The 72,089-nt window shown below is 45.4% G+C and overlaps 1 protein-coding gene across 1 annotated transcript; it reads right to left on the bottom strand.

Moving 5' to 3' along the window:
* Positions 1–38,765: 38,765 nt before the first annotated feature.
* On the bottom strand, positions 38,766–48,842 carry LOC140405568 (probable G-protein coupled receptor 139). The gene is made up of 2 exons (XM_072494127.1): positions 48,542–48,842; positions 38,766–40,321 (listed from the first exon to the last, which is right to left on the bottom strand). Exons 1-2 carry the CDS (start codon positions 48,756–48,758, stop codon positions 39,420–39,422), a joined length of 1,119 nt encoding a protein of 372 aa, XP_072350228.1. The 5' UTR covers positions 48,759–48,842; the 3' UTR covers positions 38,766–39,419.
* Positions 48,843–72,089: the final 23,247 nt, after the last annotated feature.

The raw sequence follows: 72,089 nt of genomic DNA, 5'->3' as shown, positions 1-72,089 counted from the left end.
TGCCAGGCATTTTGATGCAATAAGCATTGGTTGCGAACTACAATTTCAAATATTGACTTATAATGTTAGAGCAAATGGAGTAGGAAATTCCTGGGAATGGGTAGCAAGCTGGTTACAAAAGTGAAAGCGAGTAGAGATAAATGGATTTATTCAGATTGGTGAAAGCTGCTGTGTTGCGTTGCACAAACATCAACTCAGTGATCAATGCTCGTCATCAGTTTTACAGGGAATGGACTTGGAAGAGGAAAGACTGTGTTCGAAATTGGAAGGACACCAAGGAAACACGCAACAAAACACCTAACATTGTGTTACCAATTAATACAAATCTACATTGCACCTTTTGCTGTTAACTTAAAATCATTAAAGCGAAGCGTCAGGTACGAGGTTATCTTTCGATCTGGTCCTTCTGTTGAATAAGAAACAGAGAAATATCGAACATTTCCAACTTATTCAAACGTCCTGAAACATCGTCGGCAAAAGCAATACTTTTCCACTCTATTGCTTTTGTAAAACGCAAAGACATTCAACCGAACGAAATAAAATCCCCAAATATATTATTATTAATGATGACATTAAACACGACTAAAACTGCAACCGATATCAATTCTTCTAGATAGTGTCCATACTAAGGACGAAGGACAGGCATGGACGCCCAATGGAATATGATTACTGTGGTCATGAGTCAATTCTCTCCAGTTAACCATATACAGCACAATTCAACACGGACAGACATTCCCGGTAACATACAGTCGCTGGGTTCAGCTACTCCAGTTTGTTTAGTGACATTCACATCTTAAAATTCTGCACTGACAGATACTCCCAGTAATATGTCCTTACTCGCTGTTAGGTATAGAACTTTGTTTAGTGAGTTATACCCGATACGAGGGGTCAGGAGTTCCAGTATATTAGATGATCCAGATTGAGGGAGATTTTAGCAAGTCTCCCAATAATAACTGCCTTGTATAAATTTACCTTCACTCCGTTCTGATATGACATTGCACGATATCCCACGAAGTGCAAAAACTTGATAATCCAGAGAGCCAATGCTACAGAACCAGGTTCATTATAAATTGAGGAAGTGTAAAATAAAACCCTTCATAGAACAAGAAATATAATCTAAGCAAAGGCTGTCACTGTTGCAGTGTCTGTGTAATGAATATCCAATAAATCAGCGTGTGATACTATCAGTAACAGAGGAAAGGCAGAAAGAAGCTCAGATAGATGTTTACATAATTTCAATCGCCGCTTACCAGGAACACCAATTATGGCAAGAATCACATAGAATATTTTAGCGATCATATGATACGTTTCCAGCATTTTCTGTGCACGGCTATCAGTCCCGTGGAGCTCCGATCAATCTCCCTGAATTGAACCCTGAGGTGATACAATTTCAGAAACCTTTATTTATATCTCGTAGGATCATCCCCAGAGTATTTACGATGAGATATTGTTGAGGTGGTTTGTTTCTCAGTTGAACAGATTGTGACACCGATTTGAAAGACAGACAATGAATATTTTTGAGATCTATTAACATATTTAAAAAATGGTCAATTCTAATCACAATGATTAGAAAAATAAATGACAAGCTGTAATCTCCAACAAATGGAGTTGCCCACTGGAGCTGAGCAGTCGCGCCTGCAGAGTTCCTGTTGGTTTTGCCTCGTCCTTCTCAAGAACCATTACAAATTAAATTACAAATGTTACTCTGGGATATTCTACTGCACTCAGAAATACAGCTGCGGTTTCTCGATTGTACAATAAGGAAAGTGATTAAATCTGTCCTTGGATTGCCACCTTATCCTTGTGGAGAGGTGTATTTGATCCGTTGTTCGCAAGAGCAATGCCACCTGGAGTGTTAAACTCCTGGCTGGGTTATGATGACGTTACGGTCGCGGCAGAGGAACCAGACAAAGCGGAACAGAAAAGAACACCTTAACGGAAGATCAAGCGTAGAACAGTCGCATGTCATCAATGGCTGCGATGGCGGATGAAGGCTGCAGCAGCAGGGCCAGCCCCAGTGATGGATGTTCCTTTGCCAATGGAAGTGTACCCACCCGCTCTGCCTGCTGATGTGCAAACCAACGTTAGAAGTTGGACCACGCCAGGCGTCTACCCGTGGGAAACCGGCACAACCCCCACACTGGCGAGCCCTGAAGCCATCTCTGAGAGGTAACGGGGACAGGACTGCCATATCTGAAAGACACTAGCTTCGGACCAGAACGTAGGAGTTGCAGCTTTATTCTGTCGTCTCGATCTTGGAATCGGAGCAGAAGAGTGTTTGGGCTGTTATCGTGCCGACTAAGCAACCCTCTTCAGCATACACTCTGCGGCCGACGCAAGGGGAAAGGGCTAGAAATTATCCGCTTACCAGAAACACCAATTATGGCAAGAATCACATAGAATATGCCCTAAAATTATACAGTTCCGTCCCTAACATGGCTGAAAAACAGACTTCAGCAGTTGCATTTACCTGAGGTCAGAACATCTAAGTTCAACTGAATTTCGGTACCTGGAATGTTCACCCCCACCGGGATAATGAGCAATGGGCCGGAACGGAAAACTGGTTTCCGTGAACCCAGGCACTTCAACATTGACGTCGCTGCTCTGCACCAATCCGATGTGCAGACGAAGGGTAGCCGAGGAAAGATGGTGGTGGTTACACATTCCTCTGGCGAGGAAAAGCCAAGGATCAGTCTAGGACACATAGAATGGTATTAGCATCAAGAACGGAATAATCAACTGACTCTCAGGGCTCCCAATCGGCATTAATGAGCGCCTCATAATCGTCTGTCCCAAACATTCCAAGAAGCAGCAGACAAGAATCATGAGGTCCTGTGCCCTAATCCTCGATACCAATGATGACCGAAAAGGCGGCTTCTACTCCACTATGGCCAAGAGATTGCCCAACATTACCAAGGAAAAGAAGACCATATTCCTTCGGCATTTCAACGCCAGGGCTTGATAGGATTCCGATATCTGGAAAGGAACAGTGGGAAAAGAAGCGGTTGAGAATTGCAACTTCAACGTGGTTCGCCTGCTCTCCAAATACACAGGACATCAGCTTGTCATCACTAGCGCTTTCTTCCGCCAAAATCACAAGTGTAACACTTCCTGGAGACATCCATGATGGGAACATGGGGAAATGATCGTCTTTGTCATCGTCCGGTCCTGAGATCGAAAGGATGTCCTCACGATCAAGCGATGACAAGTGCAACTGACAGCAGGCAAAACCACGGGTCCATCCAGTACCCTCTGTCCATCAAATTCTACCAGAAGCAGCTGAGGGTGAAGAAACAGCTGGGAAACAAGAGAAAAGTTGAGTACTTTCAAGAACAAAGCATGCACGCAAACTTCCACCAGCGTCTTCTCCAAAATCTCCACAGGTTTCTTACTGGGGGGGGGGGCGGGGGGGCTGCAACTCCTCAGTGACAAGCATGACAACCAGGGCTTGTTCAGTGCAACAAGACAATACATTGAGCCAATACCCAAGGATTTAAACGGAGGACTTCGCCACCAAATATGATTTTTGACTCCCACCAAGAGTGGACGCAGTCAAAGCCGCCATTTCCGTCATGAATAGAACAGCCACAGGAGTGGGCGGGATCCCAAAGAGCATTTTCATGCTTGGAGGACGTGAGATCACCCAGAATGTCCATCAGCTGTTGCTGAAAATCTGGGACGGAGAGGAAATTCCTGCCCATTTCCGGGAACCCATCACCGTCAGCATCTTCAAGAAAGGAGACAAAGCGGAATCTCCAATCAGTGGGAAGTTCATCGTCTGAATGATCGATAGCTGCCTTCTCAAAGTCTCTGAAGATTCTGTCCAGAAAGTCAGGGCTGCTTCCAACCAAACTATTGAATAGAGGACCCGAGTTTCACTGCTCGGCCGCTTCAAGATACACTTCAGGATTCTTTATCGATGCCAGGAGGAGAGATGATGGGAAATGAGGAGAGAGAGAATTAGAGAGCGGAGAGAGAGACAATGTGAAAGGAGCAGAGAGAGAATGGGTAAGGGGGAGAGGGAGAATGGGAAAGGTGAAGACGGAGAACAGGAACGAGGAGAGAGACAAAGGAGCAGGGAGACAATGGGAAAGGAGGCGACAGAGAGAATGTAAAGGGGGAGAGAGAAATGGTAAGGGGAGAGAGAGAGATAGCGAGAGAGAGAGATGCAGAGTGTGTGTGTGAGAGAGAGATACAGAGAGAGATAGAGTGAGAGAGATGGGAGAGAGAGACAATTCCACTATCAGAAACTGTGAACTCAATTTTAAAAGCGTAACCATTGTTCGGATGTCCCGATGCAAAAACTGCCTGCAGAATTCCCCAAATTAACAACAGTGGGGTCACTTAAAAATCAGTCCATTGACTGTAAAATGATATTGATGGCCGGGAATTGATGCCTATTTACTTAAAGCGGATATAATGCTGGAATAGAGCCTGTGTTTTACACCGAGACTTCAATATCAGGGTGAAATGAAGTTCATCGGGGGCCATTTGAATTCAGATTGCTGGGATTATGATTGTTCCCTTTCCCATCTCCGGGAATGCCAGAAAGAGGGAGAGGACAAAAAGAGTGCGTTTGGGAGAATGGAAAGAGAAGAGAAAGGAAGGGAGAGAAACATAGAGAGACGGTGGAGAAAGAGAGAGATAGTGAAAAAGAGAATGGGAGACAGAAAGGCGAGGGGCTGGGGAAAGCGGGGAAGATAAAGCCAAGTAGAACAGGTGTGGGCAAAGGGTCTGGGGGTGGGGGTCTGTGGGCCGGGGCCAAGGGTGCAGTCACTGCCCAGATACATTTTTTTAGAATGTGCGAGTTGGACCAAACTACAATCCTGAGACAGTCGATTTGAAGCTGTCTCCCGAGGGAATGACCGCTCCCCAGAGAGAAAGAGACAGATCTGAGGGGGTGAGGGAGAATTTGAAATGAAAAAAAAACACCAGTATGATTTGTCGTTGTACGAATTTGGAAGATGGAGGAGGGGGAGTTGAGCGGGATTTGTGTGTGCTGGAGTGGGTTTGGGGAGTTTGTTAAGACAGACACAAGATCGAGGCTGCTCTCCCGTGGCCATATCGCTCATGAGGTTGTTTCTGGGATCCTGCTGTGCACTGCAACATGTAAACATGACCGGATCGACATTCATAACGTTGCCGAGGTCCTGAAAATGAATTTCTAAATGCGAGACTCTGTAAAGGATTGTTTATAATTCCAGAATATCTCCTGCGCTGAAGACTGGGTGATTAACAGGACTGGTCAGTGGTATTGGTGATGGGAAGGAGTAGCCTATAGGGTGAGGGGGAGGGGGGGCGGTGGTAATTCAGCCTCATTGATTTCTCTAAAGTCTTCAAGCTTTCCCCCAGCACCCACACCCCAAAGTGAGTTTTAAAGAGCGACTTTCATTCAATTTAGTTTAGACATTTTTCCAATTTTATAGTGGCCGTGTTTTACTGTCATTCATGTCACGGTTCCATGTAAAAGCCCAGGGGACCGTTTGAAGTGACTTTTACTGAGTTTCTGCTTGCAACATTCTCAGTCTCTGTCTTTTTCACCATCGTACCAGGTGGAGTTTAGTTGGTGTGTCAAATGCGTGTGGGGAGGGCACAGTATCTGGGGGTATTCAGTGACAAGTCAGTACCCAGTTTCCAGTCTCAGTGGGGGGCGTGGGCGCCTCTGTCACACTTTTCTCGGGATTTACTGAAATGGGAAATAATTAGGAATATATGCAAGGAGGGCGATCTTAAAAAGTCTGCTTATAGAATGGGCAGCTGGTTTCCAAGTCTAAATTGGGGATTTTATCTATTTCTGGGGGCAATCCAGGAGGAGAGGGTGTAGATGAGGGTAGGGAACTGGTAATTAGTATGACACCAGGCAGGGGAAGGAATGTGCATCTCCCACCACCGCACCCGGATTGGATCACATTGCTGTCAGTGGGATCCTGCTGTGTACCAATGACCTTCAACCTTCCCTGAACTGTCAGCTTAATGACCACATTTAATGTTATCTAGGTCATTAGCTGTAAAGCATTTGTGTGGAGGGGTTGGGGCTTTGTTAGGGGTTTGAGGGAGTGAATTGGTCCCGGCCTGGGGCCTGGGTTACCAGGGTGATGGGTTCATTTTTCGATCCGGGCGGTGAGATTTGGATGCTTTATGAAAGGGGTGGGAGGGTGTGCGGAAGTGGTAGTTCTCATTCCCCTCTGACTTATTTCAAGACCTGTGTTTGTCTCTTGGTATAGAGGGGTCGTTGAGGGTCAGTTCTGGACGAAACGTATTGTTCAATTTAACTGGGGAGGTATGTGTAGCGGGGCCTGTTCTCTGTCCCCTGGTGTTCAATACAGCCTATCTTTCCAAATGCCCGTTCATTATTACTATTCACAGATTAACAATTAAAAATCTGGAAAACTCCTCCTTTAATTTAGTAACTTGTCTATCTGTGTTCAAGCTATGTCAGATATTTGGGCCAGTTCTGTCTCCTTTCTCACGTGTATATTTACGGGTAATTTCTTGACTCGATGGTGAAATCATCATTTGCTTTGTCTTGGGAAATGTCATCATAATTGTTCCATTCAACCGCCGTCCTCACCACAAGCTCTCTCTCTGACAGAAAATTCCCTTCCCTCGTTTCATACTAATTTATGCTATTGTCTCCCGGACTTTCTCACCTGCCTTGAATATAGTATTAGCCTCCACTACTTACACAAAAGACTCATTTGCAATATGTACGACTTGCTCCACATCGTACCAAACGATGATGCTTCCCTGCAATATGCTCCTGAAATGTATTCATTATCCAGTAACCCAGGTTCCCCTCCACAGTGTTTGAAGGGACACTCTGCCAGGTTCAGTCAATCGGCCGTGTTCCTGGTTCCGTTCCTTCCCCACATGGCTGAAATAATGCGAAATCCCCCTTGGCTTCACCTTGATGCAGCAAAATTGCAAATACAAGGTGTCAATTTCTTCCATTTCAAACTGAACCACTTCAGTACCTCCATTGCAGTTCTGTGGATGATCCCTCTGGGACAGCGTAAAGCTTTAAAGGGACATTGAATTATAATATGGATTCCATGCATTGAGATGTCCACTTATTCAAATATATTATTCTCCCCTTATTTCTTCAATCTCAACAATTCGAACAAGATCTTCAGCCATTTTTACCACTGAAATAATCCTGCATTATCTTACGACTACATATTTGAGTTTGAACTAAAAATAAATCTTCTCCCATCGTCTGTTTACTCATTTAGGAATGACAAGGACTTTCATACTTAATTACATGTTGTATGGTCCACCTGTCCCAGATCGGTTTTCTTCTGCCCAGTGTCAGATTTAATATCGTTAAATACTTTCTCAGTTACGAGAGAAAACACAATACAAAACGTGATGAATGTAGGAAATGTATATATATATTGTATTATGCGTATGTGTATTTTGCAGTAATGCTATTTCAAAAATTAGGTGAATCTATTCAGATGATAAGTCGTCTTAATCTGTGACAAATTAGTTAACAGCTCGGCAGTCTGTCATGTCAACTACGGGATGGCTGGGTCTGCTTTTGTAGTTCAGTTGCCAGCCCTGCCCTGTGCCTGTTGTCTTTAGTTTCGTGTCACAGTTCTGCTTTGGGTTCAGAAGAAAGTAGTTGTGTTTCCCAGACAGACTTCTGATAGCGTCTCTCCCAAGGACTTGCTGCACTCAAATTTTATAGGTAGATAGGGAAGAGCTCACAGACCGCTCTTTATTATTATAAAAACTGCTTAACGGTTCACCAAATCTGATCTTTTTTATTTTGTTTGAATGCTAACAGAGTTAATCGTGTGTTCAAAATAAAGATTTTTTAAGTAACCATAAAACCCTACTTGTCAGAAGAATCCTTTCTGGGAGTGAAGCATCATTTCCTCACAGTTTACAAATTGAACCGATTGTTGGGATTTCTTACCCGATTTCCTAATATAAACTGGGGGCCTGGTCTGGTCTGGTGCTGTAACAAACAAGTCCCGAAAATGTACAACGTTCAGCTCCACTACATGTATTACATGCTACTAAATGGAATAAACATTTTACATTGTATTGTGAACACTCCTCAATCATACCCAACATCCGCTTGTCTTCATGTTACTGTGCAATACATGCAACACCTGTCCCTGCAGGTAGCCACGCTTCACTTTCCACCCACTTCCAAACATCTATATTATTGCTCACCATTACACAGACTCACACCCATACATTCCATCGCTCACAGACTTACAGACTCACAGCGTCCGCGGTCATGTAAACTAGTTCACTCAAACACACACCTGTGCTCATTTGAATTTAGAATAATCAGCGGCGTCCTTATTGAGACATATGGGATGGACGGGAGGCTCTACATGGTGGATACTGAGAGTCTGTTTACAATTGTGCGAGAGTCTAGGTCCTCGGGTCATATTCTCAGTATATGTGGTCACGCATTTCGGACAGAGATGAGGAGGAATTTCTCCTCACAGAGGTTAGTATTTACTGGAAAGAATTGTATGGGTTATGTCGCTAAGTATGTTCAAGGTTAACAATACATTATTTTACTCAGTAAGGGTTCAAGGCTTTTGGCGATAAGGTGGGAGAGTAAAGTTGAGGATTATCAGAGACGCCGCATCTCACTGGATGGCGGAGCAGTATCGATGGGCCGAATGACGGTCTTTTGCTCCTGTGGCGTATGGCTTAATGGTCCAGTCTCTGCCTCACAAGCTTGAAGCAGTAACAAAGTTTCACAGCCCCACAATCTCAGTGATAAACGTAGGAAGTTGTTACACTTTATATGTAATATTTGTTGCCGTAACGGTCTTAAAAACTCCGGTTTAACACAGACATAATGTCTGCTAATGCTCTGATTAACGGCTGGATACCGCGTGTCATTATTGCTTTCAACCATTTACTTGTTTGCTGATAGGTCGTTATCATAGAATTTACAATGCAGACGGAGGCCATTCGGCCCATCGAGTCTGCACCGGCTCTTGGAAAGAGCACCCTACCCAAGGTCCACACCTCCACCCTATCCCAGTAACCCCACCCTACACTAAGGGCAATTTTGGACACTATGGGCAATTTAGCATGGCCTAATCCACACATCTTTGGACTGTGGGAGGAAACCGGAGCACCCGGAGGAAACCCACGCACACACGGGGAGGATGTGCAGACTCTGCACAGACAGTGACCCAAGCCGGAATTGAACCTGGGACCCTGGAGCTGTGAAGCATTTGTGCTATCCGTTAATGAAACGGTTTTTATTTTGAAGGATCCCTGCTGTGGAGGTAGTGTTGTGACGGATGGTCTTTAATCCTGAATACACAAGGCATGGGACGTGTCAGAGAGAAGAGACAGAAGAATGTTTTCTGACGTAATTAAGGGGTGGAGCCAGGTCTGTCTGTAGTTTTGCAGCTTTCAATAGGTCCGCCTCTTGAGCCGAATCCTGGAATGTTCTCACCATGGTTTCTGCATACTTTCTGTGGAGCTGAGTAACTGCCTTGTACCCCAACTTCATTTTTCCTCTTGACTTTTCTGATACTTGTCGTCTAAACTCACACGTGCTGAAATGAGCCATGAATGTGTTTTATTTTGAATACCGAAGGTGTTTTTTGAAATTAAAATGCTGTGCTCTATCTTACAAATCTAATATATAATTCCTCATAGTTATTCGAATATTTCAGTTTCTTATGGTTGTTGTTGGACTTTGCATTGACTACTGTTTATAATTAGTGGGAGCCATTGGCATAGTGGTATTGTCACTGGACAAGTAAACCAGATATTCAGAAAAATGCTCTGGGTACCAGGATGAAATTCCACTGCTGCACATGAAATTTGAATTTAATACAAATCTAGATTTAAAAGTCTAACGATGACCATGGAACCATTGTCAATGGTCGGAATGATCCATGTGCTTCCCTGTAGGGAAGGGAATCTGCCGTCCTTACCTGGTCTCACAAAATGTGCCTCCACACCCACAGCAATGTGGTTAACTCCTCACTGCTCCCTCGCGGGCAATTAGGGATGGCCAATAAATGCGGGCACAGCCTGCGATGCTCCACAGCCCCTGAATGAATGTAAAAAAATACTATTCTGCATTTCCAATTGATTTATTTGCTATTATGTTTTGCTTCAATTGTTCGTTTAAAAACTGACATTGCTTAAAGTGGTCTATAATTAGTGTTCTACATTCTGTTTGAAGTAAATGTATAAGATTCGCTTCCGAGTAGGATGAGTGCCACCATTCCTTGTTGGATTCTGTGACATATTATCGGTAGGCAGTGGAAGGCAGACATGTTAGCATTATTTTTTATTTGATTTGCATTTGATTTGATTTATTATTATCACATGTATTAGTATACAGTGAACAGTATTGTTTCCTGTATGCTATGCAGACAACACATACCGTACACAGGGAATAAAAGGGAGACTACAGAATCTGTATGGACTAAACGGGAAGAGGAACCTCGACAACACGTTCATTTTCATCGGCCGCACTCTTCGCGCCAGGGAGGATCGGAGTGCGTCCCACCTCTGTAGGTGTTTTTACATTTCCTCCTGCACCAGGCTGGTAAGGTTCCATTCGTGGATCTGTGTCCAACCTCTGGTCATCTGAATCCCCAGTTATCGGGATCTGTTCTGGGCTATTTTGAACAGGTCCCTCTAGCCCTGTCCCTCCCCAATTTGAGTTCACTGGGAATGCCGCGCCTTTGCTCAGGTTGAGTTTGTAACCCGAGAAGGTTCCGAACTCTTTTAGGATCTGCAACTGTTTTGTCCCCGCGTCTCCGTCGGGAGGGGTTCGGAGGTGTGCAGTGCTCAGTAGAAGATCTCAAATGCTTGGTTGACCTCTTTTTGTTCCGCTCCTTGTCTGCCTCTTTTATCCTTTACATGCGCTCTTTCCCTCGTGCCTGCCTGCTTTCTCAGCTGGTGAGCCAATAGGCGGCCAGCCTTTTCTCTGTGTTCGTAAAAGAACATGTGTGTCCATTTAAAGAGAACTCCTGTGTCTTGTCGAATTGGCACACTGCTTTCCTGGTGGATAGCAGGTTAATGTCCATTTGCAGCTTTTTCTTCTCCGCCAGCAGCTCTACGGATTAGGCCTCGGAGTATTGTCTGTCTACCTGCAAGATGGCATCGACCAGCTGTTGCCTTGCCGCCCTCTCTTGCAGCAACCCAGGGAGAGAGGGGGGGTCTCTTTCGGGGGGGTGGTATATGGGTGGGCGGGGAAGGGGTTTTTCCTAGGGGCACTTGAAAAAGGAAAAACATAAACATGTGGGAAAGTCAATATGTGCGGGAGGAACCCATTGTACAAATTCTGTATTATGTTGGATGTATATGTTTATGTCTTGTTCTGTTACTTTTCTTTTCTTTTTTTTGTTACGGGGGGGGGGGCTTGAATGGTTGAAAATCTTTGTTGAAAAATTCTGAATAAACATATATTTTTTTAAAAAGGTTAGGTGGATTGGCCATGCTAAATTGTCTCAAAAGGTTAGGAGGGGTTATTGAGTTACGGGGATAGGGTGGAAGTGAGGGCTTAAGTGGTTTGGTGCAGACTCGATGGGCTGAATGGTCTCCTTCTGCACTGTATATTCTATGTTCTAACGTTGAAATAAAAATTGATAATGCTGGGTAAACAGCAGGCCTGGTACCAGCTGTGGAGGGAAGAAATAGAGCTCATTTGACCCTTCCACAGAGCTGAAGATGAATAGAAATGTAATAATTACAGAGGTGGGTGGGGCAGAATGGAAGGCCAGAGCTGAGGAGAGATTGACAAAGATGTCATGGTCATGAGACAATTGGGGTGTTAATGGTGCCATCGAGGACGGGACGGGACGGGGGGGGGGAGAAGTGTTAATAGCGGCATAAAGTTGAGAGATATCAGAATGCGTTAATAGGAGAACAGAGGTCAGTGCTCAGTGGGAGCACTGTGGGGAGGGGTGGGGTTGTACTGGGACAAGCGAGGGGAACCGAGTAAACAAAAAAAGGTATTTTGAAAAGTTGGAAGAGATATCTGTGAATGCCAGACACGCATCATCATCATGAGGGAAAAGGCATGCACAGTAATGGAGTAAAGAAATCAGTCAGAAGAAGGACATGAAATAAACATCCCAGAATGGAGGTGCAGGAAACAGGCAAAGTAGAAATAAAGAGAAAATAACTTGGTTGAATTCTGAATTATAAGAGAAAATGCTGGAAACACACAGCAGACACAAAGGGAACAAAACAACCCACACTCCGCAGTGTCCCTATACCTCAATTCCTCCTCCCTGAAGCTGACAGGACTGCCAAATGCATCCCGAACACGCCTATTTTTAATAGCACAGCACGAGTGGTTAGAATCTGCAATGCACTGCCTGAGAGTTTCAACAATAAGAAGTCTGACAACACCAGGTCAAAGTCCAACAGGTTTGTTTCAAATCAGTAGCTTTCAGAACACTGCTCCTTCCAAACCTGTTGGACTTTAACCTGGTGTTGTAAGATTTCTTACTGTGCCCACCCCAGTCCAACGCCGGCATCTCCACATCATGAGAGTTCCAAGCCTGCCTTTCAAAAGGGTAATTATCTAAAGGGGAAATATTTGCAGGGCTATGGAAAAAGGCAGGGCGAGTGGCACCCTGCGAGTTCGTTCCCTCTGCTGCTGCTCATTCAAGTGTTTTCAAAAGCTTGCTCTGCAGCAGCTGCCTGTGACAGTGACGTGCTTGTGGATAGGCACCGCCCTCTCCCATCTGATTGGTGGCGTACTCCTCATCTACATAGATGTCATGCGGTCTGGCTGAAAAAGGGGGAAAGAGGCAAGCTCTGTAAATATGAATCTACTGTTCCAATGAGAAAGGCCAGGAGCAATAAGCCAAGAGTGAAAGTCTCAGTGTTTACATCGGAAAGTCTTTGAATGCTGTCAGTCTGCTGTAAAAGAGGGAAGGCACCTGGCACTTGGGCAGCTCAAGATAATTGGGTATCGCTTCTCGGCCTTTTCTTGGACACGAGGGGGAAATTTAGCAGAACCATTCCACCTAGCCTGCACATCTTTGGATTGTGGAAGGAAACCGGAGCACCCGGAGTAAACCCACGCACACACAGGGAGAAACTGCCAACTCTACATAATCAGACACACAATGCCAGAATTTAACACTGGTCACTGGCACTGTGAGGCAGCAGTGCTAACCACTGTGCCACAGTCAAACCAATCTCTCCTTGGAGGACAGTCCGGCAACCTCCCTATCAGCCGATTGACCCTCTGCTGCACTCCCTCTCTGGCAACTATATCCTTTCTATGTTAGGGAGAGCGAAACTGTACACAATACTCCAGGTGTGGTCTCACCAAGGCCTTGTGTAACTGCAGTAAGACATCTCCACTTCTGAACTCAAACCCCGCTTGCAATAAAGGCCAACATATCATTGGCTTTCGTAACTGCTTGCTACACCCCTCTCTCCACTTTCAGTGACTGGTGTACAAGGACAGCCAGCTCCCTTTCTACATCCACATTCCCCAACAAATCACTGTTTAAATCAGACATTTTCCATCAGGATTTTGATATACCAACGTGTACAAATGTCAGAAATGAATGTGCTGTGCTCACCTAAAATGGCCACCATTAAGTAACTTAAAATGGCTGACTGCTGATCGTGGATTTTCTTTTGACATTATTCCCAGACAGACAGAGAAGCACAAACAGACAGATGGAGAAACTAATAGAAGACATTTATTTGGGATTTTGAAACTCCGTCAAAAGCTACCAGAAAAGGTATATTATCATGGGATTAGACACAAATTCCTCTACACTGTCCCTGGCAAACACTCCCAGGACAGGTACATCACGGGGTTAGATATAGAGTAAAGCCCCCTCGACACTGTCCCCATCAAACACTTCCAGGACAGTTACAGTACGAGGTTAGATATAGAGTAAAGCCCCCTCGACACTGTCCCCGTCAAACATTCCCAGTACAGGTACAGCACGTGGTTAGATATAGAGTAAAGCTCCCTCTACACTGTCCCCATCAAACACTCCCAGGACAGGTACAGCACGGGGTTTGATGTAGAGTAAAGCTCCCTCTACACTGTCCCCATCAAATAATCCTAGGACTAGTACAGTACGAGGTTAAATATAGAGTAAAGCCCCCTCGACACTGTCCTCATCAAACACTCCCAGGACAGGTACAGCACGGGGTTAGATTACTCTGTAGTAAAGCTCCATCTACACTGTCCCCATTAAACACACCCAGGACAGGTACAGCACGGGGTTAGTTACAGAGTAAAGCTCCTTCTACACTGTCCCATTAAACACTCTCAGGACAGGTACAGCACGGGGTCAGATATCGATCAGGGCAGTCTCTACACAGTCCCCATTAAACACATCAGGACAGGTACAGCACGAGGTTAGATAAAGAGTAAAGCTCCCTCTACACTGTCCCCATTAAACATTCCCAGGGCAGATACAGCACGGGGTTATATACAGAGTAAAGCTGCCTCTACACTGTTCCCATCTAACATTCCCAGAACAGATACAGCACGGTGTTACATCCAGAATAAAGCTCCCTCTACATTGTGCCCATCAAACACTCCCAGGACAAATACAGCACGGGGTTAGATATAGAGTGAAGCTCCCTCTACACTATCCCCATCAAACACTCCCAGGACAGGTACAGCACGGGGTTAGATACAGAGTAAAGCTCCCTCTACAATGTCCCCATCAAACAGTCCCAGGACAGGAACAGCACGGGGTTAGATACGGAGTAAAGCTCCCTCTACACTGTTCCCATCAAACACACTCAGGACAAGTACAGCACGGGGTGTGATACCGAGCAGGGTTCTCTCTACACTGTCCCTCTGAAACACTCCCAAGACAGGTACAACAGGGGGTCATATATCGAGAAGGGCTCTCTCTACACTGTTCCCATCAAACACTCCCACGACAGGTACAGCACGGGGTGTGATACCGAGCAGGTCTCTCTCTACACTATCCCCATCAAACACTCCCAGGACAGGTACAGCACGGGGTGTGATACCGAGCAGGGCTCTCTCTACACTATACTGTTTCCATTTTCTCACATATATTTGCTTATTTTCCAATTCACTTTCACTCTGTGCCATCTCGTTCTTGAGCTTCTTAATAGTGGGAACAGTTTCTCCCTATCTACTCTGTCCGGCACCCCCAAGAATTTGATCACCTCTATCTAATCTCCTCTTGGCCATTTCTCTCCATGGAGAACAGACCCAACCTCTCCAATCTATCCTCATCACTGAAGTTTCTCATCCCTGACCCATTCTTGTGAACCTCCTCTGCACTCGCTCCAGTGTGTTCACACCCTTCCTATTGTGTGACGCCCAGAACTGTCCACAATATTCCAGCTGAGGTCTAACTAGTGTCTTGTATAAGTTCAGCCTTACCTCCTCGCTCTTGTACCAATGCGGGAAATACTGAGCAGGTCAGGCAGCATCTGTGGAGAGAGAAACAGAATCTTGGACCAGGGCGACTGGCAGATAGACAGATAGAGAAACGTCCACACACACAGTAACACACTTACCCTCACACAGACACCCTGCTCTAAACAGATAGAAAATGCGGCAGATCACTTGTCCATCAGTAAATGGAAGCGGAATGGGTACAGGTGGTGCAATACCGAGTAAGGGGGCTAGTTTGCAGACTTCCGCTACGGCCCCACTCCCATTTCCCCCGGGGAGGTTTACACAAAGCCCGGTGCTGGCATCTTCCTTCAACATCTGGAGAAAGCGAAGACGCCATTTTGCTTTGGTTAACTTGACGGTGCGAGCCCCTATTTACGGAAACCACCGATTCACCCCGGCGGCAAGACTGGATACAATATTTAAACAGTGGCATAAAGCTAGGCTGAGGCAGGTTACAGACTTGTTGTTGGAAAGTAGATTTGAAGAATTGAGGGAGAAACATAAAATGCAGAGGGAGGTGAAGTTTAATTATCTTCAAAGATGGAACTTGGTGAACAAGGAGTTGTCCTCTTTCGTTGCCTACCAGAGAACAAGCTGCTGGGTAAATTGCTCCTCCCAGCTGAGTTGGTGATGGGAGAATTACTAACATTTACAGGTGGCTGATGGACAGAAAGAAAGCAGCGATTGAAGAGATGAAAGAAAAGTGGAAGGGAGAGTTGGACGTGGCGTTGGAATGAGGACTGTGGAGTGAGGTTGTACACAGGGTCAATGCGACATCTTCATGCGCCCGGATGGGCTTGATACAATTCAAGGATGTACACAGGGGCTATATGACACAGGGACGAACGAGCAGATCCTTCACAGAGGAACAAGATAAATGTGAGAGTGTAAAGGAGGACCAGTGAACCACGTCCACAGCTTCTGGTCACGTCCACGATTATTGGGCTTCCGGCTCTCGCTATTTAAAACACGAACACAAGTTGTGGAGGTGGAAATATTACTGGGACCACATGAGGCAATTTCTGGGGTGTCGGAAGTACCGGGACTAATAGATGAGGACAGGGCCGATGTGGTGGCCTTTGCCACATTGATCGCCCAGAGGCTAATTTTATTGGAAGGGAAGTCAGAAGATCCGCCAAAAATATCGACATGGTTGAGGGATATTGCGGAATTCCTTAATCTTGAGAAACTAAAGTTAGCCCTTTGTGGCTCAGATGGGGATTTCTGGACGAGATGGAAGCTGTTCTTGTCTGTTTTTACAGATCTGTTTGTTGCCAGTGGGTAAGGGGAGGGAAGAGGGGAAGGGTTTAATGGAAATTAAGGAATAAATGTCAAATGAGGAGAATAGTATTTTGTTTGTGTTGTGACTGACTGATTGTTTGTATGTTGTTATGTTGTTCTGTCGTCCTCATCGGAATGAAAATATTTTCAAAAAACACAGCAACAGCAACAATCGAGGTTTTATGTGTTGGGCTGAGAATAAAAAGGGACAGAAATACTACTGGGAATATACTACGGACCCCCCAAATAGTGAAATGTAGATACAAGAGTAAATATGTAGGCAGTTCTCTGCCTATAAGAACACGAAGGCAATAATTAGAGGAAACCTTGACTCTCCTAATGTCAACTGGGATTCCAACAATATAAGGGGCACTGAGGGAGAAAGATTAATGTAGTATGTCCAGGGATTTTTTTCAACCTATTCGTGACAAACCAAAGACAGATGCAATAGTAGACCTAGTCTCGGGAAAAAAGAAGGTCAAGTGTGTGAAATGACAATTGACGACCATATCTGGCATACTGATCACAATTCAAATAGGTTTCGTACTACGATGGAAAACAACAGATATAAAGCAGGAGTAAAAATGTTGAACTTGCGGAAGGCAGCTGTTGCAGAAATGAGAAGGGACTTGGCAGAGGTGGATTAGACAGCACTGCCAGAGGATAAATAAGTGGAAAAGCAGTGGGAAGCATTAGAACAGGGTGATCCTAAATGTAGAAAGTATAAATGTCCCCTCCAAAGATTGGTTTTTAAAACATATTTTTATTAAGGTATGTGAATTTGCTGATAAACATAACATAGACAATGACATCAACATGGTATGGTAAACATCCCCCCCCCCCCCCCCATCTCAACCTTCACACACCCTAACCATACAAGAACAATCCGGCCCTTCCAGCCCGCCCCACCCCTTCCCCCCCCATCACTTTGGAATACTGCACCTGCTGTCATTTTAATTTTCCCTCCAAAGATTGTTTCTGCCAAATCTAGAACTTCTGGATGCAGAAACTGTGGGGACGGGTTTAAATTACATGCTGTCTCCATATTTACAATAGAAATGTGTGATGCAAATATATCAGTACAGGAGAAGCACTGTGACATATTGGATGTGATAATCATAAAGAGAGATTAAGTACTATTAGATGCTCTGAGGATGATTTTGCAATCTTCACCAGACGAAGGGAGGTACAGGAGGACTGGAGAAATTAAAATGTATTTCAATTGTTATAAAGGGATCAAAGGAAATGCCAAACTATTCCAGACCACTTAGTATTGCGTCGGCGGTGGGCAAATTAGTAGAATCAATCCTGAGAGCGAGGAGTAACTTTCACATAGAAAGGCCTGGACTAGTCAAGAAAGATAAGCATGGATTTTGGAAAGGAAATCGGTGCCTGAAAAATTTGATAGAAATCTTCGAGGCAGTTGCAAGAGGAATTGTCGAATCTGGTGTGGTGCATTTGGTACCCATGAATTTTAGCAAGGCGTTTGGCAAGGCCTCGTATGGCAGATAGGGCAACAAAGAAGCCCATAGGATACAGAGTAATGTGGAAAACGGAATAAAATGTTGGCTTAGTGACAGAAAATATGGCCGAGCGTTGCCCTTTCGAATGGAAAGCTGTTTCAAGTGATAATCCAAGGGCACGGTTCCGGGGCGCTTACTGTTTGTGTTATATTCTAACGATTTGGACGTGAACGTGATTGGGACATTTTCGGACGACACAAAGATTTGCCGAATAGGGGATAGTGTAAACGATAGAGATGGATGGTGGGGTGAGCTGTAACGTGACAGATGGATTTTCGCACAGAAGTGTGAGATCATGCATTAAGGTAGGCCAAACAGTTATAGAGAGTACATAATAAATGGAAATATATTGAGAATTGTTGATAAAGTGAGAAATCTTTGTGTACAAGTGCACAGGTCCCTAAAGGTAGCAGTCCAAGTAGGCAATGTTCCAAAGAAGGCATATAGATACATACATAGATACATAGAAGATAGGAGCGGGAGGATGCCTTTTGGCCCTTCGAGCCTGCTCCGCCATTCATCACGATCATGGCTGATCATCCAACTCAATAGCCTCATCCTGCTTTCTCCCCATAGCCTTTGATCCTATTCTCCCCAAGTGCTATATCCAGCTGCCTCTTCAATATATTCACAGCTTTAGCATCAACTACTTCCTGTGGTAATGATTTCCACAGGCTCACCACTCTTTGTGTGAAGAAGTGACTCCTTATCTCTGTCCGAACTGGTTTACCCTGAATCCTCAGACTGTGACCCCGGTTCTGGACAAACCTATCATTGCTAACATATTCCCTGCATCTACCCTGTCTAGTCCTGTTCGAATTTTATAAGTCTATATGAGATTCTCCCCCCCCCCCTCATTCTTATGAACTCCAACAAGAACAATCCCAACACAGTCAATCTCTCCTCATATGGCAGTCCCGCCATCCCTGGAATCAGTCTGGTAAACCTTCGCTGCACTCCCCCGAGAGCAAGAACATCCTTCCTCAGAGAAGGTGACCAAAACTGCACACAACACTCCAAGTGTGGCCTCACCAAGGCCCTGTACAATTACAGCAACACATCCTGCTTCTATACTCGAAACCTCCTGCAATGAAGGTCAATATACGTCTTCTTTATCGCCTGCTGCACCTGCATGTTTACCTTCAACGAATGGTGCGCAAGGACACCCAAGTCCCACTACGCACTCCCCTCTCCCAAATTACAACCATTCAGGTAGTAATCTGCCTTCCTGTTTTTGTTTCCAAAATGAATAACCTCACACTTAGCCAAATTATATTTAATCTGCCATTGGTTTGCCCACTCGCCCAACCTGTCCAGATCGTGCTGTAGGATCCCTGCATCCTCGTCACAATTCATCCTCCCACCTAATTTGGTATCATCTGCAAACTTTGAGATGAGGCATTTTGTTCCCTCATCCAAATTATTAATATTTCTTGTGAATAGCTGGGGTCCCAGCACCGATCCATGTAGTACCCGACTGGTTACTAACTACCAATACAGAAGGTTCCATTAATCCCTTCTCTTTATTTCGTCTCTGCCAACCAGTATTCTATCCACCTCAATACATTTCCCCCAGTCCCATGCTATTTAAATAGATAGATATGGAATACTTTCCTTCATTGGCAAGGATATAGAATTAATAAAAAATAAGGATATAATTGTAAACGACACTGGTGAGAATACAATTGCAGCATTGTGTACAGTTCTGGGCACCACGTTATAGGAAGGGTGTAATTGTACTGGAGAGAGCGCAGAGGACATTTATAAAAATGTTGCCAGGGCTAGATCAATGCAGTTACGTGGAGAGATTGGATAGGTTAGGGTTCCTTTCCCTGGAACAAAGAAGGTTGAGCGTTGACTTTATTGAAGTGTGCACAATTATGAGGAGAAGAGATAGTGTAGCTAGAATAACATTGTTTCCCTTGATGGAGAATTCTGTACCAATGGGCATAGATTCAGGACAAGTGGCAGAATGTGCAGAGGGGGCATGAGGCAGATTTGCTTTAAGCAGAGGATAGTAGGTGTCAGGAATTACCTGCCCGCGTAGGTAGTGGAGGAAGAGGCGTTCAAACTCTTCTTCAATGTACCGCTTTCTGCACCTTAATTGCTTTACGCTGTAGGGCTATGGGCCAGATGTAGGAAGGTGGGATTAGAACATAGAGCATAGACCATATAACATTACAGCACAGTACAGGCCCATCGGCCCTCGATGTTGCGCCGATCTGTGAAACCACTCTAAAGCCCATCTATTCCCTTATCGTCCATATTAGATAGGAAACCTGGGTCTCATCGGGCCGGCATGAGCAAGACGGGTCAAATGGCCTCCTTCTGTGCTGTACCTTTTCTGTGGTTCTATCCCCTACACCCTGTCTGCCCGAGGAAATTCCCGCAAGAGAATAATTAGATTAACCGTCATGTTTCTCCCAACTGCGGAACGCACTGCATTGAGTATTCCAGACATCAATGCGAGCCTTCAAATGTAGTCACATGTTTTGAAAGATATTCCATATCATTCTGTACAAGGTTTTGAATCAAATCAGGGGAATAATTCATGCATTTGCTTCGAATGTATGTTTGTTCATGGAACTAAGTATGTTAAGAACACATATATTTGTAATTTCAGAGACACATTGGTCGCCTTATGTCCAAACAGGGCAACATTGGATTGGTTAACCCACTGCACCCCTATAAAGCTCTCTCCACATTTGATTTTATTAAATGCGTTGACGTGTGGTGTATAGTGTTTGCTGTCAATTACAAACTGCAAGCGTTGTAAGCACATATTATTAAAATGTTAATTATACTGGCCGCTCTTACCTGATCAATTGCAACCTGAAATGCCTTGTGTTATTCTTACCTCTCTGCGTCCTATTGGTTTAAATGTTTCTCAAAATGGATTCCATATGCACACTCAGGACGGTATTTACATTGTCATGTTCTTTGTCTAGAATTCACGCGCCTGATTGTGATATAATTCGGTATATAGAACATAGAACATAGAAAATACAGCACAGAACAGACCCTTCGGCCAACGACGTTGTGCCGAACCTTTGTCCTAGATTAATATGCTGCCGAATTCCAAATCTGGACCATTAGTGAAAACACCACGACAACAGAGACTGTCACAGTGAGTTTGTAGAGGTGTAGTTTAAAGAGTTCACTCCCTTTTCAATGAAGGCAATGAGATACGGAGAAACATAGAAGTTAGGAGCACGGATAGGCTATTCGGCCCTTTGAGCCCGCTACTCCATTCAGTATGATCAGGCCTGATCCTCGATGTCAATATCATATTCCTGCGTTCCCCCATAACCCTCGATTCCAGTAAAATGTAAAATAAATACCAACTGCTTTTGTACATTCCGTTTCCTTTGCCCCCACAGCTTTTTGTGGCAGCTAATTCAATGGGTTCAATACCGTTTGAGTAAAGAAATCTTTCCTCATCTCAGTCCTAAATTGTCAATCCCGTATCCAGAGAATGATTCGCCAACCAGGGAAAACATCCTCCTTGCATCCAGTCTGCCCAGCCCTGTTAGAATTGTATACCTTGCAACCCGATCTCATTTCATCCTTCCAAACTGAAGTGAGTACAAGCCCAGTCGAACCGATCTCTCCTCAGAAAAGAGTCCCGCCAACCGTATTATCAGCCCAGTGAACCTCCGCTGCACTCCCGCTACGGAAAGTATATACTTCCTGCAAATTTCCACCTCATACCCCAGCTCTGGTCTCACCAAGGCCTTGTATTACTGAAGTACACATTCCTACTTCTGAACGCAAATCCTTTTGCAATGAAGGCCAACATATCATTTGTTTTCCTAGTTCATGCTCCATCTCCCTCTCTAACAGAGGACAGTTCCATAGCAACCTGAATGCCAACGGAGCACAACCTCATTCCACTTGTTCATCGGAGACTTAACGTTCTGTTCGTATTTGATTATTTTTGTGGTGATACGAATGTAGGAGAGTACGGCGAATTAATTTTGCTAACGTTTTGGTGTTCAATTTAGTTATTGCTGTTAGATTGGGAGGGACAGTTAATTGATACAGCGATCTCCCAAAACGAAAATTTCCGAGATCATCTGTGATGACCCAAGATTTCCACACAGAAAGGCGAGCGAATGTTCTCGGTAACTGAGGACAGAACGTATTGATCCGGAGGATCTGTCATTGTGATGGAAGGGAATATATCTGGTGTAACAATGCTTACAGAATATGTGCCTCAGCGAGGGGTAGAGCTGGGAGCATGGGGACAAATATCGAGGCGGAGGGAAATGCCAGTTAATATCCCTGTCAACAACTCTGTACTTTTAGTAAACTGATCACAGTTACTTTGAATAATTCTGCTCCTGGGAGCATGCTTTTCCTAACTACCAAATTATTAGTTTCTCTCACTTCCTTACTGACAATCACACCGTCCACAACGGTACTTCTGCTGTGAATTCCATTTTTCTCCATTGTGTATTCTCTTCCACCAGGAGTGTCGCACATCCAATGCTTAATTTCCACAGCATAGAGCTGTAATCTCTCTCATTCGCATCCCTGTCTTCACCGTGGTAATATTTTCATTCTCCGTAAAATACAAATCAAAAGCCTCCATTTTCAGGCCTCATTATTTGCATCTGCCGCTATATTCTATGCTGTGGAGATGCCGGCGTTGGACTGGGGTGAGCACAGTAAGAAGTCTTACAACACCAGGTTAAAGTCCAACAGGTTTGTTTCGATGTCACTAGCTTTCGGAGCGCTGCTCCTTCCTCAGGTGAATGAAGAGGTATGTTCCAGAAACACATATATAGACAAATTCAAAGATGCCAAACAATGCTTGGAATGCGACCATGAGCAGGTGATTAAATCTTTCCAGAGATGGGGTAACCCCAGGTTAAAGAGGTGTGAATTGCATCAAGCCAGGACAGTTAGTAGGATTTCGCAGGCCAGATGGTGGGGGATGAATGTAATGCGACATGAATCCCACGTCCCGGTTCAGGCCGCACTCATGTGTGCGGAACTTGGCTATAAGTTTCTGCTCGGCGATTCTGCGTTGTCGCGCATCCTGAAGGCCGCCTTGGAGAACGCTTACCAGAGGCTGAATGCACTTGACTGCTGAAGTGTTCCCCGACTGGAAGGGAACATTCCTGCCTGGTGATTGTTGCGCGATGTCCGTTCATTCGTTGTCGCAGCGTCTGCATGGTCTCGCCAATGTACCATGCTTCGGGACATCCTTTCCTGCAGCGTATGAGGTAGACAACGTTGGTATCGTGGTCACTGTTCTGAAGACTGGGTAGTTTGCTGCAAACAATGGTTCGTTTGAGGTTGCGCGGTTGTTTGAAGGCAAGTAGTGGGGGTGTGGAGATGACCTTGGCAAGATGTTCATCGTCATCAATGACGTGTTGAAGGCTGTGAAGAAGATGACGTAGTTTCTCCGCTCCGGGAAGTACTGGACGGCGAAGGGTATTCTGTCGGTTGTGTCCCATGTTTGTCTTCTGAGGAGGTCGGTCCGGTTTTTCGCTGTGGCGCGTTGGAACTGTCGATCGATGAGTCGAGTGCCATATCCCGTTCCCACGAGGGCATCTTTCAATGTCTGTAGTTGGCTGTTACGCTCCTCCTCGTCTGAGCAGATCCTGTGTATACGGAGCGCTTGTCCATAGGGGATGGCTTCTTTAATGTGTTTAGGGTGGAAGCTGGAGAAGTGGAGCATCATGAGGTTATCCGTGGGTTTGCGGTAAAGCAAAGTGCTGAGGTGACCGTCCTTGATGGAGACGAGTGTGTCCAAGAATGCAACTGATTTTGGAGAGTAGTCCATGGTGAGTCTGATGGTTGGATGGAACTTATTAATGTCATTGTGTAGTCGTTTCAGTGATTCTTCGCCGTGGGTCCAAAGGAAAAAAATGTCATCGATGTATCTGGTGTATAACATCGGTTGAAGGTCCTGTGCGGTGAGTAGGTCCTGTTCAAACTTGTGCATGAAGATATTGGCGTATTGGGGTGCGAATTTGGCTGTTCCGCGCGTCTGGATGAAGAACTTGTTGTCGAAGGTGAAGACGTTGTGATCCAGAATGAAGCGGATGAGTTGCAGAATTGCGTCTGGAGATTGGCAGTTATCGGTGTTGAGTACTGAGGCTGTTGCAGCAATGCCGTCGTCATGGGAGATGCTGGTGTAGAGTGCCGAGACGTCCATCGTGACGAGGAATGTTCCTGGTTCAACTGGTCCATGGGTGCTGAGTTTCTGTAGGAAGTCCGTCGTGTCGCGACAGAAGCTGGGCGTACCTTGTACGATGGCTTTCAAGATGCCCTCGATGTCGCCAGGGAGGTTCTCACACAAGGTCCCATTGCCTGAAACGATAGCGCGGCCTGGTGCGTTGGCCTTATGTATTTTCGGGAGGCAGTAGAGATCTCCAATGCGGGGAGTACGTGGAATGAGAGCACGTAGGGTGCTCTGAAGATCTGGATCCAAGGTCTTGATCAGTCTGTTAAGTTGGCGGATGTGTTCCTTGGTCGGATCTGCGGGTAACTGTCTGTAGTGTTCTTGGTTGTTCAGTTGTCGGTATACTTCTTTGCAGTTGTCCGTTCTGTTCAGTACGACAGTGGCCCCTCCTTTGTCTGCTGGTTTGATGACGATGCTGCGGTTGGTCTTGAGAGTGCGGATGGCATTGCGTTGTGCTTGGGTGACGGGCGGGGCTGTCTTGTGAATGCGACTGGTGAATCTGGCATTGACGCGACTCCTGACGGCTTGAGCATCCATGTCGAGTCTAAGGCAGCGGCCTTCCGGAGGGGCCCAATTCGACTCTTTCCTCTTCGGCTGCCGCATCGGTCTGCTGTTCCGGTTCATTGGTAGTCTGCTTGGGTTTGCTGTTGGCCTCTTGGGGTCTGTGGAAGATATATTCTATGCTATATTCTGTGGCTATATTCTATGCAATGCTACCAGACATATACTCACCGCTTCCCTACTTTTAGAATTTGGCGCACAACCTTCCCTCCTCGAGATCTGCGCCATTATTGCCGCATGAAGAACACGCTCTTATCATTCAAGGACACATTTGTTTGAAGTGGCGGATGTGCAGCAGCTGCGCTTTCACGTTCTCTCTCTGACCTGTCAGTTCCGTAAACCCGCCATCCAAAATAAAATCGTCCACTATTTGTAACTGCTAATTTATTTATATGCACGATGCGGAATGTTAAACAAATCATCACATTGTTTGCTGAGACGCTCTGTTATCTCCGGGTGTGAGACTGAGCTCCCAGTCAGTTCACAATCCAACTTTCTGTCCTGCACCACCACTGATCTTTCTCTCTCCTCCGCCTGGGACTCCATGAAGTGCAACGAAATCCGGAATTTAATGACCTCATTTTTGATCAGATAAGTTAAAACTGCTCTTTATTTAGTCACTGCTGCTGATCACCTTAAGGCGGCTCGGTGGCAGAGTGGTAAGCACTGCGGCCCGAGTGGTAAGCACTGCGGCCCCAGAGCTCGAGGGACACTTCCAGCCTTGTCTGTGTGGAGTTTTCACGTTCTCCCCATGATATTATAAGGAAACATGATCAGACAGGGAGGCTCTCAGCGAGATCAGAACATGCTGATACATTGAATCGTAATAACGAAATATGGAATTGTTGAACTGCAGCGGGAGGGAGTGCAATGTGTTCACTGTTAACAAGAAGGACTTTCCTCTTGGGTTTCCTCCGGGTTTCCTGGTTTCCTCCACAATGCAAAGATGTGCAGGTGAGGTGGATCGACCATTCTAAATTGTCCATTAGTGTCCATATACCGGTTATGGGGTCAGGGATTTAGCTCGCAGTGGATCTAGGTGGAGAGCTCTTTCGGAGGCTCACAGGAGCTTCGATGGGCCAAATAGCCTCATTTTGTACTGTCCGGATTCTAAGAGTTTCTCTTCAGTCCTTTTAACCTATTGCGTCAATTCCCCTTTCAATGTCTCTGTGAGAATGCAAATTGCGAGAACATCAATTTTCATGTTCTAATAAAAAGTCACGTGGCTGATCATATAATCCGTTTGCCTTTCTGTGAATGGCGTTTGGCCTTACCCGTATTTGCAGCATTGTCAGTTCATATTTCAAATTTGCAGCATTCACAACATGAATTTTCCTTTTAGCTAAGTAAATACCATTGGCAAAAAGAAAGCGGTCAGGATGTGACTGACGTTATTTAAAAGAAACTAGAACATATCAGTTACAATTGTGGAGAAACTGGAGAATGGGTTTTCCCGAGAGTAGCAAAGGGGCCTCCTTGTTTTAAGTCTTTACCAAATGCGGCACTGAAGTCTGAGCTCTCACTGTCAATTTCGTTCTGTATGTAAACAGCAATGAAGGGATCTTTTTATTTTACAAACACAGATTTATGAGCTGATTACTGAGCTGAAGACTTTATGATCTCCAGCTGCGAGCAGTGTTGCAGAACGACATACCATATATAGGTGATATGGCTTGCAAAATATTATAAGGAAATATGATCAGGTAGTGACTCCCAGCAAGATCAGAACATATGGCTACATTGAATGTTAATAACGAAATATGGAATTTTACACTTGTTGAACTTTAGCGGGCGGGAGGCAATGCGTTCACTGCTAACAAGAAGGAATTTGCTTTCTGGCAAGGCATTGCTTGCAATCAAGAAAGACGCCCACACGCCCAGTATGAGAAAAACAGCTCGCAGTGTGCAGAGGCTCAGAACTGTCACTGTATGTTTTGCTGTTGTCTGAAGGAACAGGAAACACCTGGCTGTGTGGGCATTTCCATGCTCATGTTCGGTTTGTTGCTCCCTTGCAACGTGGCTATCTGAATATTTCACTGCGAATTTTATTTTCACTGCATTAATCAACCCATAAACCATCACATTGCAATATTCCTGGGAAGTTCATTAGTTCAATCGCAATGCAACATAGCTGCGTATATATACATGGATGTCTCCTCACCACAAATACCGAATCACAGTACACAATTCTCATAATCTCATAGTCCGTGTACATTTCCCAATACGGCAAACACAAAATATCAACAAATCTGGTTAAATTGTATGTAGTCAACCCAATCAGGAAAGTCAGATGCCCCAGGAGCACAAATTATCCGGATTAAATTGAATGGCAATGTCAGCATCCGTCAGATGCACGGCGTTTCCTGTCTGTATAAAAGTAAATCTAACATTCAGGCTGTTAGTGATCATAAACAATCAGCAGTAATGTTGTGTGAATGTGAAATGTCGGCTTACTCTTTTGCAGTTAGGGGAATGCATCCTAAGAAAATATGTCAATGATTAACAAACTGCCCTTCGATCGGAACAAATCATTTTAATATCAGCCGATCTCGTTGACAATTAAGATATGCAGAATAAGGGGAGACTGAGGATTCCTCTCAGATAAATACATCAAGTTATCCGTGGTCGATATATAAGTTCATCAGATATATTGGAGCAGAATTCGGCCATTCAGCCCGTCGAGTCTGCTCCGCCATCATATCATGGCTGATATGTTCCTCATGTTCTACCTCCAGTGCTCCAGGCCAAGAGCTGGATGGCGAAATCAGCCAGAGCATCTCCTCCCTAGAACACATGACCTAGAAGCGGGAGTAGGCAATTTAACCCCCCGAGCCTAACACCCTTAATGTGATCATGGCTGATCCCATCCTGACCTCAACTCCACCGTCCCGCCCGTTCTCTATAACCCTTCAATCCTTTACCAATTAAAAATCTGTCTAACTCCTTTTTAAAGTAACTCACTGTCCCAGCATCCACCTCACTCTGGGGTAAAAAACTCCACAGTTTAACAACCCTTTGGGAGTAGTTTTTCCTCAACTCCCTTTCAAATTTACTGCCGGGCACTGTTTTTATAGACTGTTTATAGTGGTGTAAGGTTTAATACTGTTTACTCTAGAGAACTGTTTACAAAGACCCTGTTTACAGCAATGTCCAGTTGATATAGACTGTTTTCTGTACGACACTGTTTATATAGACTCTTTTTACAATCGTGTATTGTTTTGGTAAACACTGTTTATTGTCGGGCTCTGTTTGCATCGACTCTGTTTACAATAGTGTACTGTTTAGATAAACACTGTTTACTGTCGGGCTCTGTTTACATAGACTCTTTTTACAATCGTGTACTGTTTAGGTAAACACAGTTTACTGTCAGGCTCTGTTTAAATAGACTATGTTTACAATAGTGTACTCTTTAGATAAACACTGTTTACTGTTGGGCTCTGTTTACATAGACTCTGTTTACAATAGTGTACGGTTTAGATAAACACTGTTTACTGTCGGGCACTTTCAACATAGACTGTGCAGAAATATACTTTTCATTGCACCTCAGTACACGTGACAATACACACTGTTTTACATAGCCTCTGTTTATTGTAGTGCACTGTTTACAAAAACTATTTACAGTAGGACACGATTTACATCGCTTGTTTACTGTTTTGACACTGTTTACATCGACTCTAATTGCTGTTGGGAACTGTTTACATTGACTGTTTACTGTAGTGCACAGTTTACATCGACTCTTTAATGTAGGACAGTGTTAACATCGACTGTTTTAATGCGGTGCACGATTTACATATAAACACTGGTTGCTCTACAGCTCTTTTTGAATACAGTCTGATTCCTATAGTGCACTGCTTAATTAGGCTGTTTATTTTAGGCATCCGTTTATGTCGACGTTGTTTACTGCAGAGCACTGTAAAGTTTAGTTTATTGTTTAAATACACGACTGTCGGGAGTGGTGTTTATGATCTGTTTCCTGCAGGGAGGCTGTTTAAATAGACTCGGTTTTCTTTATCGAGCTGTGCAATTGGACCCAATTTACTGCAGGGCTTTGTTTAAATAGATTCAATTTGCGACAGTTGACTTTTTAAACAGACTGTGTGCTGCAGGGCACTGTTTACACAGACTGATTACTTTAGGGCATGATTACCTCGATTCAATTTTCTGTAGGTGACTGTTTAAATAGACTTTGTTAACTTTTTCGCAACGTTTAAATACATTAACTAGGATCACGGTTTTTCGGGAACACTCGACGGCAAGAGGAGGTCCGGAAAAAGGAAATCCACAAAGCAATTCCCGCGACCAGTATTCAAGGGCCAATCCCAACTTTTAAAAACAGCTGCCAAGTGAGTGATTTAAGTTGATGATCTAGGATCGGGCGCATCAATGACACAAGAACCCAGAGAACCCGGGGCCAGCGAACCCGTATATCTTAGTCGGACAATCTCCCGGAGAGTGAGTGTGCACCACATTCTATCCATTATCCTTCCTACAATGGAATTAACAGCCTCATGTTAAGCCATTGCTAAAGTAATCTCCTCTGACTTCAAACTCACTTTATGTAGTAAGTCTTAAAACACCAGATTAAAGTCCAACAAGTTTGTTTCAAACACTAGCTATCGGAGCACTGCTCTTCCCTCAGGTGAATGAAGAGGTGGATTGGAGAATCATATATATATATAGACCAAGTCAAAGATGCAAGACGATACTTTGAATGCGAGCATTTGCAGGTAATTAAGTCTTTACAGAGCCATAGTGAGGGGTAGTCCCAGGTCAAAGAGGTGCGAATTGTCTCAAGCCAGGACAGTTGGTAGGATTTGGTAAGCCCAGGCCAGATGGTGGGAGGGTGAATGTAATGCGACATGAATCCAAGGTCCCAGTTGAGGCCGTACTTATATGTGCGGAACTGGACTATAAGTTGTGCTCGGCGATTCTGCGTTGTCTCGCGTCCTGAAGGTCGACTTGGAGAACGCTTACCCGAAGATCAGAGGCTGAATGCCCTTGACTGCTGACATGTTCCCCAACTGGAAGGGAACATTCCTGCCTGGCGAGAGTCGCGCGATGTCCGTTCATCCATATCGCAGCCGTCTGCAATATATATAAATCTTTTAAATATAAATCAGTTTCGTTTTATTTTATTTTCCTTTATATATATTGATAAATGTAAACAATAATAATATAAATCATTAACCGACGGCTTCTTCAAGTCGATAATCAGTTCCTTGGTCTTTCCAGCATTTAGAGAGAGATTGTGTTCAGTACACCATGTAACCAAGTGATCTATCTCCTTTCTGTATTCTGATTCATAGTTGTTTGAGATAAGACCAACCACAGTCGCACCATCAGCCAAGTTATAGATTGAATTGGAATTGAATCTCGCAACAAGTCGTGTGTGTACAGGGAGTACAGTGGAGGACTGAGCACACATGCTTGTGTGGCCCCGATGTTGAGGACTATTGTGGAGAAGGTGTTGTTACTTAAACTGACATATTGCGGTCAGTTGGTGAGGAAGTCAAGGATCCAGCTGCACAGGGAGGGGTCAAGTCCAAGGTTGCAGAGTTTGGTTATTCGTCTTTTGGGATAATGGTGTTGAAGACAGAGCTGTAGTCTATGAACAGCAGTGCGACGTAGGTGTCCTTGTTGTCGAGATGTTCAAGAGTTGATTGTAGGGCCAGAGAGATAGCATTTGCTATGGATCGGTTGCCACGGTAGGCAACCTGCAATAGACCGAGACCGTCTGGGATGTTGCCGTTGATCCATCTCATGACTTTCCGCTCGAAGCATTTCATGATAATAGACGTTAGGGCCACCGGTCAGTATTCATTGACGCACGCTACCATGTTCTTCTGATCAATCTATTTAAATGGTGTCCTGCTGTAAATGAAATCTCTTTGAACAGGGCCCTGGAGTATACAGATTGTTTTTAAACAGTGACTTACGGGCATAAGAGTGTATTGAAACATTGCCCTAAAGTAAACAGTGTAATTAAACAATGACCTGCAGTAAATTTACTTGAAGGAGGGCCCAATGGAAAACGATTGTATGTAAACATAGCACGACAATAAACAGTGTTTATGTATACCATAACTACTGTAAACAACATCTATGGAAACAGTAACATACAGTAAACTCTAACTACAGAAACGATACCCTACAGTATTACTTTACTCATAGCAATCATTTTTTAAAAACAGAACCCTCAAACAGATTTCTTAGCAGCGCCCGACGGTGAATAGAATGTATTTAAACAGTGCTCTACAGGACAAATACAGTAGAATGAAGCCGTATCCTACAGTCGACAGTTCCTCTTTAAACATTATCCCACAGTAAAAGAAGTATTTTTAAATAATGTCCTTTGTTAACATAGTCGACATCAACAGTGCCCCAGATTAAACGGTCTAAAGAATGGCCTATAGAATTCAGAGTATATTTTAACAGTCCTCTACTGTCAACGGACTCCGTTTAAAACGTGGCCGACATGAAAAAATCCGACTGTAATTAACCAGAGTCTTCTGGTAAACACAATCCTGTAAATAAGTTAATTACAGTAAGCAGCGTCTATTTCGATGATCTGAATTGATTTTTTACCGTGCCCTAAAGAAAACAGAATATATTTAAACAGTATTGTACAGTAAATAGAGTCTATTTGAACCGGGTCCAACTGTTAACGGCCTTAAGTAGCTCTCTAACGTTTACACAGTCTAAAAAAGCCCTCTTCTTGGATAGAAGAGGGGCAGAAATGGTTGTTGGAGGTCCCTGGTTATAGATGTTTCAATAAGATTAGGGAGGGTGGTAAAAGAGGTGGGGGGTGGCATTATTAATTAGAGATAGTATAACAGCTGCAGAAAGGCAGTTCGAGGAATATCACCCTATTGAGGTAGTATGGGTTGAAGTCAGAAATAGGAAAGGAGCAGTCACTTTGTTAGGAGTTTTCTATAGGCCCCCCAATAGTAACAGAGATGTGGAGGAACAGATTGGGAAACAGATTTTGGAAAGGTGCAGAAGTCATAGGGTAGTAGTCATGGGCGACTTTAACGTCCCAAATATTGAGTGGAAACTCTTTAGATCAAATAGTTTGGATGGGATGGTGTTTGTGCAGTGTGTCCAGGAAGCTTTTCGAACACAGTATGTAGATTGTCCGACCAGAGGAGGGGCAATATTAGATTTAGTACTGGGTAATGAACCAGGGCAAGTGATAGATTTGTTAGTGGGGGAGCATTTTGGAGATAGTGACCACAATTCTGTGACTTTCACTTTAGTAATGGAGAGGGATAGGTACGTGCAACAGGGCAAGGTTTACAATTGGGGGAAGGGTAAATACCATGTTGTCAGACAAGAATTGAAGTGCATAAGTTGGGAACATAGGCTGGCAGGGAAGGACACAAGTGAAATGTGGAACTTGTTCAAGGAGCAGGTGCTACGTGTCCTTGATATGTATGTCCCTGTCAGGCAGGGAAGAGATGGTCGAGTGAGGGAACCATGGTTGACAAGAGAGGTTGAATGTCTTGTTAAGAGGAAAAAGGTGACTGATGTAAGGCTGAGGAAACAAGGTTCAGACAGGGCATTGGAGGGATACAAGATAGCCAGGAGGGAACTGAAGAAAGGGATTAGGAGAGCTAAGAGAGGGCATGAACAATCTTTGGCGGGTAGGATCAAGGAAAACCCCAAGGCCTTTTACACATATGTGAGAAATATGAGAATGACTAGAGCGAGGGTAGGTCCGATCAAGGACAGTAGCGGGAGATTGTGTATTGAGTCTGAAGAGATAGGAGAGGTCTTGAACGAGTACTTTTCTTCTATATTTACAAATGAGAGGGGCGATATTGTTGGAGAGGACAGTGTGAAACAGATTGGTAAGCTCGAGGAAATACTTGTCAGGAAGGAAGATGTGTTGGGCATTTTGAAAAACTTGAGGATAGACAAGTCCCCCGGGCCTGACGGGATATAGCCAAGGATTCTATGGGACGCAAGAGATGAAATTGCAGAGCCGTTGGCAATGATCTTTTCGTCCTCACTGTCAACAGGGGTGGTACCAGGGGATTGGAGAGTGGCGAATGTCGTGCCCCTGTTCAAAAAAGGAACCAGGGATAACCCTGGGAATTACAGGCCAGTTAGTCTTACTTCGGTGGTAGGCAAAGTAATGGAAAGGGTACTGAAGGATAGGATTCCTGAGCATCTGGAAAGACACTGCTTGATTAGGGATAGTCAGCACGGATTTGTGAGGGGTAGGTCTTGCCTTACAAATCTTATTGAATTCTTTGAGGAGGTGACCAAGCATGTGGATGAAGGTAAAGCAGTGGGTGTAGTGTACATGGATTTTAGTAAGGCATTTGATAAAGTTCCCCATGGTAGGCTTATGCAGAAAGTAAGGAGGCATGGGATAGTGGGAAATTTGGCCAATTGGATAATGAACTGGCTAACCGAGAGAAGTCAGAGAGTGGTGGTGGATGGCAAATATTCAGCCTGGATCCCAGTTACCAGTGGCGTACCGCAGGGATCAGTTCTGGGTCCACTGCTGTTTGTGATTTTCATTAATGACTTGGATGAGGGAGTTGAAGGGTGGGTCAGTAAATTTGCAGACGAAGCAATGCGAAGATTGGTGGAGTTGTGGATAGTAAGGAGGGCTGTTGTCGGCTGCAAAGAGACATAGATAGGATGCAGAGCTGGGCTGAGAAGTGGCAGATGGAGTTTAACCCTGAAAAGTGTGAGGTTGTCCATTTTGGAAGGACACATATGAATGCGGAATATAGGGTTAACGGTAGAGTTCTTGGCAATGTGGAGGAGCAGAGAGATCTTGGGGTCTATGTTCATACATCTTTGAAAGTTGCCACTCAAGTGGAAAGAGCTGTGAAGAAGGCCTATGGTGTGCTCGCGTTCATTAACAGAGGGATTGAATTCAAGAGCCGTGAGGTGATGATGCAGCTGTACAAAACTTTGGTAAGGCCACATTTGGAGTACTGTGTACAGTTCTGGTCGCCTCATTTTAGGAAGGATGTGGAAGCTCTGGAAAAGGTGCAAAGAAGATTTACCAGGATGTTGCCTGGAATGGAGAGTAGGTCTTACGAGGAAAGGTTGAGGGTGCTAGGCCTTTTCTCATTAGAGCGGAGAAGGATGAGGGGCGACTTGATAGAGGTTTATAAGATGATCAGGGGAATAGATAGAGTAGACAGTCAGAGACTTTTTCCCCGGGTGGAACACACCATTACAAGGGGACATAAATTTAAGGTGAAAGGTGGAAGATATAGGAGGGATATCAGAGGTAGTTTCTTTACCCAGAGAGTAGTGGGGGCATGGAATGCACTGCCTGTGGAGGTAGTTGAGTCGCAAACATTAGGGACCTTCAAGCAGCTATTGGATAGGTACATGGATTACGGTAAAATAATATAGTGTAGATTTATTTGTTCTTAAGGGCAGCACGGTAGCATTGTGGATAGCACAATTGCTTCACAGCTCCATGGTCCCAGGTTCGATTCCGGCATGGGTCATTGTCTGTGCGGAATCTGCACGTCCTCCCCGTGTCTGCGTGGGTTTCCTCCGGGTGCTCCGGTTTCCTCCCACAGTCCAAAGATGTGCGGGTTAGGTGAATTAGCCAATGATAAATTGCCCTTAATGTCCAAATTGCCCTTGGTGTTGGGTGGAGTTGTTGAGTTTGGGTGTGCTGCTCTTTCCAAGAGCCGGTGCAGACTCGGGGGGCCGAATGGCCTCCTTCTGCACTGTAAATTCAATGATAATCTATGATTAATCTAGGACAAAGGTTCGGCACAACATCGTGGGCCGAAGGGCCTGTTCTGTGCTGTATTTTCTATGTTCTATGTTCTATGTTCCACTCAAGTATTTAAATCGTGTCATTCTGTAAACAATGTCTATTTAAACAGCTCCCTATAATTAACAGTGTGTATTTAAACAGGGCCCTATAGTAAACGGGATGACTTCAACAGATTCCTTCAGGAAAAATGATCTGGAACTTTCTCTCCAGCCAGCGACTTAAGTGACTGGTGTGCCGCACATACACAGCGTGACCTCCCGTAAGTGCGGGCGTACTGGCATGGGCATTCAAATACCCGGACGCAGCAATAGACGCAGGAGGAGCAATCAAGCGAGGCTGCTTTGTCCTGGATGGTGTCGAGTTTATTGAGTGTTGTTGGAGCTGCACTCATCCCGGCAAGTGGAGAGTATTCCATTACAATCCTGACTTGTGACTTGTCGGTGATAGACTGGCTTTGGGGGGAGGGGGAGGGTTGGGGGCAGGAGGTGAGTTACGCGCCGTAGGATTCCTGGCTTTTGACCTGCCCTTGAAGCCACAATATTCATGTGGCTAGTCCAATTCAATTTCTGATCAATGGTAACCCCCAGAATGTTGACAATGGTTGATTCAGCGATGGTAATGCAATTTAATATCAAAGGGATATGATACCAACCATTCTTGTAGGAGATCGTCATTGCCTGACACTTGTGTGGTGTGAATAACTCAGCCCAAGCCTGGATATTTTCCAGGTCTTGCTGCATTTGGACACGGACTGCTTCATTATCTGAGGAGTTGTGAATGGTGCTGATCATTATACAGTCATTCGCAAATATCTCCTGATCTCATGATGGAAGGCAGGTCATTAATGAAGCAGCTGAAGATGGTTAGGCCGGGGAGACTACCCGGAGGAACTCCTCCAGTGATGTCCTTGTGCTGAGATGATTGACCTCCAATCACCACAACCACCTTCCTTTGTGCCAGGTATGACTCTAACCAGGGGAGAGTCGTCCACTGATTCCCATTGTCTCCAGTTTAGCTAGGGCTCTTTGATGCCTTACTCGGTCAAATGCTGCGTTGATGTCAAGGGCAGTCACTCACGCCTCACCTCTGCAATTCAGAACTTTTATCCAGGTTTGAACCAAGGCTGTAATGAGGTCAGCAGCTGAGTGAACCTGTCGGAACGCCAACTGAGCGTCCGTGAGCAGGTTATTGCTGAGTGACTGGCGCTTGATAGCACCGTGCTATAACTTTGCTGACGATGGAGAATAGACTGATAGGACGGGAATTGGCTGCTTTGTTTCTTTATCTCACGACGCACCTGGGCAATTTTCCACATTGCCGGGTAGATGCCAGTGTTATAGCCGTCCTGGAACAGCTTGTCTCGGGATCGAGCAAGTTCTGGAGCACAAGTCTTCAGTGCTATAACTCATGAAGACCCACGGTATCCAACATGGTTGGACAGCTCTCTACCACCCTGCTTCCAATCGACCTGCTGTTAGAGACGTTCAAGGCGATCATGAAAATGCAGGCCTATGCCACTTTGAGACTCAGACCATTGGAAAGATGGGCCACTACGCTGCCTACTGTCGAGCGGTTCAACCGATGGATCCTACACATCGCCGACAACCTCGCAGACACGTCAGGACCGTCCAGCCAAATGACACAGATGACCAAGATGCCTTCCGGGTTTCAGTCATTGATGTGAACAGGGTCAACACCATCAATCCGGCCGATGAATGGAGTGCCACACTGACGGTCAACCCGAATTCGTCGCACACCTACTAGATTGGACTTATGAGGCTGTTCACACGTTAAAGTTGAAACACTAATGTATTGTAACATATTACTGTTTTATCATTCCAGATATCATTTGACCGGACCACACTTCAATGTTTTTCGTCTTCCTGTTTTGTTATGGTACAACCTCGTTAGCATGACACACCCGACATAGCCCCATGTATATAGTTATGCCACATGCACCTGCTGTAAATATCACGCACACATACTTTTAAATGCACTCACGACACATTCGTATTTATAACCACGTAGGCACATAATTTTGTAAAAAAGGGAAGATGTCATGATATTCAAACACACACATCATGATAGACACACCAACAGACAAATCAGCACACACAACACGACAACCAACCATAGACAAGGACAGAGACAGTATAAGAGAAGAAACACGACACCTGGTGGCCAGTAGATCTGAAGACCAGGACAAGGACAGGACCTGATTAACATCACACACAGGGAGTCACCACGTGCAGAGTATCAAGACAGAACTGTAAATACCAAGTTGAAATAAAACAGCGTTGTACCAAATACAACCGTGTTGGTTCATCTGTACATCAGAACACCCAACACTACAGATACTGTCGGTGAACTCTGCCCCCCCCCCCAGTTCATCCGGGACACTGTCGGTGGACTTTGTCCCTCAGTTCTCCCCTACTTCCCATTTGATACGAACACTGTCGGTGAACACTAACCGTCATTCCCCCCAGCCACCGCCTGTTTATCAAGTGCAAGGTGAATGACGAATAGCATGTGTCATATAACCCACAGAACATTCTCCAAATACGTAAGACACAAGGAGAGACTCTGTAGATACAAACAAAATAAGCACCATTATAGGAAGTAAAGTGAGCAACAGCTTCTGCATGCCATCGGTCTGTGGAATTCCCAACAGCAGTAAATTGTACAGACCTGTCGGTGGGGAGGAAACAAGAGAATCCTCTATTAGCACTAAAGTGTATTTGTAAGCCCTACTTACATGAAAATAATGTGTCCCATTTCCTGTCCCTCGGGTGATGACTTGTCAAACATGTTGGTCAGTTTTCAGAAAAGGTGGTGGTAGATTTATAGGGAGAGGATTCAGGTGCCGATGGTAAATTGGTTGGTACCACCCTGAAAAGTTAGTCAATGGGTAACCTGCAGACCTCCACCACTGAGCCTTCCTTATCACTTAGGCAAGGATTTTTGTTCCCCTATGTGTATTGGCTACCTATCGAACTTGAGAAAAACGGGCGATGCTTTGGAAAATGGGCCATTCTGCTGATTCAGAAATACAAAAAGTAACTGAATAAAAATATTGATCAAATAATACAGAAACTGGTCAGAACAAAGCGAAAAGCACAAACATTAATTCATAACAAAGTATAAATAAATCACTTTTAAACAAAAAGAAATCCATAGATGTTTCAAGAATTCGGAATAAACCATCGCCCACGAGGTCTTATTTTTGAGGGAATCCATATCTAAGCTCTAATCCCTCTCATTGGCTTCGAATAGCCAGTTGAAACCTCCTGCTTCGTTCAAATGGATATCTTTACCTAGAGGATGATTTATTGATGAAACATAGGCCGATGCTTATGATTGACAGATGACCATCAAGGTTAGTTCAGCGTAATCTCAGCAGAATTCACACCATTTCTCACGCGGCGCCTGAACACAGACCGTGATGTAACAAATTAAATTGACACATTTTATTACTAAGTTCCCCAAATACAAGTCTTTCAATTTTTGAAAAACGTTCATTGTCATATTATGCTCTAGTCAATTAATTACGTGAAACATTCTGTGAAAAAATGTCTGCACAGCCATGACACCAAAGTTGAATAGTTGAAACAATTACTGTGTTGCCACAGTCATTGTCTTCTTAAATCATTTCAGCTTTTCACCCATGCATTCAATTAGTACTCAAACCCATGAATAAATACATAAATAAATCAAGAACATATCACAGGGACACTGTCGGTGAATTCTGTTCGTAATCCATAGCCCTCCCCCCCACACACACATTTTATCTGGGACATTGTCGGTGAACGCTGTGCTTTTATCTCCAACCCCCGTCGATCAGGGACACTATCGCTGAACTCTGTCCCTCATTCACCCAACCTCCCGTTTCTCAGGGACACTGTCGCTGAACTCTGTCTCTCATCCCACCAACACTCATTTATCAAGCGCACTGTTGGTGAACTGTATCCATCACCCCTCAGCCATCCACCCACCGTTTATCAGGGAAACTCCTCGAGTGCAGGGCATGTTCTCAGGCTGCAATTAGTAAATGTGGGGGTAGTTATCAGAAGTTAATCCTATTCAGAATGCGCGTTCGTGGAATCTTTGCTGAAACTCTTTCATTCCCTGACACATTCTAAATGTTGTTGCTGTTTTTCATTAAATGGCTGAGAAGGGAAATATCTTCATTTCACAAACTTGGCTCTGTGAATATGTTTGGAAACATCAACAGAATATTTCTGTTAGTGGATAAATTTATTTTGAGATGTCTTCCAGTCTTTTCCCCATTGTGGCTGTCGTTGTTCCTCCTCTTCCTTCTCCTCTCGTGCCGCCAGGGGCCGCTACAGTTCTCGCTGCGTCGGCTGCTACTCCTCTCGGAGTCACCCCTTGGCAACGCACACCTGACAGCGCCTCCCACACGCACAGAGAGCGCAAGACACGACGACCAACTCTCCGGCAACGCAAGATGACTTCCTACTGTATCTCCAGCAATGCAAGATGGCCGCCGACTATCTCCCCCCACAATGCAAGATGGACCCCGACCGACTCCTCGGCAACCAACATGATCATGCCCTTCTTGCAACGCAAAATGGCCGCCCACTGATTCCCCTGGCCACGCAGGGTGGCAAATCAGGGTGAGGATGGCTGTCGATGGGCAGTTTCACCGGCAGTGAGGTGTGGGAGTGGGTGAGAGAGTGTGTGTGTCTTTTCTTCTCAGGATTTAATGAATTGAAGAATTGTATTAAAGGGTAATTTCAGCACATTCTTCAACTGCTGTCTGAACTGAGTCTGTGACACGGCGTAAATCGCAGTGTTTGTACAGCAGCTCAGGAGCTCCAACATGAATCCTAATTCCATAACATAATAATCTAACTTTATAGTTTTATACCCCAGATAATCCATCCGGCACCATATAGAATAAAACATTAACAATGACCATAACAGGATGAAATTGGCCGATATAACAAACAGTAAAATTATGGATTTCCTACGACTCTCCATCTCTGGGTCTCTGGGACTCTCCCCACTGCCGTGGTCCCGGAGTCTCCTGCGGGCCCTGCTGCTCACGGCAATGTGCCTGACGGTGAAAACATTGAACAGCAAAATCAGGACAAATGGAACACACGGGGTTAGAATGTTGTGAATGAATTCGATCGCTCCCCAGACCGGAGAGTACTGAACATCCATTGTAACTTCACAAAACCAGGGATTGTTCCCCAACCTATAGTCATCTGTAAACATAAAATACCAAAGAATGTTCTTCAAACAGCTCAGCACAGTCACTGTTCCCAGAACCACAGCCGCCGTTTTCTCGCTGCAATATTTACTTTTCAGCTTCGGGCAACAAATGGCCACAAATCGATCAAAGGTGAAAGTGACGGTGAACCAGACAGAACAGTCAGTGGCTGCATAAAGCAGGACGGCGTGGATATTACACACGGGGAAGTCCCACAGGAACTGAAAACTTCCAGCAAAAACAAGGGGAATGTGTCTCAATATCAGGTCGAGAATCACGACTAGTAGATCCCCTACTGCCATGGCCACGAGGTAACAAGTGACACATTCGGACAGTCCGCAGTTCTTTCTCTTCAGGATCACAATTGTGATGAGGTTCGCTGAAAGGAAGGGAAATAAACAATGAAATTATACATCAGGCTGGGGAAAAAGTTACCAGGTTGATTGAGGTGGGGCTGTCAAAGACAAAAATATACAGACAAATTAAGACACAAATAGATTCACACACATACACACACTCACAGACACGTAGTAACACAAATATGCACACTGACGGACACAGAGTCACAAATACACGCACTCACAGAAACACAGGGACACAATTCAGAAACTCACAGATATACAGAGGCACAAATATATTTTTATTGACACACAGAGACACAAGTATCAGAAGCAGAGAGGCACAAATACGCACGCACTCTCAAGGACACAGAATACACACACTCACAGGGACAGAAAAACGCACACTGACAGAGACAGTGAAACTAATACACACACTCGCAGACACAGCCACAAATGCACACACTCACAGGCACAGCAACACAAATGCACACTCACAGTCACACAATGCACCCACTTAGAAAGACGGAGACACATCCCAGCACATTCACAGCAACAGCGACACAAATGCACAGTCACAGATACACAGGGACACTAATACATACACTCACAGACATAGAGGGACACAAATACCAAACTAACAGACGGACAGAGAAAGAAATACACAAACTCCCAGGCAGAAATACACACACACACAGAAACAGAGATGCAAATGCACGCGTTCACATATATTGAGACACAAATACACACATTCACAGACGCAAAGTGACACAAAAGTCACACTCGCAGGCACAGGAAAATAAATACACAAACTCACAGACACTCAGAGACAGAAATACACAGACTCACAAATACACACACTCACAGAGACACAAAGGGATAGCAGAGACACATAACACACACTCACAAGAACAGAGACACAAATAAAAACACTCACAGATACAAGTACACACTCAGAGACACACAATGCAGACACTTGCAAAGACAAAGACACAAATAAACACATTCACAATTACACAGAGACTGATACATATAATCACATACACAGAGACACTATGACACACTCAGACTCAGAGACAAAAATACAGAAACTCGCAGACACAGAGAGACAGAAAGACACATACTCAGAGATACATAATGAGACAAATATGCCCTCTTACAGACACAGGGACACAAATACACAGACTCCCAGACACAAATACACAACACTCAAAACAGATGGCAACACAGACACAGATACTCACAGTCTCAGACAAACAGACACAGGAAAATTAATACACACGCACAGAGAGACACAAGCACACACACATGGAAACAGAAAGGCGCTCACTCAAAGCGAAACAGAAATACACTCACGCATCCAAAAGCTCATATACACAGATACGCACACATACTGACAAATCCAAACATACACACGCCCACACCTAGGCAAGCAGCCGCACACACATCTAGACATGAGCACTCACTCACACACACACCGCCATAAAGACTCACAAACACTCTGTCTCAAACATATGCGCAACCACACACACAAGCAGTCAGACAGCCACACACTCAGACACACACAAAAGCACACATACTCACACGCACACAGGCATCCACACAAATACATCCACACACTCACCTAAACACACAGCTACAATGCACATCTAACTGTACGTGCAGACACACAAACATTCACTCACACAAACACACACACACAACACATACGCAAGCCCAGATATGCACACGCACATGCCTGCACAAACCCCCACCAACACAAACCCATTCAAATACACCCGCACACATACCTAGCATACACACACGAATACGCTCACACACAGAAACATACATACTCACCCACACGCATATGCTCATAGGCCCTCTCACACTTCGCCACGCAGACTTACACGTACATAATCAGATGCACACACATGCACCCACATTCACTCACACTCATCCACACTCACACACACGCAAACAGCCCCACACACACCCTTACGCACACACACGCATCCACACACACCAGCCGCCACAATGCAGGATACCCACACGCACTCCGACACACACACAAAATCCCACACGCACAAACTTCCACACTCCCAGAGTCAGAAAATTACAAAGAAAATTGGCATACACATCCATAAACAATCTCTCACACACATGTAAATACACACACATAGGCACACACACTCACATATTCACTCTCACATGCGCACACACACCACACACACATACTCACACACACTTAGATAATCACTCTCAAACGCACACACGCACTCATACACATAGAATTGCTCCAAAATATTCTCCCACAAAACCACACGCTTACACACAGACACACACTCACATGGACACTCACAGACATCCACTTACTGACACACAGCCAGGCACACACACTTGTACACACTCACGCATACAGGCACACACCCATAAGCACACACGCATACTGACTCACCAACAAACACACCCACATAGACGCACGCACACTCATAACCACAAACACACGGAATCGACCCACACACATATTCACACAGACAAACACACCCACATGCACATGCAAAGCTAATGAACACACACACAAACATATGCACACCCACATTAGCACCCACGCACCCAGAGCCACACACACCCAGACACTGACACAAACACATGCCCAGAGACACGCACCTCTACACAAACTAACAAACACACGGAGACTCACAGGAACTCACATCCACCCATACGCAGGTGACACACACATACGCAGAGGCACAAAAGCTCATAGACTCACATACGCACAGATACTGATAGACAAACACACATACAGGAGGAAGCAGTCAGTACAGGGATCTCCTGTGGTCGTTCCCCTGAGTAACAAGTGAACCGCTTTGGATACTGGTAGGAACGACACCAGATTGTTGCCTGGTATGGAGGGCATTAGTTATGAGGAGCGGTTGAATAAACTCGGTTTGTTCTCACTGGAAAGAAGGAGGTTGAGGGGCGACCTGATAGAAGTCTACAAAATTATGAGGGGCATAGACAGAGTGGATAGTCAGAGGCTTTTCCCCGGGGTAGAGGGGTCAATTACTAAGGGGCATAGGTTTAAGGTGAGAGGGGCAAGGTTTAGAGTAGATGTACGAGGCAAGTTTTTTACGCAGAGGGTAGTGGGTGCCTGGAACTCGCTACCGGAGGAGGTGGTGGAAGCAGGGATGATAGGGACATTTAAGGGGCATCTGGACAAATATATGAATAGGATGGGAATAGAGGGATACGGACCCAGGAAGTGTAGAAGATTGTAGTTTAGTCGGGCAGCATGGTCGGCACGGGCTTGGAGGGCCGAAGGGCCTGTTCCTGTGCTGTACATTTCTTTGTTCTTTGTTCTTTGTTCAATTTGCCTAACGACCTTCTCTCGTATCACACAACCCCCACCGCGCTCCTACCAAATCTTATACCATCTGGAATCAACTAGCAGAGCGAAGGAACATAATTTTCCCAATATGGCGGGGAGACTGGAGGTGCAGCAGGTCTTTCAAAAGACGCAGCAGGACTTGTTTAAAGGAGACGTCATTTAAAGTGGGTGGCCAAGTCTTTGTTATACATTTTGTTTCAGGCGCACTTTGGTTTTAGAATTGTGGTGATCTGGCCCACCCTCATATATGGTGGGCCTGCAAGACAGCCGGTGGCCATGTAAGGAGCTCTGAGGCCACACACCAATGGCTGAACAGTTGGAACCATCTGGCATCACATTGCCCTCGCATCAGATGCGGAAAGGAGCAATTGGAGGGTTCAAAAGCGGACTCACCGTTGACCCCTGAGGGAGTTGTCGAGGGGGGCAACCAAATGTAGTGGTCGGACCCTCCAGGTAAATTCCTGCTGCTGGCAATGCCACTCTTCATTGCTGGAGAAGCCGGGTAGCGGACTGAGGCGAGCAACCGAGGCTTAGAAAATCCTGACAGATTAACCCTCTGAAAGAATGTTCTGGACTGCCTGATTTTCATGTCTCAACCTTTCCTTGTACACTGTAAATGACCCACGTTGTTTGCATGTGACAGAGGAACGTTAGGCGATAACGTGATAGCGCTGCTACTTTAACGGGTGACCTCTTTCTGCTCACGTAACCAGCTCAGGCCATATCATGTGTGAATATACTAACCCCGACGAATAGAACATAGAACATAGAAAATACAGCACAGAACTGGCCCTTCGGCCCACGATGTTGTGCCGAACATTTGCCTAGATTATCATTGAATTTAAAGTGCAGAAGGAGGCCATTCGGCCCCCTGAGTCTGCACCGGCTCTTGGAAAGAGCACCCCACCGAAACTCAACACCTCCACCCAACACCAAGGGCAATTTTGGACACTAAGGGCAATTTATCATGGCCAATCCACCTATCCTGCACATCTTTGGACTGTGGGAGGAAACCGGAGCACCCGGAGGAAACCCACGCAGACACGGGGAGGATGTGCAGACTCCGCACAGACAGTGACCCAAGCCGGAATCGAACCTGGGACCCTGGAGCTGTGAAGCAATTGAGCTATCCACAATGCTACCGTGCTGCCCTTCAGAACAAATAAATCTACACTATATCATTTTACCATAATCCATGTACCTATCCAATAGCTGCTTGAAGGTCCCTAATGTTTCCGACTCAACTACTTCCACAGGCAGTGCATTCCATGCCCCCACTACTCTCTTGGTAAAGAACCTACCTTTGATATCCCTCCTATATCTTCCACCTTTCACCTTAAATTTATGTCCCATTGTAATGGTTTGTTCCATCCGGGGAAAAAGTCTCTGACTGTCTACTCTATCTATTCCCCTGATCATCTTATAAACCTCTATCAAGTCGCCCCTCGTCCTTCTCCGTTCTAATGAGAAAAGGCCTAGCACCCTCAACCTTTCCTCGTAAGACCTACTCTCCATTCCAGGTAACATCCTGGTAAATCTTCTTTTCACCTTTTCCAAAGCTTCCACATCCTTCCTAAAATGAGGTGACCAGAACTGTACACAGTACTCCAAATGTGGCCTTACCAAAGTTTTGTACAGCTGCATCATCACCTCACGGCTCTTAAATTCAATCCCTCTGTTAATGAACGCGAGCACACCATAGGCCTTCTTCACAGCTCTACCCACTTGAGTGGCAACTTTCAAAGATGTATGAACGTAGACCCCAAGATCTCTCTGCTCCTCCACATTGCCAAGAACTCTACCGTTAACCCTGTCTTCCACATTCATATTTGTCCTTCCAAAATGGACAACCTCACACTTTTCAGGGTTAAACTCCATCTGCCACTTCTCAGCCCAGCTCTGCATCCTATCTATGTCTCTTTGCAGCCGACAACAGCCGTCCTTACTATCCACAACTCCACCAATCTTCGTATTGCTTCGTCTGCAAATTTACTGACCCACCCTTCAACTCCCTCATCCAAGTCATTAATGAAAATCACAAACAGCAGTGGACCCAGAACTGATCCCTGCGGTACGCCACTGGTAACTGGGATCCAGGCTGAATATTTGCCATCCACCACCACTCTCTGAATTCTATCGGTTAGCCAGTTCGTTATCCAACTGGCCAAATTTCCCACTATCCCATGCCTCCTTACTTTCTGCAGAAGCCTACCATGGGGAATCTTATCAAATGCCTTACTAAAATCCATGTACACTACACCCACTGCTTTACCTTCATCCACATGCTTGGTCACCTCCTCAAAGAATTCAATAAGATTTGTAAGGCAAGACCTACCCTTTACAAATCCGTGCTGACTATCCCTAATCAAGCAGTGTCTTTCCAGATGCTCAGAAACCTTATCCTTCAGTACCCTTTCCATTACTTTGCCTGCCACCGAAGTAAGACTAACTGGCCTGTAATTCCCAGGGTTATCCCTAGTCCATTTTTTGAACAGGGGCACGACATTCGCCACTCTCCCATCCCCTGGTACCACCCCTGTTGACAGTGAGGACGAAAAGATCATTGCCAACGGCTCTGCAATTTCATCTCTTGCTTCCCATAGAATCCTTGGATATATCCGGTCAGACCCGGGGGACTTGTCTATCCTCAAGTTTTTCAAAATGCCCAACACATCTTCCTTCCTAACAAGTATTTCCTCGAGCTTACCAGTCTGTTTCACACTGTCCTCTCCAACAATATTGCCCCTCTCATTTGTAAATACAGAAGAAATGTACTCGTTCAAGACCTCTCCTATCTCTTCAGACTCAATACACAATCTCCCGCTACTGTCCTTGATCGGACCTACCCTCGCTCTAGTCATTCTCATATTTCTCATATATGTGTAAAAGGCCTTGGGGTTTTCCATTATCCTACCCGCCAAAGATTGTTCATGCCCTCTCTTAGCTCTCCAAATCCCTTTCTTCAGTTCCCTCCTGGCTACCTTGTATCCCTCCAATGCCCTGTCGGAACCTTGTTTCATCAGCCTTACATAAGTCTCCTTTTTCCTCTTAACAAGACATTCAACCTCTCTTGTCAACCATGGTTCCCTCACTCGACCATCTCTTCCCTGCCTGACAGGGACAGACATATCAAGGACACGTAGTACCTGTTCCTTGAACAAGTTCCACATTTCACTTGTGTCCTTCCCTGACAGCCTATGTTCCCAACTTATGCACTTCAATTCTTGTCTGACAACATCGTATTTACCCTTCCCCCAATTGTAAACCTTGCCCTGTTGCACGCACCTCTCCCTCTCCATTACTAAAGTGAAAGTCACAGAATTGTGGTCACTATCTCCAAAATGCTCCCCCACTAACAAATCTATCACTTGCCCTGGTTCATTACCAAGTACTAAATCCAATATTGCCCCTCCTCTGGTTGGACAATCTACATACTGTGTTAGAAAAGCTTCCTGGACACACTGCACACACACCACCCCATCCAAACTATTTGATCTAAAGAGTTTCCTCTCAATATTTGGCAAGTTAAAGTCACCCATGACTACTACCCTGTGACTTCTGCACCTTTCCAAAATCTGTTTCCCAATCTGTTCCTCCACATCTCTGCTACTATTGGGGGGCCTATAGAAAACTCCTAACAAGGTGACTGCTCCTTTCCTATTTCTGACTTCAACCAATACTACCTCATTAGGGTGAATGGTGAACAAGTGTGTGTGTGTGTGGGAGGGGGGGGGGCGGGGGAGAACGGGAGGGGCAACGTGGTCTCGGCAGCTGTGGAGTGAACACCTGTTTCTGAGCCCCCCTTGCTTGTATATTGTTCACCCTTTCCTTGTTCTCAATAAACCAGTTTTGTTATACAATAATCCTCCATAATGCTACCGTAGTTCCATCGTCACCATGGCAGAGACGAGCTTCTACATTGTGGAAAAAGAGAAGGTCAATGCAGCAGTCACATACACGAACACTGGCAACACCATCCTCACCCTGAGTGAGACTCCAGCTCGTACTGAAGGCGGTGACACAGCGCTGTGACAATCTCCTGGTTGAATCAGGGTCGCCACATACTCTGCACCTGGTCTACGTGTGGGCTAAAGTGTAAAAGTGTTCTTGTGAAAACCGGGTTGTTAGGACAGAGCCCCCTCCACGTCTCTCTACACAGAGCTCCCCCTCTTTGAAGCCTTTGCTCCATGTGTTAGTCATGTTCCAGATCCAGATACAAGGTAACTACAGTCCCCATACCTCTTCCAAAGCTGTGTCATCAAATCCTCTGACCTCCCTGAATATAAGCAGCAGCACGCAATAAAACCTCCAGAAACTCCACTAACGTTCCAGTTACACAACTGGACAAGTAATGAACATTAACTCATTTCACATTCATTGGAAATTGACATGGGAATGGTATAAATTGGTGGGAGAGAATTTCAATCACCGAATGACATTATTTATATTGGAACATTGCTAGACTGGGAACCAATGTAAATGAGTGAGCACAGGGATTATAGGTAGCAGGGTGGGAAGTAGGATATGGACAGCTGAGTGGAGTATTAGCTGGGCTTCATGAAGTTTTGAAACATTAATTGTGTGCGTAGAATATCATTGGAATAGTCGAATCCGGATTTAAGCCGTGTAAAGAATGAGGTGGCGATAGCAAGTTGTAGGGTTGGAATGTAGAGACGGTTTGGATATAAATCATTTCAGTGTCAATGAGAGGGTGAAGGTTAGAACCAGCCTCCAACATCAATCCGAGAGCGGAATGAAAAGACAGCACAGGAAATTACATTAGTGACTGGAACTGAAGAACACGGATTCAATCTTTCCAAGAAGTAAATGACGACAGCAATAATCCACTTAATGTGGTTCATACAATGAATAACTGTGCAAGGAGACTTACCAGGGACGCCAACAATAGCCAGGAGGGGATAATAACCCTTTTGAATTCTAATAAGAATGTCCATGATCCTCCATGCTAAAGGGATATAACCTTGAGTGTAAAAGAGGAAACCCAGGGCTAAACTTCCGTCTATTGTTGGAAGGTTCCATTCGAGTGTTCTCAGCTTTTGATCCATTGTTGCAACGCTCCCATCGATTCTTGACAGGTTTTGATCCATTGCTGCAACGTTCCGATCGATTATTCTCAGATTCTGCTCCCTCCTCTCGGTCTCTCTGGAGCGGCTGATCTCTGTCAGTGTTGGGGTTGATGCTCCTGCTGACAGTTTGCAATAACACATTGAAAGGAATCCCTTATTAATGGAAGAGGGAAACCCTCCAGTGACACGGTTAGGATCCATAGAGACTGACATTAATTACAGTCACTGAACAAACAGGGCAGGTTAACCCCTTTCAATCCAACACATTTACATCGTTTTGGGTGCTGTTAGGGGGAGGGGGGACCTACAAGGGCAACGTCTTTGCGGCCAGGTGTCTGTCACTGAGACTGGCTCTGTGACTCAGAAGGGAAGGGGAGAGAATAGAAAACCGATAGTGATAGGAGACTCAATGGTTCGGAGAACGATAGTAGATTCTGTGGTCGGGAAACGAGACTCCCGGGTGCGAGGGTCAGGGATGTCTTGGATCGAGTATACTGGATGCTTAACGCGGGGGCAGGAGGGGGTGCGGGGGGGGGGGGGGGGGAGCAACATGAAGTCGTGGTGCACATTGGCACCAAAGACATAGCTAAGAATGGGGTTGCGGATCTAAAAAGTGATTTTAGGGAGTTAGGTTGGAAGCTAAAGAGCAGGACCAGCAGAGTAGTAATCTCAGGATTGCTGCCGGTGCCCCGTGCTAGTGTGGCAAGGAACAGAGAGCGAGTGCAGCTGAAAGCGTGGCTACAGAGCTGGTGCAGGAGGGAAGGCTTCAGATATGTCGATCATTGGGATACATTCTGGGGAAGGTGAGACTTGTTAATGAAGGACGGGTTGCACCTAAACTGAAGGTGCACCAATACCCTCTCCGGGAGATTTGCTGCAGATCTTCGGGAGGGTTTGAACTAGTTTGGCAGCGGTATGGGAACCAGAGATACGGATCCGATGATAGGGTAGCTATTGAACGGGCAGCAGTAATAATCAGCGAGTCTGTGAGAAACGATGGATAGTTGATAGGGCAAAGTTGCACTCAGTGGGATGGGTTAAAGTGTGTCTGTTTCAATTCAAGGAGTGTCAAGAATAAGGAGATTAACATAGAGCATGGATCAGTACTTGGAACCACCATGCTGTGGTAATTACGGAGTCATGGGTTTCACAGGGGCAGGAATGGTTGTTAGATGTTCCGGGGTTTAGATGTTTTAAGAAGAACCGTGAGGGAGGTTAAAGAGGAGGGGGAGTGGCACTGTTAATTAGGGAGTGCATCACAGTTGCAGAAAAGGAGGTAGTCTAAGAGGTTTTGTTTACTGAGTCAGTATGGGTGGAAGTCAGAAACACGAAAGGAGTAGTCACTTTTTTTGGATATTTCCATAGACCCCCAATTGCAGCAGAGACATGGAGGAACCTCCTTCGTGCAAATGGTTTGGATGGAGCAGATTTTGTGAGCTGCGAACAGGAAGGATTCCTGACTCAATATGTAGATAGGCCACCATGGCGGAAGGGCATATTGGATTTGGTACATGGCAACGAACCAGGCCAGGTGTCAGATGTCTCGGCGGGATAGCATTTCAGTGACAGTGACCACATCTCCTTCACCATTACCATAGTCATGGAGAGGGATAGGAACTGACAGTATGGGAATGTATTTAATTGGGGGGGGGGGGGGGGGCGGGTAAATTATATTACTACTAGAATGGAGCTGAGTAGCATACATTGGGAACAAATGTTCTCAGGGAAATGCACAACAGCGATGTGGGGGTGTTTAAGGAGCGCTTGCTGCGGCTGCTGGATAGTTGTGTCCCACTCAGACATGGAAGCAATGGTAAGGTGAAGGAACCTCAGGCAACAAGAGAAGTGGAGCTTATAGTCAAGGGGAAGAAATAAGCTTACGTAAGGTTGAGGAAGAAATTATCTGGAACGGCTCGAGAAAGTTACAAGGGAGACAGGAAGGAACTCAAAAATGGACTTAGGAGAGCTAGAAGAGGGCATGAAAAAGCCTTAGTGGGAAGGATTAGGGAAAAACCCAAGGCATTCTACAATTATGTGAGAAATATGAGGGCGATCAGAATGAGAGTAGGGCAGGAATGGTTGTTAGATGTTCAAGGATGCTCAGGGATAGTGGAGGGAGCTTGTGTCTAGTGTCTGAGTAGGTTCGGGATCCCAAAATGAATATTTTGATTCAGTGGTCACGAAATAGAAGAACAAAGAATAAAGAACAAAGAAAATTACAGCACAGGAACAGGCCATTCGACCCTCCCAGCCTGCGCCGATCCAGATCCTTTATCTAAACCTGTCACCTATTTTCCAAGGATCTTCTTCCCTCTGTTCCCCGCCCGTTCGCATATCTTAAATGATGCTATCGGGCACGCCTCTACCATCTCCGCTGGCAAATCGTTCCAGGCACCCACCACCCTCTGCATAAAACATCTTTCCACGCAAATCTCCCTTATACTTGCCCCCTCTCACCTTGAAATCGTGACCCCTTGTAATTTACACCCCGACTCTTGGAAAAAGCTTGTTGCTATCCATTCTGTCCATACCTCTCATAATTTTGTAGACCTCAATCAGGTGCCCCCCTCAACCTCCGTCTTTCCAACGAAGACAATCCTAATCTACTCAACCTTTCTTCATAGCAAGCACCCTCCATACCAGGCAACATCCTGGTGAATCTCCTCTGCACCCTCTCTAAAGCATCCACATACTTCTGATAATGTGGCGACCAGAACTGCATGCCGTATTCCAAATGTGGCCTAACCTAAGTCCTATACAACTGCAACATGACCTGTCGACTCCTGTACTCAATACCCCGTCCGATGAAGGCAAGCATACTGTATGCCTTCTTGACCACTCTATCGACCTGCGTTGCCACCTTCAGGGTACAATGGACCTGAACTTCCAGATCTCTCTGTACATCAATTTTCCCCAGGATTCTTCCATTGACCGTATAGTCCGCTCTTGAACTACATCTTCCAAAATGCATCACCTCGCATTTGCCTGGATTGAACTCCATCTGCCATTTCTCTGCCCAACTCTCCAATCTATCTATTTTTACTGTATTCTCTGACAGTCCTCCTCGCTATCTGCAACTCCACCAATCTTAGTATCATCTGCAAACTTTCTAATCGGACCACCTATACATTCGTCCAGATCATTTATGTATATCACAATCAACAGTGGTCCGAGCGCGGATCCCGGTGGAACACCACTGGTCACCTTTCTCCATTTTGAGACACTCCCTTCCACCACTCCTCTCTGTCTCCTGTTCCCCAGCCAGTTCTTTATCCATCTAGATAGTACACGCTGAACCCCATACGACTTCACTTTTTCCATCAACCTGCCATGAGAAACTTTATCAAACGCCTTACTGAAGTCCATGTATATGACATCTACAACCCTTCCCTCATTAATTAACTTTGTCAATTCCTCAAAGAATTCTATTAGGTTTGGAAGACATGACCTTCCCTGCACAAAACCATGCTGCCTATCACTGATAAGTCTATTTTCTTCCAAATGTGAATAGATCCTATCCCTCAGTATCTTCTCCAAAAGTTTGCCTACCATTGACATCAAGCTCACAGGTCTATAATTCCCTGGATCATCCCTGCTACCCTTCTTAAACAGAGGGACAACATTAGCAATTCTCCAGTCCTCCGAGACCTCACCCGTGCTCAAGGATGCTGTAAAGATATTTGTTAAGGCCCCAGCTATTTCGTCCCTCGCTTCCCTCCGTAACCTGGGATAGATCCCATCCGACCCTGGAGACTTGTCCACCTTAATACCTTTTAGAAGGACCTTGTTGCTAGTGAGAACAGTGTGAATCAGGTCAGTAGGTTCGAACAGTTTGATATTGAGAAGGAAGATGTACGTGGAATTTTGAAAAGCATCAAGATAGATATGTCCCCTGGGCCAGGTGGGATTTACCCAAGTTTACTACGGGAAGCGAGGGAGGAGATTGCTGCGCCGTTGGCGATGATCTTTGCGTCTTCACTCTCCACTGGAGTAGTACCGGAGAATTGGAGGGATGCGAATGTTGTTCCCCTGTTCAAGAAATGGAATAGGAAAATCCCTGTGAATTACAGACCATTCAGTCTTACGTCCATGGCGGGCAAAATACTGGAAAGTATTCAGAGAGGCAGGCTTTATCATTATTTAGAAATAAAACATAGTTTGATTAGAGATAGCCAGCATAGCTTTGTGAGGGGAAGGACATGCCTCACAAGCCTCGTTGAATTATTTTAGGCTGTGACCAGATACATTGATGAAGTTCGGGCATTGGATGTGGCATATATGGATTTCAGTAAGGCATTTGTTAAGGTTCCCCATGGGAGGCTCAGTCAGAAAGTCAGGGGGCATGGGATACACGGAAATTTGACTGTCTGAATACAGAATTGTCTGGCCGTAAGTGAACAGCGAGTGGAAGTGGGTGGAAAGTATTCCGCCTGGAGGTCGTTGACCAGTGGTGTCCCTCAGGGATCTGTTCTAGAACCTCTGCTCCTTGTAAATGACTTGGATGAGGATGTTGAAGAGTGGATTAGTATGTTTGCCGATAACACTGAGGTTGATGGAGTTGTAGATAGCGTCGAGGGCTGTTACAGGTTACAACAGGACAATGACAGGATGCAGAGTAGGGCTCATAAGTGAAAGATGGAGTTCAACAGAGATAAACGTTAAGTGATCCATTTTGGAAGATCTAATTTCATAATTTACAGTGGTCCCTGGGTAGTATAACATTATTTCAGGAGGACCAGAAGGGGTCACGGTAAACTCATTGGCAAATAGGTTTAAGGAAAATCCCAAAGCTTTTTATACGTACATAAAAAGCAAGAGGGCAGCCAGGGAAAGGTTTGGCCCACGAAGGATAGGCAAGGGAGTCTATGTGTGGAGCGAGAGGAAATGGGCGAGGTACTAAATGAATACTTCGCATCAGTATTCACCAAAGAGAAGGAATTGGTGGACGTTGAGTCCGGAGAAGGGTGTGTAGATAGCCTGGGTCACATCGAGATACAAAAAGACGAGGTGTTGGGCGTCTTGAAAAATATTAAGGTAGCTAAGTCCCCAGGTCCTGATGGGATCTACCCCAGAATACTGAAGGAGGCTATAGAGGAAATTGCTGAGGCCTTGACAGAATTCTTTGCATCCTCACTGTCTTCAGGTGATGTCCCGGAGGACTGGAGAATTGCCAATGCTGTTCCTTTGTTTCAGAAGGGTAGCAAGGTTAATCCAGAGAACTACAGGCCGCTGAGCCTTACTTCAGTGGTAGGGAAATTACTGAAGAGAATTGGCTAGGTGATAGAAGGCAGAGAGTAGCAATTGAAGGATGCTTTTCTAATTGGAGGGCTGTGACCAGTGGTGTTCCAGAGGGATCAGTGCTGGGACCTTTGCTGTTTGTAGTATATATAAAGGATTTGGAGGAAAATGTAACTGGTCTGATTAGTAAGTTTGCAGACGACACAAAGGTTGCTGGAATTCCGGATAGCGATGAGGACTGTCAGAGGATACAGCGGGATTTAGATTGTTTGGAGACTTGGGCGGAGAGATGGCAGATGGAGTTTAATCCGGACAAATGTGAGGTAATGCATTTTGGAAGGTCTAATGCAGGTAGGGAATAGACAGTGAATTGTAGAACCCTCAAGAGTATTGAAAGTTAGAGAGATCTAGGAGTACAAGTCCACAGGTCACTGAAAGGGGCAACACAGGTGAAGAAGGTAGTGAAGAAGGCATACGGCATGCTTGCCTTCATTGGCCAGGGCATTGAGTATAAGAATTGGCAAGTCATGTTGCAGCTGTGTAGAACCTTAGTTAGGCCTCACTTGGAGTATAGTGTTCAATTCTGGTCGCCACGCTACCAGAAAGATGTGGAGGCTTTAGAGAGGGTGCAGAAGAGATTTACCAGAATGCTACCTGGTATGGAGGGCATTAGCTATGAGGAGCGGTTGAATACATTCGTTTTTTTTCTCACTGGAACGACGGAGGTTGAGGGGTGTCCTGATAGAGGTCTACAAAATTATGAGGGGCATAGACAGTGGATAGTCAGAGGCTTTTCCCCGGGGTAGAGTGGTCAATTACTAGGGGGCATAGGTTTAAGGTGAGAGGGGCAAGGTTTAGAGTAGATGTACGAGACATGTTTTTTTTACAGAGAGGGTAGTGGGTGCTGGAACTCGCTGCCGGAGGAGTTGGTGGAAGCAGGGACGATAGTGACATTTAAGGGGCATCTTGACAAATACATGACAAGGATGGGAATAGAGGGATACGGACCCAGGAAGTGTAGAAGATTGTAGTTTAGACGGGCAGCATGGTCGGCACGGCCTTGGAGGGCCGAATGGCCTGTTCCTGTGCTGTACATTTTTTTGTTCTTTGTTGTTCTAAAGCGGGGACATTTGGAATGACTTTCGTAGATCTAATCCCCCCACGATCTTAATGTTAAATAAAGGACATTTGGCCAAAACTCGAAGGGCTGACTATTGGCGTAGTCGTTGCAGTTTCCCTAATTTAACGGGAAGTCAACCCCGAAACGAATCTCTAAACAGGACTCTCTCAGCTGGAGGGGAGGGAGCCATAGCGCGACCCCAGCTGAAAGGGGGGTCTGCGGCTCGGCAGCTTTAATTACTGGCCAGGTGTCTCATGCTAGGAGAGCTATCTTAAATAATAAATTAATGATAGCTGAATGAGAAGAACAAAGGTGCCTTAGAGACTAAAAATAAACCTGAACAATCAGCAGGCTTCAAGATTCGCAAAAGGACTAACACGGGTGAGCGCTCCTTGTAGTTTTTGTTAATAATTTACCGCGGCCCTTGCTGTTATATGTGTATGCTTTAAAATATTTTTCAGAAGTCACGATGAGCCAAAAACTCGGATGCCCCCTGACAGGTCACCCCGAAGTCACGGTACAGACGTTCGGGGCAATAAAGATGCCGGACGCTGCAAAGGAGACGGATAAGTGAGTGAAAATGAGTAAGATACCAGGACAGCGGATAACAACAATCGTGAGGCAACGGAGAAATATAGGACATCCCCTCATCCCGTCGGGATCACCAACTGACACTGTGATAAGAGAAACCGGAGACCTTCGATACGCGGTAACATTCAGTAGCGATTTGTATGAGTGGTCCCACGGCGCATGGCCGTAGGGGGTTTTAAATTACCGCTGATTGAAACATGGGAAGAGATGGGAGTGGAGACCCTAATTGGGATTCTAATTATATGCTGTGGTGCTTTCAGACATGGAAGGAAGTGGCTAGGAGGCACCAGCCCCCAAAGATCAAATGTACGAATAGCGAAGTGAGTAAAGATACAGTGAAGGATGAGAACCCAAAGATCAAATGTAAGAATGGTGGAGAGAGTAAAGATACAGTAAAGAATGAGAATGACAATAAACAGACAGAGACGGCACAGCAGCAGGGCTATATCCTAAAGATTTAAGTGAGGCATCTGCACCGTCAGAAGAATGCAACACACTTTTACTGATGGCAGCTGCAATGAGAGCACAGCAGCCAGTGGGGGGGGGGGGGGGGGGGGGGGAGGGGGGCAGGCCTGGCAGCCGGTGATAAGGAGTAATGCACAGAGCAGTTTGCCACATGATCAGCTTGATGTAGCCGCCGCCCCTGCAGGGGAGGTAGAATCGGCGGCCTCCGGACAGTTCTCCCATAGGGGTATGACTTTGCCCAACAGTACAGTGCCCGACAGACAGCTTCGGTCAGCAGGACCTGTTAGTCAGCACCCCAAGATAATAATAGGAGATGTACCTGTCCTAAAACCTTGGACCCCTGCTGAAGTAAGGGCTATGGATCATGAGACTCCGCACCCAATAAAGAAACCTCTCGCATTCCACAACTGGTTACAGCGAATGTGTGCTATTTATAGACCCTCCCAGGGGTTGTTTTGCTGCTTTTAAAATACCCTTTTGGTGCATGTTGGCCAGCTTTAAAAAACAGGATCGCGGTCCCATCTGGTATAAACGGAGGATGGGCTCACAATGATGACCATTTAAATGAAGGTAATGAGTCCCTTGAACACTGGTTAGCAAATAGGGAGAAAGAGGCTATCATGCAAAGGGCCAAGAAGCATAGTGACATAGGCGAGGTGACATGGTGTTTGCAGAAGAAGGGTGAGAGGCTGCCCCAATTTGAGGTCAGATTTAAGAATTGTTGGGAGGAACATGCCTGTGTTGCATTAGAAGACAATTGCCCTTTAGCAGTGCAGACATTGTTGAATTGCATGCGACCAGAGGATGCACAAAGTTACAAATTGATTAATCTCACCTGGCAAAGACAGCCATGGAAGGCAGTGGGAACCTCCTTGGTAAACATGGACATAGAGGGACTGTTCATATCCCCAAAAGATCAAAAGCATAGAATCACAGGGCAATTCTACCAAGGAAAGACAGGGCAGGGCCGGGGTCGGCAGGCCAGCAGAGGGAAGAGAGGTAGGGGTAGAGGCAGTGGACATTAGCAAAGGAGGGATAAATCCCACGCTCAATGTAGAAGATGCGGGGCAAAGTGACATTGGGCTCATGAATATAACTTTAACCCACAGGAAGGAGACGTCCCACTTGGACACATGCCCCCTCCCCCGCCTCCCTTTACGTAATCTGACCCGGACCCTGATCAAAACCAATAAGGGTGCCACGGAGAAAAGGTGGTACAAGCGGCCACGATCAGACTGTCCAACTCAGTAAGAGACGAACCTATGACAACGGCTAAAATAGGAGTTCATTAGGTGGACCTTCTGGTCGATACCGGCGCTACTATGTCGTCCGTGGAACTAACTCCCAGCGAGTCCTCTGTTGTCACTGTGGGGAGTAGCCGGCATTCCCATGACGGAGCCTGTATCACGCCGACTAACCTGGAAATTGATTATATCCCCCTGGTCGATACTATGATTATTTCAAAAACTACATAGTGCCATATCATATTATTATATTATTAGCATTGTGCAGGTCAAGGATCGGAGGTGGAGGAGCAGTCTTTGTCAGCGAGAGAACCTGAGAACATCTCAGACACTCAGAAGGTAAGTAAGTGATTTTTACTTTTATACCTTTTTTCAAATTGTGTGTGTCAGGGGGGAAACTGAAGTGACATCACAGAAAAGCTGTGACCTGAGTGGCTGGTTGGGATTCGAACCTCAATGAAAAAAAAAAAAAATTGAGTATTTGGGAACTAATTAAACATCATAACTTAATTATAATTTAGAGGATATCTAAGCCAGAGATCGGAGAGTATTATAGTTAGCTATCGCATTTCTATTAGAAATCTAGTGCTAGGAAACAGATAGTTGACAGTATCTTTGCAATTTAAAAAAAAAAGTATTAAAAAAAAAGACACATTTTAATTTTAATGAATTGACGCAATGTCAGTTAGAGGGGTGCTGTGCTCTGACTGTGAGATGTGGCAGGTCCGGGAGGCTTCCAGCTTCCCGGATGGCTTCATCTGCAGAAAGTGTACCCAACTGCAGCTCCTCACAGACCGCATGGTTCGGTTGGAGCAGCAATTGGATGCACTTAGGAGCATGCAGGTGGCGGAAAGCGTCATAGATCGCAGTTATGTAAATGTGGTCACACCCAAGGTGCAGGCAGAGAAATGGGTGACCACCAGAAAGGGCAGGCAGTCAGTGCAGGAATCCCCTGTGGTTGTCCCCCTCTCGAACAGGTATACCCCTTTGGATACTGTCGGGGGGGATAGCCTATCAGGGGAAAACAGCAGCAGCCAGAGCAGTGGCACCACGGCTGGCTCTGATGTTCAGAAGGGAGGGTCAAAGCGCAGAAGAGTAATAGTAATAGGGGACTCTATAGTCAGGGGCACAGATAGGCGCTTCTGTGGACGTGAAAGAGACTCCAAGATGGTATGTTGCCTCCCTGGTGCCAGGGTCCAGGATGTCTCCGAACGGGTAGAGGGAATCCTGAAGGGGGAGGGCAAACAGGCAGAGGTCGTTGTACATATTGGTACTAACGACATAGGCAGGAAGGGGCATGAGGTCCTGCAGCAGGAGTTCAGGGAGCTAGGCAGAAAGTTAAAAGACAGGACCTCGAGGGTTGTAATCTCGGGATTACTCCCTGTGCCACGTGCCAGTGAGGTTAGAAATAGGAAGATAGAGCAGACAAACACGTGGCTAAACAGCTGGTGTAGGAGGGAGGGTTTCCGTTATCTGGACCACTGGGAGCTCTTCCGGGGCAGGTGTGACCTGTATAAGATGGACGGGTTGCATCTAAACCGGAGAGGCATAAATATCCTGGCCGCGAGGTTTGCTAGTGTCACACGGGAGGGTTTAAACTAGTATGGCAGGGGGGTGGGCACGGGAGCAATAGGTCAGAAGGTGAGAGCATTGAGGGAGAACTAGGGAATAGGGACAGTGTGGCTCTGAGGCAGAGCAGACGGGGAGAAGTTGCTGAACACAGCGGGTCTGGTGGCCTGAAGTGCATATGTTTTAATGCAAGGAGCATTACGGGTAAGGCAGATGAACTTAGAGCTTGGATTACTACTTGGAACTATGATGTTGTTGCCATTACAGAGACCTGGTTGAGGGAAGGGCAGGATTGGCAGCTAAACGTTCCAGGATTTAGATGTTTCAGGCGGGATAGAGGGGGATGTAAAAGGGGAGGCGGAGTTGCGCTACTTGTTCGGGAGAATATCACAGCTATACTGCGAGAGGACACCTCAGAGGGCAGTGAGGCTATATGGGTAGAGATCAGGAATAAGAAGGGTGCAGTCACAATGTTGGGGGTATACTACAGGCCTCCCAACAGCCAGCGGGAGATAGAGGAGCAGATAGGTAGACAGATTTTGGAAAAGAGTAAAAACAACAGGGTTGTGGTGATGGGAGACTTCAACTTCCCCAATATTGACTGGGACTCACTTCGTGCCAGGGGCTTAGACGGGGCGGAGTTTGTAAGGAGCATCCAGGAGGGCTTCTTAAAACAATATGTAAACAGTCCAACTAGGGAAGGGGCGGTACTGGACCTGGTATTGGGGAATGAGCCCGGCCAGGTGGTAGATGTTTCAGTAGGGGAGCATTTCGGTAAGAGTGACCACAATTCAGTAAGTTTTAAAGTACTGGTGGACAAGGTTAAGAGTGGTCCGAGGATGAATGTGCTAAATTGGGGGAAGGCTAATTATAACAATATTAGGAGGGAACTGAAGAACATAGATTGGGGGCGGATGTTTGAGGGCAAATCAACATCTGACATGTGGGAGGCTTTCAAGTGTCAGTTGAAAGGACAGGCATGTTCCTGTGAGGAAGAAAGATAAATACGGCAATTTTCGGGAACCTTGGATGACGAGTGATATTGTAGGCCTCGTCAAAAAGAAAAAGGAGGCATTTGTCAGGGCTAAAAGGCTGGGAACAGACGAAGCCTGTGTGGCATATAAGGAAAGTAGGAAGGAACTTAAGCAAGGAGTCAGGAGGGCTAGAAGGGGTCATGAAAAGTCATTGGCAAATAGGGTTAAGGAAAATCCCAAGGCTTTTTACACGTACATAAAAAGCAAGAGGGTAGCCAGGGAAAGGGTTGGCCCACTGAAGGATAGGCAAGGGAATCTATGTGTGGAGCCAGAGGAAATGGGCGAGGTACTAAATGAATACTTTGCATCAGTATTCACCAAAGAGAAGGAATTGGTAGATGTTGAGTCTGGAGAAGGGGGTGTAGATAACCTGGGTCACATTGTGATCCAAAAAGACGAGGTGTTGGGTGTCTTAAAAAATATTAAGGTAGATAAGTCCCCAGGGCCTGATGGGATCTACCCCAGAATACTGAAGGAGGCTGGAGAGGAAATTGCTGAGGCCTTGACAGAAATCTTTGGATCCTCGCTGTCTTCAGGGGATGTCCCGGAGGACTGGAGAATAGCCAATGTTGTTCCTCTGTTTAAGAAGGGTAGCAAGGATAATCCCGGGAACTACAGGCCTGTGAGCCTTACTTCAGTGGTAGGGAAATTACTGAAGAGAATTCTTCGAGACAGGATCTACTCCCATTTGGAAGCAAATGGATGTATTAGTGAGAGGCAGCACGGTTTTGTGAAGGGGAGGTCGTGTCTCACTAACTTGATAGAGTTTTTCGAGGAGGTCACTAAGATGATTGATGCAGGTAGGGCAGTAGATGTTGTCTATATGGACTTCAGTAAGGCCTTTGACAAGGTCCCTCATGGTAGACTAGTACAAAAGGTGAAGTCACACGGGATCAGGGGTGAACTGGCAAGGTGGATACAGAACTGGCTAGGCCATAGAAGGCAGAGGGTAGGAATGGAGGGATGCTTTTCTAATTGGAGGGCTGTGACCAGTGGTGTTCCACGGGGATCAGTGTTGGGACCTTTGCTGTTTGTAGTATATATAAATGATTTGGAGGAAAATGTAACTGGTCTGATTAGTAAGTTTGCAGACGACACAAAGGTTGGTGGAAATGCGGATAGCGATGAGGACTGTCTGAGGATACAGCAGGATTTAGATTGTCTGGAGACTTGGGCGGAGAGATGGCGGATGGAGTTTAATCCGGACAAATGTGAGGTAATGCATTTTGGAAGGGCTAATGCAGGTAGGGAATATACAGTGAATGGTAGAACCCTCAAGAGTATTGAAAGTCAAAGAGATCTAGGAGTACAGGTCCACAGGTCATTGAAAGGGGCAACACAGGTGGAGAAGGTAGTCAAGAAGGCATACGGCATGCTTGCCTTCATTGGCCGGGGCATTGAGTATAAGAATTGGCAAGTCATGTTGCAGTTGTATAGAACCTTAGTTAGGCCACACTTGGAGTATAGTGTTCAATTCTGGTCGCCACACTACCAGAAGGATGTGGAGGCTTTAGAGAGGGTGCAGAAGAGATTTACCAGAATGTTGCCTGGTATGGAGGGCATAAGCTATGAGGAGCGATTGAATAAACTCGGTTTGTTCTCACTGGAACGAAGGAGGTTGAGGGGCGAACTGATAGAGGTATACAAAATTATGAGGGGCATAGACAGAGTGGATAGTCAGAGGCTTTTCACCAGGGTAGAGGGGTCAATTACTAGGGGGCATAGGTTTAAGGTGAGAGGGGCAAGGTTTAGAGTAGATGTACGAGGCAAGTTTTTTACGCAGAGGGTAGTGGGTGCCTGGAACTCATTACCGGAGGAGGTAGTGGAAGCAGGGACGATGGGGACATTTAAGGGGCATCTTGACAAATATATGAATAGGATGGGAATAGAAGGATACGGACCCAGGAAGTGCAGAATATTGTAATTTAGTCGGGCAGTATGGTCGGCACGGGCTTGGAGGGCCGAAGGGCCTGTTCCTGTGCTGTACATTTCTTTGTTCTTTGTTCTTTGTACACCTCCCCCTCTGCTTGGCAGACAGACACTCTGAAAATTGGGGGCAATAATACTTTGCACTAACAGTGGCTTGTTTATGGAACTACCTGAGATACGAGCTCATCAGTTATTACATTTAATAGCTTCTGACCAAGAGCCAGATCGCTCTGTGTCTGTGTTATATTGCTGGCAGCTGGGCATTAACCTTTACAGCACCATCGTTAAACAACTACAGGAAGCCGTACAAAAGCTTACCGACCCTTGGGCGCAACTATTAAAATACCTGATAGATACCAGCCGAGAGAGCAGAGTGGCCCACTGTACGGCTTGGTCTGCTCGTGAGAATGAGCCCGCACACAATTTACAAGCGCAACGTCACCTAGGAAGGCAGACAACATTGCATGTCACCCCATTTCTTTTTCTGGTGTTTTGGGATTAGGAATGTTCGTACAGTTGACCAATAGTCAGAGGGACCTCTTTAGGATGGGATTAACTTCAGAACCCCATTTAACATTGGCCGTCAGACATCCCGCTAAGGCAAAGTAAATGGGAGTACTGATGAAAGGGGTCAGAAAGAAAAAAGTCATACATCAGGTTGATGTTGAAATAGACGGACGAAATTGCCTGGTAGAGTTTTATGGCAAACAGGAGGGAAGAGTGACTTGGAAAGATGAACAATGGCCCGCTACACTTGAAAGACAACAAACGCCCCGAGAGAGCCATCATTTACTCCCTTCAATCCTGGCCCAGGTACTGGCACATCTACGGGCCCAGCATAAAAATCATGGTGGAAATGTACATTCTGCCCTAGTGCACAGGGTGCAGTTACAGAAGAACGTTGCCCTGCCCTGCTTAAAACTATACAGGTTGGCACCGGAAGCAGAAAAAGGGATAGAGGGAGTGACCAATGCACTATTACAGCAAGGGGTGCTGAAGAGAACACAAAGCCCCCGTAACACCCCTATGCTCCCCATTCCAAAAGTAGGAAGACCAACGAGTGGCGATTTGTGCAAGATCTCAGAGCCGTCAATAAAATTGTTATCCCAATTGCCCCATTGCTGCTGGACACAAACGTTATTTTATCTTCTATACCACCAACAGCAGACACCTTCTCTGTCATAGATTTATGCTCAGCCTTTTTCTCCATACCATTGCACCCGGACAGTCAATATCTATTTGCTTTTACTCATCGGAATCAGCAGTACACTTCGTCGCGCCTCCCGCAGAGCTACACAGAAAGCCCGGTAGTATTTGCTGCGGCGGTTGAAAGAGACTTGGGTGAGTGCCAGTTGTCGTCCGGCTCAATGCTGTTACAATAGGATTTCTAATTGGAATCAGAGAAGGGTTTAACTTGCCAACAGGATACCCTTTTGTTATTGTCACATCTGGCAGAAAGAGGGCATAGGACCTCAATGGACAAGCTGCAATTCTGTCAGGAGACAGTTCAGTATTTGGGATTTCAGCTTCACCAAGGGCAGCGGAGGCTTGGGTCTGAAAGAATACAGGCTGCAGCAAGGGTTGCAATTCAGCGTACGAAAAAGAAAATCCTCACCTTGCTCGGCATGATAGGCTATTGCAGGCAGTGGATACAGGATTATAGAGAGATGGACGCAGTACTGCGCAAGGCTACCCAACAGGATGCCCCTTCAGTTGTGACCTGGACCCCAGAGAGGGAGCAAGCATTTTGTAACTTGATAGTCAGCACGGTTTTGTGAATGGTAGGTCGTGCCTCACAAACCGTATTGAGTTCTTTGAGAAGGTGACCAAACAGGTGGATGAGGGTAAAGCAGTTGATGTGGTGTATATGGATTTCAGTAAAACGTTTGATAAGGTTCCCCACGGTAGGCTACTGCAGAAAATACGGAGGCATGAGATTCAGGGTGATCAGTTTGGATCAGAAATTGGCTAGCTGGAAAAAGACAATTGATGGTGCTTGATGTGAAATGTTCAGACTGGAGTCCAGTTACTAGTGGTGTGCCACAAGGATCTGTTTTGGGGCCATGCTGATTGTAATTTTTATCAATGACCTGGAGGAGGGTGTAGAAGGATTGGTGAGTAAATTTGCAGATGACACTAAAGTCGGTGGAGTTGTGGACAGTGCGGAAGGATGCTACAAGTTTCGGAGGGACATAGATAAGCTGCAGCGCTGGGCTGAGAGGTGGCAAATAGAGTTTAATTCAGAAAAGTGTGAGGTGATTCATTTTGGAAGGAATAACAGGAAGACAGAGCACTGGGTTAATGGTAAGATTCTTGGCAGTGTGGCTGAGCAGAGAGAGCTCGGTGTCCATGTACATAGATCCCTGAAAGTTGCCACCCAGGTTGAGAGGGTTGTTAAGAAGGCGTACGGTGTGTTAGCTTTTATTGGTAGAGGGATTGAGTTTCGGAGCCATGAGGTCATGTTGCAGCTGTACAAAACTCTGGTGCGGTCGCATTTCGAGTATTGCGTGCAATTCTGGTCGCCGCATTATAGGAAGGATGTGGAAGCATTGGAAAGGGTGCAGGGGAGATTTACTAGAATGTTGACAGGTATGGAGGGAAGATCTTACGAAGAAAGGCTGAGGGACTTGAGACTGTTTTCGTTAGAGTGAAAAGGGTTAAAAGGTGACTTAATTAAGGCATACAAGATGATCAGAGGATTGGATATGTTGGACGGTGAGACCCTTTTTCCTCGGATGGTGATGTCTAGCACGAGGGGACATAGCTATAAATTGAGGGGAGATAGATACAGGGCAGATGTCAGAGGTAGGTTCTTTACTCAGAGAGTAGTAAGGTCTTGGAATGCCCTGCCTGCAACAGTAGTGGACTCGCCTACACTAAGGGCATTCAAATGGCCATTGGATAGACATATGGACAATAAGGGAATAGTGTAGATGGGCTTTAGAGTGGTTTCACAGTTCGGCGCAACATCGAGGGCCGAAGGGCCTGTACTGCGCTGTAATGTTCTATGTTCAATGTTCTAAGCCATGATTAACGCCACTGCTTTGGGACTTCCTAATTTCACCAAGCCCTTTACTTTATATGTGAATGAAGCAGGGGATTTGCAAAAGGGGTCCTGGTGCACGAGCATGGAGGAGTGAAACGACCCTTTGCCTATTACTCGGTGGCCCTATGTGCTATGGTAATGAGTATGCCGAGTTGCTGAAGAGCATTAGCAGCCACAGCGGCCAGAGTTGAAGAAAATCAGTTCTGCTGCTGCTTAATTCACTCGCAACACAGCATTCTACTGCGGCTCGACAGACAGGGTACGAAGTAATCCTCGCTAAAACCAACTTTACCTACACGCGAGCGCCAGCTGTCAACTCTGCTGCACTCTTGCCCGCGCCCTCGGAAGCAGAACGTATATGTGGTCATGACTGTTTACAATTCGTTGAAGCCACCTCGACCCGATTTATTGAGTCACCCACTAGAAAATCCAGACATCATCTTTCTCACAAATGGGTCAGCAAACCGACCAAATGATATGACCCTCCTGGCCGGCTATGCAATCGTAACTCCATTCAAGATAGTGGAACCTTTTGCTCTGCCTCCGGGAACGTCTGCTCAAGCGGCCAAATAGTTTGCCCTTACTAAACCATGTATTCTCGCTAAAAATAAAAGTCAATATTTATACTGATTCCCGATCCGCTTTTGGGGTAGAACATGATTTTGGACAATTATGGAAAAACAGAAGATTCATAACTTCCTCCAGCCAACCTATTAAACATGCTAAATTGGTTTTAAATTTACTAGGTGCTGTTCAGCTACCCAGCAATATGGCCATTTTAAAGTGTGAGGCGCATACTACCGCAGACGCGAAGTCTCATGCGGCAATAGATTTGCTGATAAAATGGCAAAGGAATTGGCTCTCAAAAAGCAGCCACAACTGCAACCGGCTGCAGTTGAACTTCCACCGACCATAACAGAACCAAAGTTAAAACAGGCACAGGAGCAAGCCTCTCTACAGGAGCATCGCTCTTGGCTAAAAGCAGGTTGCTATCAAGACAATCATCAAATCTGGATCCACCCAGATACCCGCGCAGTATGCCCCAGAAGTCTGTTTTTGCCACTGTGTCGCCTTGCCCATGGGTAGGCTCATGTGGGCAAAGGAGGAATGGCAAATGCCATATGTCAACAATGCTATGCTCGAGGTATTACGGTAACAATTTGAAAAGTAGCCCACACATGTTTGATTTGTCAAAGGAATGATCGGTGATAGTGGACATGTTTTCACGGTCGGTAGAGGCTTTTCCAACCAAAAGAGATGATGCTAGAACAGTGGTAAATATTATGTTAAAGGAAATAATACCTAGGTTTGGGATACAAATGGTTATTGACAGTGGCAGGGGAACTCATTTCACTTGCAAATTGACCAAACCCTAACAGAAGCCATGGATTTGATTGCAAATTCCGTACACCATATCAGCCACAAGCCTGAGGAATGGTGGAAAGGGCGGGTGGAATAATTACAATTGCAGTTACAAAAGTGTGTCAACAAAATGGGCTGCTATGGCCAGATGCCATACCCATAGTAATGCATGCACTGAGAAATCAGAAAAATCGTAATTCCGGGTTGAACCCCGTTTGAAAAATTAATGGAACGTCCCATGACAACTGGAACAAATCCCGCAATGACTCCAGCGGCAGCAGCCTTAATATGGGCAGATGAGACATCACTAAAATATGCCCAGCTGTTTTTGAAAACTCACCACTATTCTTTGAAGTCCCCCTATACCAAAAAGGGCCGACATTCTAAATGATGATCAGGGATTCTCACTCCCCGACTCGGATGCAAGCTTCAGTGGGTGCTATTCAGGTCAAACTATATTTTCAAGTTATCCCCTGGTATAACCCATACCTTCATCGAAGATTTCATCTACTTACTACTTAGTAGCATCGATCCTGGGTCCCGCATTGCTAAGTAAGTAAAGTAGACTAATAACCACTGTTTCAGGTTAACACTTTTAAGTTATTTTATTATTTTTTTTTTTTCTCTTTTTCTAAAAGATGCAATCACTGCCTTTACAGAAAAGTAAAAAGATCTTGCTTCTGGATCCTTCTGGTTGGTTGAAGGGACCTTCAGGCCCAACGTGACAATCAATCTTCTTTTTAAAATCTGGTCTTCTTTAAATGTATTCGCTGATGAGCTCATTTGCTGTGACCTATCTTTCCCATGGACCGAGCTGTGAGAGCTATCTCTGAGCTGAATCTGCCTACTCTTTAAATTCTAGTCTTCCTTAGATGTACTTAGCTATTTTAGCTCGGCTGCTCTGCCCTGTCTCTTTCCCATGACCGAGCTGACTGTATTCTGTCTGGCTGCTTCTCTCCTCTCTCTCTCTCCCTGAGTTCTGGTTCTGGGTAGTTCCTGCTCTGGTCTCGAGGTTTATATTTGCTTTCTAACAATTAAGTTTTTATGATGTTATTGTGAAGTAACTCTTATTTTCTTTGATTGTAAAATGTTTCTTTGATCTAAACCTTTTAATCCAACTCAGTGTTCATTTTGACATGACTTCATCTCATAGATCTGAGTACATTGTTTCCTTTGTGATGTTCAAAATGCTTTGACTTCAAGAGGTTTTACTTTTAATACCCGTCATTTCTATAGTTTTATTTTCCAATTGTCCTCAGCTCAATTTTGACTTTGATATTGGCTTTGAATTAAGTTTCTCTTCGACTGATAATCTCCAGTTTTCTTTAATTTACCTGGTATTAGCAAATTTTCACACCTAGAATTATCACCAAATTCAACTGAACCTCATCCATGCTTTTCCAGATCCTTACTAAGATAGTTACTTTCAATGAAGGTGTGAGCCATTGTTTTTGGCTTCATTCAAAGTCCTGTTTGTCTTGTTTGCTAAGATCGCTTGACCAAGGATATCTGCATTTTACAATCCTTCCCTGGCAGCTGCTGTTAACCCTTTGTGGGATCGTTCCCTGTATTCTCTCATGTTTCTCTCAGACCAGATATTGCCAGACTTCCATGTTTCCAATTACACATCTTTCCATATTTTCAATAACACAGGCCATGTGTGAAACCGCTGAAAAAAAAATGAAAAGGTGCGACAGGCCTCAGATGCATCCAAAATAGGTAAATATACACCCTTTACACCTGGAGATCAAGTGGATGTGAAAGCACTAAACAAAGATTATTTTTCTCCTAGGTGGAATATACCCTACCAAGTGCTGCTAACAACCCGAACAGCCGTTAAATTAAAGAAAAGCCAGATAGGATCCACGCAACTCGTGTAAACTATATCATAAGGAACTTTGAGAGTACTAGTGAGACGCTAACTTGAAGAGAATGACGGTGTTGATGTTTTTATATTATCATATTAATCCAACATCATGTAAAGGGTAAACTGCATACTAACACCTTAATATACATGTCTCACTCATACGCAGAGAGGGTAAACAAATTTAGTTGTTGGGTTTGTACACAAACTCCCAGATGCTTGGGCGAGAGCTTCCCTGTGCGACCTATCCCATTCACCTGCTAAGAAATAGGAGAAAGGGCTCTAGGACAAAATAGTACAAGACATGGTAACGATACACAGAATATGTTAGATTGGAGATTAGCTGGATACGATATGAACAGCTGTGAGGAATGGTGGGGGCCTACGTTTAATGTAACACGTCAACCGCCCTGGTTGATCCTTCCCAATTATACTGGAGTCCCAAAAGGAAGTATATGCTTTAAGAATCATAAAACATATGGGACCCACTCAGCAGCACGAGTCAGTGTGATCAGACTTTGAATTGGCAACCCCCTATGTTCAACCTTACACCTAAAGGACTATTCATCTTTGATTGTTCGGGAATTGAAAATCAAACTAGTGGATGCTCCTGGGAGGGGATCGATTAGACGAATGATGACTGATAGTAAAGGAAACCTGACCGCATATAACGGCACGTATTTTATCTGTGGCCTTACCAGAACGTTTTGGGAAGGCTCCTGCTATTTGACATAGGTAGTCCCTTATGTGCATCGCATTCAGCAATTGCAGGACCATCCCCATCACAGGACGACACAATGTATTATGACATTGGCACAAATGCTGGGAATAGTGATTCCACTTTAGGAATTGCCACTAATACATACGAACTACGCGAACTGTGAGACATCCTTGAGCAGGTAGCTAATGACACTGCAAAACCTGTTAACCAGATAGAAACTGAGATGTTTGCTACAAGAGTGGTTGCCCTGCAGAATAGAAGGGCTCTTGAGTTCTTGTTAGCTGAAAAGGGAGGCACTTGTGCCCTGATTGGAATTGACTGTTGCACATACATCTCAGATAACTCAGAAAAAAATGATAATCTGGTGGATTACATTCGTAGAGAGATGACAAGATTACATGAAAAGGCGGGATGGGACTTTGGCTTTGGGTGGTGAGGATCGTCAGGGCAGAGGATTGTATTCTGGATTATAATCACCATTGTAATATTGCTTGTCGTATGGTTACAGTTTTAATGTTGCTCAAGATATTTTTATTGTACGATGGCCTTGCCTCCCTGCTACCAGGCTCAAAGCACGCGAGGAACTGTCATACGTCAGTTCCCCTTACATTATAACCCACCCTATACGATAATTTACTAAAAGGTGTTGATCAAAAGATCAACAAGGAGGGAATTGTGGAAGGGAAATTAATGAGTTGCCAATTTAGAAGCATGCTGAGAAATACTTGACTATAGTTCAACACTGCCTTTGAATTAAAATAAGTAGGTCAAGTAACATAAATGAAATACTGCTTAACATTATGATCTCGGCCTTATTATGAAAACACATTGTCCTCCGAAAGATAACAAAATGTGTACTCGAGTCGTTTTAGCCAAGGGCAATAACATGCGTACTATGTATTTCATCTTACGTGCTTTCCAAGGTCTCTTTAATATAAACTTGCCTGTTTATGTCAAGCTGTTATTTCAGACTACACAAATATGCTGTCTTCAATCGAATCTCAGAGTGCAGTGCACTGGCTTTGCAGCTGGAACACTCTTTCTGCAAATATATTTGTGTAAATAAATTACCTTAATTCGAACCTCGAGGAATTTGTCCTTATTATGATTTCATCGACACCCTCACACACACCCACAAACCCACAAGCACGCCCACGCACACATACCCTCACACACATGCACACGCAATTCCACATACAGCCACCCACTCGCTCACACACAACCAGACACACCCACAGACATGCCCATACACAGACCCATACCCACATACATGCAGTCACACAGCCACATAGACTCACACCCACACCCATCATCCATCCTCACAACCGCGCACACACAGCGGTACACACACACACCTCTTCTGACCAACACACTTGCAAACCGACTCACTCACACGCACGTATACACACGCCCAAACACAGCCTCACAGCCTAACACACACCCACACAAATACACTCGCGCAAATATGTCAGGCACAGTCCCTCGCACACACGCACACACCTCCCACATACACCCAGCCACTCAGCGACAGAGCCACACATTTCCCTGCACAGACCCATACTCAGAGACATGCAGTCACACATCCACCCATACTCACATACATCCACACAGACTCAACAAACACAGAACACAAATTCCCCGCCTCAAACACACAGACCCGTACGCCCAAAAATATTCCCCCAAAATACACAACTAAATTTGAAACCATGCAACCACACTTACACAAACATGCCCTCACACGGGCACGCCCACAAACACACACTCACACACACAAATATACCCGCTCATGCAGACACGCCCTCAAAAACACATCCTGACACCCACAGTACCCCCCACTCAAATACAGCCATAAATGCACCCACATACATCCGTCAACGCAGACACATTTCCCCATACACAAGCACACACACACGAACACATACAGACACACGCACCCACACACGCCCTCACAAATAACTCCCAAACATTCTCACCCACACATACCAACACTCACACACCACGAACAATCTTACACCCACACGCCCACACAAAGACGCAGACACCCTCCTTGAAACGCATACCCACTCACACACACACCCACACACAGCAACATATATAAACAAAAATTCACACACAAAGAAGTATGCACACATCACACACAAGCCTACCCACACATACACACACATGCACCACTACGCATACACACACTCTCATACAGTCACACGGACACATTGGATGAAAACAACCCCCAACACAGACAGGACACAAGCCCACAGAATCAAACCAACACTACAAACCAACATACACCCTCACAGATGCACAGCCAATCACAAAGACGCAGACACACACACACTCATACCCACATACACACCCACAGGCTTTCCCACAAACACACCCACAAAAATATGCATACACTTCCTCAGACACATATACAAACACACACTCGCACCCACAGACACCCACGCACACACACACACACATATATCGTGCAAACATTCTCACATATACCCACCCACCCACATGCACACAAACCCACACCCATACTCTCAGACACACATATCCAAACGCATGCTCGCCCACATTCCAACACAGGTTTCCTGCCTTACGCACACACCCACACCCAAGCTTTGCTCAGGTGAAGAAGACACATCCTGAGGGAGTGAGACACAGCCAAGGTGGGAATTGGAACTTGGTAATGTGGGCAGTGTGGTCATTGAACAGTTAAGAGGAAAGTGGCGAATTGAAATCTTCAAAACTGTTTTTCAGTTTTTCAGCTAAAAGGTCAGTGTGCAGCTCAGTGTCTGATTTGCTGAAGCTGCCCCAACACTAATTGCTGAGAGGCAGCTATCTGTCAGTCACCCGAGGTCTGTTTAGTGGCACAATTGTGCACATTGTATTCTTCTGTTTGAAGCTTACATAGTGTGACTCATCTTGTTGAGCTGACTCCTCGATAAAAGACAGACAGAAAACTCACGCAGTAAGCTTTGCGCAGGTGAAGGCGAGACACCCTGAGTGAGTGAGACACAGCCAGAGTGGGAATTGGAACTTGTTAATTTGGGCAGTGTGATCATTCGGCACGGAGTGGGAGGAGGTGCTGTTTCCCTTTTTGTTCTGTTTCCATCGTTTGGCTTTGTAACTGGTAATCAACAGGGAGAGATCCATAATGCATTCCGGGAAGCAGGGAGAAAAC

Source organism: Scyliorhinus torazame, unplaced genomic scaffold (assembly GCF_047496885.1).
Source record: "Scyliorhinus torazame isolate Kashiwa2021f unplaced genomic scaffold, sScyTor2.1 scaffold_81, whole genome shotgun sequence".
NCBI lineage: Eukaryota > Metazoa > Chordata > Chondrichthyes > Carcharhiniformes > Scyliorhinidae > Scyliorhinus > Scyliorhinus torazame.
Note: the sequence above shows the minus strand (reverse complement) of the source record. Positions and strands in the feature narration are given on the sequence as shown.

What these genes read in the sequence shown, in the direction of transcription:
- LOC140405568 (XM_072494127.1), bottom strand. Translation starts at nt 48,758, where the DNA reads ATGGATCAAAACCTGTCAAGAATCGATGGGAGCGTTGCAACAATGGAT. An exon ending in GGCTATTGTTGGCGTCCCTG is followed by an intron (nt 40,322 to 48,541) that starts GTAAGTCTCCTT and finishes CCTTCCTTTCAG; the next exon opens with CGAACCTCATCACAATTGTG.